Source organism: Lissotriton helveticus, chromosome 4_2 (assembly GCF_964261635.1).
Source record: "Lissotriton helveticus chromosome 4_2, aLisHel1.1, whole genome shotgun sequence".
Taxonomy (NCBI): Eukaryota; Metazoa; Chordata; class Amphibia; order Caudata; family Salamandridae; genus Lissotriton; species Lissotriton helveticus.
Window position 1 is genome coordinate 133295210 of NC_136064.1, and position 72089 is coordinate 133367298.

Sequence of the window (72089 nt, forward strand, 5' to 3'; positions counted from 1 at the left end):
TGCCTAGTTTGACGTAAAGTCGGGCATAATAATGTCACTAAAAAACCCCAAGGGAATGGTAGTTCTTTGTGAAGTACGTGAATTCTTGGACAAATCAATATTCAAGCTGACTGCTTAAGCCGATTTTCCAGGAAATCGTTGTAACGTTTTTAGTACGGTTTGAAGTAGCCATGCCTGTATTTGGACTGCATGTGCTATGTCTATATAAGGGCAATGTGAATTGTACCTAGATAAGGGCATGCATCGGGAGATTTTGCTCGAATCCTAAAACGCCATACAACAGGCTATTGTGCCTCTGATGACCTCATGTTCCTTCGTGGTATTCAATCATGGGGTTTATAAAGCATGCCACTCCCCCGTAACCGTCTCAAGGCGGTGTTGAATCTATGGGCCTGCGCAGTGCATGTGCTCTAGTGTTTCATAGGCATTCTGTTCCTGCCCTTGCAGGGCTGGCCGGGTTGAGAAGATCACAAAGACTGAATTGCACGACTCTTCATGTTTGCACTGGGTCATCCATTCATCACAGGGGCGAGCAGCAGTAGCAAGAATTTCAGGTGAGGGAAGGGGAGTGTGGCAACCTGTGGTGTAGCAGGTCCGAGCTCCTCCTTGCACTAGTTCCATGGCCCTGGGTGGGAGGTCTGCGGTGTTAGCCTCTAGCCCACCTGGAGACATGTACAAGTTGCCAGAGAGACTGAGTCTCCTTGGCGACAGTGACTTTCAGGTGGACCCCTTTCTGGTAGAGAGTGGCGGTGGCAATTATAGTTTGACTGATAGGCTCTGCTGCTCTGAATTCAGTTTTGCAGCAGTTTAACTTCCTTCATATTTTTACATACATGTTTGGCTCTTGATTGGTTTCTTGTTCCTGTGGCCTTGGAAGTGGCCACACTATAGGTGCAGGATTAGTACAGGTTGAACTATTCGGGAGGAATTTGTTTTTCCTTCAAGGATGTCATTTTGTGTCCTATTTATTTTCAGGATGTTATCACTGTATGTTAGATGATTGATGGAATGCTGAACATTGTCAAATTGTCACCACTAATCACGGATCTGGGTTGAATCCACAGATTCTTTGCTCATCATGCCACCCCACTTTGGACCCAGCAAATCAGTCTTGACCCTGTGCCTCATGGGAACAGTCCAGCCCGAACTGCCAAGCCAGGGCCTCCCTGGACTGGAAACAAGCATCCAAGGACCGGTTTCGGGCTTTCAGCCCTCATCAGCCTGGATAGCTTGATTCCATTGGCATGTAGAGCATGGGACTCACGTCTGAGCATACCCTTCCCACTCGGGGTGACAAATGCAAAAACAACAGTTGATGTACAGAATGCAGAACAATGTCATGCATTCACGCCAGTACAGAGATCTGGGGCTAAATCCATCCTTTTTTTGCTCATCATGCCATTCCAGTTTGAACCCAGCCATAAGCAAATCAGTCTTGACCCTGTGCCCCATGGGAACAGTCCAGCCCGAACTGCCAAGCCAGGTCCTCTCTGGACTGGAAACAAGCTTCCAAGGACCGGTTTCGGGCTTTCCGCCCTCATCACTCTGGATAGCTTGATTCCAGTGGCATGACCCTGTGCCTCATGGGAACAGTCCAGCCCGAACTGCCAAGCCAGGGCCTCCCTGGACTGGAAAAAAGCATCCAAGGACCGGTTTCGGGCTTTCAGCCCTCATCAGCCTGGATAGCTTGATTCCAGTGGCATGTAGAGCACAGGACTCACATATGAGCATACCCGTCCCACAAGGAGTGACAAATGCAAAAACAACAGTTGATGGACAGAATGCAGAACAATGTCATACATTCACCCCAGTACAGAGGCCTTTGCCTAAATCCATTGTTTTTTTGCTCACCATGCCATACTTGTTTGGACCCAGCCATATGCAAATCTGTCTTGACCCTGTGCCCCATGGGAACAGTCCAGACCGAACTGCCAAGCCAGGTCCTCGCTGGACTGGAAACAAGCATCCAAGGGCCGGTTTCGGGCTTTCAGCCCTCTTCAGCCTGGATAGCTTGATTCCTGTGTGTTTTGCTGTTCACCCTATGTGGGAAGGGTATGCCCAGACGTGGGTCCCTTGCTCACTAAGCCACTGGAGTCAAGCTATCCTGGCTGAAGACGGCTGATAGCCAGAAACCGGTCCTAGGATGCTTGATTTCGGTCCAGGAAAGACATGGCTTGGCAGTTCGGGCTGGACTGTTCCCATGCGGCACAGGGTCAAGACTGATTTGCTTATGGCCATGTCTGGACTGGGGTGGCTTGGTAAGCAAAATAACGATGGATTAAACCCAGATCTGTGACTGGGGGTGAATGTTTTGCCATTGTGCAATATTCCATCCATCTTCTTGTGTGTTTTGCTGTTCACCCTATGAGGGAAGGGTATGCCCAGACGTGGGTTCCTTGCTCACTAAGCCACTGGAGTCAAGCTATCCTCGCTGAAGATGGCTGATAGACAGAAACCGGTAATAGGATGCTTGATTCCGGTCAAGGAAAGACATGGGTTGGCAGTTCAGGCTGGACTGTTCCCATGAGGCACAGGGTCAAGACTGATTTGCATATGGCCTTGTCTGAACTGGGGTGGCTTGTTGAGCAAACTAACGATGGATTAAACCCAGATCTGTGACTGGGGGTGAATGTTTTGCCATTGTGCGAACATTCCATCCATTATCTTGTGTGTTTTGCTGTTCACCCTATGTGGGAAGGGTGTGCCCAGACGTGGGTCCCTTGCTCACTAAGCCACTGGAGTCAAGCTATCGTGGCTGAAGACGGCTGATAGCCAGAAACCGGTCCTAGGAGGCTTGATTCCGGTCCAGGAATGACATGGCTTGGCAGTTCGGGATGGACTGTTGTCATGAGGCACAGGGTCAAGACTGATTTGCATATGGCCATGTCTTACCTGGGATGGCTTGGTGAGCAAAATAACGATGGATTAAACTCAGATGTGTGACTGGGGGTGAATGTTTTGCCATTGTGCAACATTCCGTCCATCATCTTGTGTGTTTTGCCGTTCACCCTATGTGGGAAGGGTATGCCCAGACATGGGTCCCTTGCTCACCAAGCCACTGGAGTCAAGGTATCCTGGCTGAAGACGGCTGATAGACAGAAACCGGTCCTAGGATGCTTGATTCCAGTCCAGGAAAGACATGGCTTGACAGTTTGCGCTGGACTGTTCCCATGAGGCACAGGGTCAAGACTGATTTGCATATGGCCATGTCTGAACTGGGGTGTCTTGGTGAGCAAAATAACAATGGATGAAACCCAGATCTGTGACTGGGGGTGAATGTTTTGCCATTGTGCATCATTCCGTCCATCATCTTGTGTGTTTTGCTGTTCACCCTATGTGGGAAGGGTATGCCCAGACGTGAGACCCTTGCTCACTAAGCCACTGGAGTCAATCATTCCTGTCTGAAGACGGCGGATAGCCCAAAACCGGTCCTAGGATGCTTGATTCTGGTCCAGGAAAGACATGGCTTGGCAGTTTGGGCTGGACAGTCCTCATGAGGCACAGGGTCAAGACTGATTTGCATATGGCCATGTCTGAACTGGGGTGGCTTGGTGAGCAAAATAATGATGGATTAAACCCAGATCTGTTACTGGGGGTGAATGTTTTGCCATTGTGCAACATTCCGTCCATCATCTTGTGTGCAGCATCTCTGATGGCCACTGATGTAAAGACCCGCTTTGTGCCGCTGGCCGCATTGAGCCGCTGGCTTCTGTAGGGTTACGCTTCTGTCCTTGAAGGTGTTTTTTTCTGGAGAATGTTACATATACTTCAGGCCAGCACTCTCCCCAGCAGCTCCGTGTGCAGTACCACCTCACCTCAGCCCTTGAGCCCGCCTGCTGTGGGTTCACGCTGGCAGTAATCTCTTTAGCTTTAGCATGAGCCCTTAACTGCTTCTTCATCCTTGGGTGGTAGGTTATTCCTTGCACTATTTTTGTTGTTTAATTTTCACGCTTATCTTGCTTTCTGTTGTCAAATGTTCATGCATTAATTTGCGTTCAGCCTTTCCCGCCGATGCTGCCACTGCGGCCCCTCCCTCTGACTCAGCCCCCACTCCCTCCTCCCTACCACAGTCTGACCCCCTCCCCAACTTAATTGCGGCCACTGTGTAGTCGTGCTGTTGGTGTGCTGAAGGCATGACTAATGCAAGCCCATCTGTGCCCATCCGTGACCCGACCGCAACCAGCTCCAGGAACCCTAGTTCTCCTAGGACCCAGCACTGTGACTCAACCACCCTCCATGCACTCTATCCCGTGAAGACATGGCGACTGCGCAAGATCCTCGCCGAACACCACCCACGGACAGTTCTCGTGCAGACCCTGCCGCAGATCCTTCAACATTGACTACATTCTGGGTTTTTGCAGAAGCCTTTCATGATGCAGATTACTGCCGAAGTCCTGTCTGACACACGCACCACCAAAACCCTGACAGGCATCCTCCTCAATGTGCGCTCCCTGCACCAACACACTGTAGAGATCTGGGACCTGATTGACACCCTCTTGCCCGACGTCACCTTCTTCACGGAAACGTGGACCAACGCCACCTCAGGCCCCGACATCGCCACAGCCATCCCCGATGACTACAAGATCCAGAGAAAGGACCGCCCCCACCACCCAGGAGGAGGACTCACCATCACACACAAGACCTCCCTCGACTCTTCACATCCAGCACAAGAGACACCACTCCAACATGGAACACCTCAACTTCCAGATCCAGACCAGCCCCAGGACCACGCTACGTGGCACCCTCATCTACAAAGTGCCAGCACCTCGCTCCCAGTCTGCAACCACCATCACCGAGCTCACAACACCCCACGCCATCACCTCCATGGACTATATCCTACATGGAGACCTTTACTTCAACCTTGACAAGCGCAACAACCCCAACTTTATCCCTCTCTTCGACAACCTTGACAACCTCGGACTGAAGCAGCTGGTCAACACACCCACGCACAGAGCTGGACACACCCTCAACACTATCTTCGCAAGAGGGACAATAATCTGCTTCAGCCACACCACCCAGCCCCTCTGGATGGACCAGCAATGCATGAACTTCACCTTCAACATTACCTCCACATTCAACCCAGCCCCACGCCTGCCACGAAAGAGATGCATGGCCAGTACATGATATTAGACAGCATGGATGTAGGGTAAAACGATAAAGATGTGACAGTGGAATAAACAACAGAAGAATCAAGCTGCACCACAAACTGTATGCTGAGGCAGTTTTCCAATTTATTAGAAAGTGATTGGCGCTATGACCCCTGGGCCACAATCTGTATGGCAGGGAAGAAGGAGAAATACATTGAAAGAGAGCCTAGAAGCAAGGAGACGAGGCAGTACCAGCACAAACAGCCTGGATTGTCAAATCTGATGAGGAGAGAGCAAACACAGAGACTGGAAAGGGAAGGCAGGTGTTTCCTCTGATGACTGACTTCTTTATCTATTATGATTTATCCGAACATTCAAGAGCACTGTCTTTTCGAGCATAAACATATATAACACCACTGTAATCTGCCACATCATACAAATCATGAAACGTTCTAGGCAACACATGTAGCTCCTCAATGGTGTAACCTGCCTCACCAAGCGCTTTCCTCACAAATCCCTCTTCCAACGACAGATGAGGGAACTTGAAGTTCCCAAGTATGTAGAATGTTTGTTCGAGGCACGATACCAGGATGAGATGGCCACCATCTTTTAACAGCGAGGACACATTTTTCAGGGCAGTGCAAAACCCCTCTTTTTCCATCATGTGACACTCCAAACAATTTTCCAAAAAGAGGCAGTCAGCCTGGGGTAGGACTTGTGGACACAATGGGTTTCTTTTGCTGACATCATATGTGAGAACTTGTTTGATTTTTCTTTTAAACATGTCTTGCTTCTCAATCATTGATTGCCTAAAAAAAAGATATAGATACAATTAATTCCATGTATTATCAGTGACCAACCCTAGTAGTGCTCGGGCTGCCTCTGTTATCTTGAAAATCATGCCTTAAAAGATAAGATAGATACCAGTCCCATACTGTTGCTGAATAATGTGTATTATTTATACAGTGGCACTTTTGACCTCCTGGCTGGGCCAGCCATGGACATTTAATCACTCTTCTCTGAACAGATCTCAGCTCTGAGAGTGACTGTGCACCGAGGCGAGTCCCCTCTGCCCAAGATCAACACCTCTGGGGGCCATCAGCACTTTGAACAGATGCAGCACCCAGGCCAATGTTGGAAGGGTGTTCAAATGTGCCCATCATTAACCATTTCAGGGTTATAGATTTGTAGCTCGATAACAACATGTTCAAATATTGTGAACGCTAAAGAATTAACACAAATAATACCCTTAAAGGACTGCAGGCTCTGATAGGCTTTTCAAAAAGAACTCGGGCACAGGGCCTTGGTTGAAACATTTCATCAAAAACACATCAGAAATATGGTTTTCTAAAGCACCAATGAAAACGTATTTCAAACACCACATGACAGCCATTAGGCACAGTCATAAAATCAAAAATATGCACACAACTAAATTCAGCAAAACACTTTACAACCCAATGTATATAGAATTAATGAGGATTATCAAAGTGACCATCAATCTCCTGGGTTTGTCAGAGAAGGGAACCAGCACCAAATCCTGTCTGGATATGGTAATCTCTTAGAAGAGTGCAAGTAATGAACAGCCAGTCTGTCCCCTTTAACAGAGATTCACAATAAATATATCAGGCCTGTTGCCTTTGCCATAACATTTCAAACCAAACAGGAGAGACCAATGATGTCTTACCTAACTATTCCTTGCTCATTGGCATGCCACTATCACCAGTTCAGGCCTATTATACTGAACATAAGTGTCTTCAAAATGCAACCACCAGGCCTACCACTATAAAATTGCAAATATGCAGAAAAAGAACGTTTTCAAAAACAAAAAGTGTTAACAGTGATTAGTATTGTGAAAATCAGCAACTCCCAAGTTTTTTCAGACCGGCTAGCCAACTCAAAGATTTTGCCACTGCAGTTATCTTTGAATGGCATCAAACTTTCCAAAGCTTCAGCACAGTTTAATTATAAACTCCATTGAAGGTCTATGGGCCAGATGTATGACCATTTTATTTTGCGCCTCACAATTTGCGAATAGTTGCGAGTCAAAAATTGCGAGTCACACAATAAAATGTACCACAGTGTGTATAACATTAATGAGCCTCCCGCAATTTGCTAGCCCATTGGGAATGACATGACCTCGCAGGGATGGTGGCCTGTTGGGCTCAGCAGACCACCATGGCCTGGACTGCTTTCAAATAAGCATATTTTTTTAATGCAGCACGTTTTGTACATGGTTTTGAGACTCGCTATTTGGATGAGAACGCCCCTTCCAAATAGCTAGTCTCGAAACCTATTTAGCTAGTGGCAAATAAATTGTGACTACCTAAATAGGCTTTGTACAGGGCCCATGATGTCTTTGGATGCGCAAACGGGTTCGCAAACCTGTCAGCGGAGGCAAAAACGGGTCGTACATCTGACCCTGTGTGCTTTAACAAGAGGTGCTTCCACAATAAATCAGCCAGTTCTTCTGCTGTTGTCAGCACATTTCATAATAAAAAGATCAGATCTATGACATCTGGCAAAACCTTTCTCAAAGAACTCAACAGACCTATCACTTTTTCTTTCTTGTTGAGGGGACCATGTTAATAAAATGTATGTTTAAGGCATGATACTAAACGGTTTTATTCTGTCATAAAATCTTCATTAAAATCTGGTCAGAGCCCCTAAGAGATGCTTAGTTCTGTTGTTGTTCAGTAGGAAACTGGAAACTAGGAGGCAAGAGTATTTAATCCTAACTTCCCCCTTTTTCCAAATTGAGGGCTCCTGAGCAGTCATTTCCTTCACTATTCACCCAAATAGTGGGAAAGTGAAAGCCCTTGAAACAAGCACTGGGGCTCTACAGTCTTGGTTCTCCTTTACCAGCCTGTTTGGGCCACTCACTTTCCTTGTTTGCCTGTCCCCAAGGCCAGCTTTACTTGTAGTGGAGCCCAGTGCATTATCTTTGATGGTGCTCCCTCAATGACCTCCTTCTCCACTCATTCCCCCACTACTATCCTTAAACTATGTCACAATCTCTCTTTAGCCCCTCTCTCACATCCACTTAACCTCCTTTATAGCACTCAGCATTCCAAGTAGATTGGGTATCAAAGGCTGTCACAACACAGACACAGACACAAACACGCAAACAGGCATACACACACATACACACATTTATTTATGTATTGAAGAGTTTTATATAGAGCTGGCCAGACCCGAAGGAACTGGAGCGCTTCAGAGTATGGGTAAAAAACACACAGTTTGGCAGTCCTAATTATAGTGTTTCAAGGCGCAATTGGAAGTCTCGGCACACTGAACGACAATGCAGGGAAGGAAGACACAGAGAATCACAATTAGAGCGAAATGACGTGATCCGAGCCTCCTTTAGGGGGAAGGGAAATAAGGAGGAGTCAGGAAGGGTGTGAGGAAGAAGTCTAGGTGATGAAGTGACTGTGTCAGCAGCGGCGATCCATTCAGAAGAGAAAGGTTGAGGAAGAGGTCTTTGAGCTGCCTTTTGAATTGTGCAAAGGAAGGGGTAGTCCTTATCTGGACTGGGATTGAGTTCCAGATTTTGGGAACATTTCCAGAGAAGGAACTGGAAGCATTTTTTGTTTGTGGATTTCCAGTGACCACTCCAGCTGCTGCATAGAGAGTTGATCTGAGGGGGGTAGGTCGGATTTTGCTGTGCTTGTGAGGGAGACGTTCCCGTAGTTAGGTATGGACAGCACCAGGGATTGAGTAGCTTGTTTAAGGTTGTTAGGTGGGATGAAGGGTTTTATTTCATTGTGTAGCTTCAGGTTGAGGAAGACATAGACACACACACCCATTGATACTTGTAATAAGCATTGTCAAAGCCAATAGGTGTGGCTCCTTATAGAGGTATGTTAATGCTCATGCCCGGAAGCAGATGCAGGCTTGTATATTGCCTTCCTAGGTCTTGGAACTACGGAGCGCCTCAATGCATTGCAGTTCTCAGGTGCCCAGGAGGTTGATAAGTCATGGTTGCAATAGTTGAATGCTGTGTTATATGATCGGATACAATAACTGAAAACTCACTAACGGACAGTCCAGTACAGATCAATGCTTTTATTCACAAGAAAGTGTCACATGGTTGGCAGTGGAATACATACAATGAAACAATAGAAATATCACACATAAGTAGGCTTTCCTGTGAAAATCAGTGGTTATCCGTTTTGTTCTGTAAACTTTAAGTGAACTGTACTTTTTGAGTGCATAAGGAATTTGGGGCCTGATTACGTTGTTGGTAGCAGACGGACCAATAATGGCCCCTGTGGTCCGACCTCCACATTATGATGCCGTGGGTGGAGGCATCTGGTGGAGGGACCACTCTCCATGCTTCCGATTGGCTCAAGGAGCAAGCCAGACCATCTAAGGATCAGTAATCCCTACAAAAGGGGTGGGGCCTACTCAGCACTGTTGTATTGATTACAATGTTCCTTTCCGCCTTCATTTTCCTGGCAGTTCACCCGCCATGAAAAGGCAAGCAGAAAGTAACTTTAGGGCCCCTAGCGGGCCCCTCTTTTCACCAAGCCCTCTGATATGGGACCTGGGGGGGCACCTATGGTGCTCCCTATACGTGCCATCACCATGTGGCTGGCACTGCATGGTGTCTGTCACAGGATGCAGGGATGGTTACAAACATATCTATTTGAAGTTAGGCTTGTGCTGCAGGCTTTTCTGTAATTTGATGAGTGGGACCATTGACTCCCTTCGGCCGTTCCGATCCTGCAACAATGGCGGTCGGATGCTCGTCCAACCACCATCATAATCAACACCTTTGATTTGATTTCTCTTCCCTCATTTGTTCATTGCTGTAGTCATTTCTCTCTTCAATCCCGCTTCCTATTTTCTAAACTATACAATGACCTTGAATTTTCTCTAACAAGTAAATTCCTTCCTTCACCTCTATGCAAATGTCAGTTCCTAGCGCTGTTTCTGAAGGTCCAGATTGTGCATGAACAGGGATGCATCTCAATAATATTTGATTGCTGTGGATAAATGATGAATAGTGCACAATAAACATATCTCATGCTCTGTTGCACTCTGTCATCTTCTTTTCCTTGAGATACAGAGTCCTTCCAGAGAAAGGACTGAAAGTTATTTTAATTAACATAGTATTAGACCTTGATCTAAGCCTCTTTCTGATCAAACTGCCCAGATGTAGGACCCTTCAATGCTCTGCCTGTTAATAGGGAAGAAGTTTTCTAAAGAACAAAGAAGCATTCTTTCAGCAATAGTGTATTAGGTAACAGCGTATCCTGCTTCTGTATAAAAAAGTTTAAAGAAGCAGCTGAGTTACTATAGAAACCCCATCACCTTCAGGATGCCTCGGGCCATTTGCCTGTGCAGGTCACAATTTGAATGACATTTATTTTACATTGTTGGGCATTTTCTCTGGGATTTTTTGTATTTATTTAAAAGCCAGTGTGAGTTTTACTACGTTTTGATTTTTAGCATACGTGTGAGCCTTTGTTTACTTGAAAGCAGTGTGGGAACTGTACTCCTGCCAGGTATGTGTGGTAGTTGCCAAGCACATTCAATTTGTGTTCTGTGAATCTTTGACTGTTTTCATGCATTTCTGGGTGAAAGAAAAGCACAACTCATTATGATTCTATTAAATACTGTCCACCTTTTGTAATGTGGTTGTCAGATGAAGATAATTGAAGATGAAGTGTTAGGCCTCATTTTGGCACCATAAGCTGAGGTGCAAAAACAACTTCTTTCTATAAAATCAGGTGCACCCACTGATCCCTGCCCACCCTCCAAAATACATCAAGCAGCCCAGAAAATCTGCAAAAAACTCACACCTATTTTAAATCAAGTTATAGCCACCGGCACATACCCGATTATCTGGAAAAAGGCAACCATTCGACCACTTTAAAAAAAAAAAACTTAGACCCTAATGAACCCAAAAACTATCGACCTTAAGCTGGTCTACCTATCATGGCAAAAGTATTTGAAAAACAAGTCAGCAGAGCGCTAACAGATTGCTTTGATGTCAACAATTTGCTCGATATCTCGCAGCATGGGTTTCGTCCACATCACTCTACAGAATCAGCATTGATTCTTGCAGCCGAGGAGCTTCGCAGAGTAGTGGATGGTGGGGGAAGGGTAGTCCTCATACTCCTTGATCTCTCGGCCGCTTTTGATACTGTAAACCATGCGGCTTTGCAGCAGCGGCTGAGGCCTGCGGGAGACAAAGGGACTGCCCTTTCCCTAATGTCCTCTTTTCTGGAGGCTACGGAGCAAAAGGTGTTCTGGGATGGCATACAGTCTGAGAGCTTTCATCTCCCCTGTAGAGTGCCCCAAGGATCTACGTTGTCACCAATCATTTTTAACTTGTACATTGCCCCCCTTGCTAGTCTAGTTAAAAAACACGGTTTTGGACCAGTATCATACGCTGATGACTCTCAGCTTTTCATCTCCCTCACCGATGATCCAGAAGTCACTGCAGTTAGGTTCCATGCCTGCCTCACTGACATTATGGGATGGATGGGCCAGAACTTTTTAAAAATAAATACAGAAAAGACAGAGGTGATGGAGTTTGGAATAGGTCAATCTATTTGGAGTCAAACCTGGTGGCCGGTGGAGGCTGGAGAATGCCCTCACCCTATTGACAAGGTTAGAAATGTGGGAATTATTTTTGACAATAAGCTGAATTTTGGTGCTCCGGTAAATAGCCTTGTCTCTTCCTGCTTCTTCCTCTTAAAAATATTGAGAACCATTCTCCCTTTTGTTCCTCAAATATTCCAGAAAACTGCGATGGTAGCGCTTTTCCTATCAAAATTGGACTATGCAAATGCATTGTTCCTGGGTATTGATACGCGGTTGCCAGACTTCTTCTGGGACCGCGTAGAGGACAACCGACATCTGCTGGAATCAGATCACTACACTGGCTCCCCATCAAACAACGTATTGAATTTAACCACATCGATGCTATGCATTTTCCCCTCCTGTGCTGAGATTTGATCATTCCCATGTTTCATGACGAGCTGGGCTCGTCATGAGCGTGCGAGGAGGCTACCTCATGACGAGCCCAGCTCGTCATGAGCGTGGAAGGGGTTAAAGTGCTAACTTTGGTATACAAACAGTAAATGGGGAGAGTGCAGCTGATCCTCAAAAGCTTTTTATAGCCAATGTTCTCCCACGAGCACTTAGATCGGCTACTCAAGGATTTAAAAAACGTTAAAATTTAGACGAGCTAGATGGGGCGGTCCAGCTATAACACACTGTGCAACTACACTCTGGAACAAACTACCGATATCCTTGAGACGTCAGCCGAATCTCCAGCTTTTCAGGAAGAATTTGAAAACCTGTTTTTTTACAGCTGCATAGGTCATAAGCATTCTCACTGTGTCTCCACCCTCTCACTTCAGCGCCAAGACACCTCGATATTCGAGCGCTCTATAAGAAAAATAAACATAAGCATAAGCTCCAAGCTTCAATTTGACATATGTTATATATTGGAACTTTTAAAGCATACTATACCCTGAGGTGTCAAACCGCAAGCGGAAAGCACCCAATACCAAACAGAAAACAGACAAGCCCGAAAACTAAGGGAGATGGAGGGAGAAAAGTCATGTTTGCTGAAGTTTTTTAACATGCCAAGAGAGTCAGCTTCTGAGATATGGGTTGCCAGGGTATTCCACAGTTTGGCAGCAGCCACTGAGATGGACCGACCTCCCCACTGGGCCTTGCGGAATCAAAGAACCAGCACCTGCTTGTGAAAGGAGAAACTGAGAAGCCTACTCAGGGAATGCTAATGAAAACAAGAGTTACGTTGGCTAGAGTCTTTCTGATGCAAATCTGCAACATATAAATAATTCTTTCTTTAATTGTAAGCTCGTAGAGGGACAGTATCCCTTCTCTGGCCAAAAGATGCCTCATGATGTTAAGGGCAACTTGAAGTTTGTTACCGAGGAAGCGTTCTGATCGTGGTACAGAGAGTTGCAGTAATCTAATCATAAGGTAATGCGTGTGATAATGACTAATTTGCACAGATCTATTGGAATATAAGGTACAATCTTTCTCAAAGTCCTGATAATAAGAAAACATGTGCTGTAGTATTGGTGACCTGAATATCAGAGCTCAAAGTATTGCCAAATATAACAGCCATGTTTATGGCTGCTTTGATGCGGGTGGGAAAAGGTCCACAATCCTCTGCCCACCAGTTGTTAGGCCAAACAGACTCCTGAGTCCCAATGACAAATACCTCTGTTTTTTCAGCATTAGGTTTAAGGGTGTTGTCTTTCATCCATCTACTAATGCTCAACATGCAGTGATTGAACTTCTCAGCTACAGAAGTTAGGTCTATCTGGGTGTTATCAGCATATGACTGTACATGGAACCCAAAAATATGCACCAACTCAGCCAATGGAGCAACGTACATTTTAAAAAGAGTTGGACTCAGGGACGAGCCCTGAGGGACTCAACAAGAAAGGCTAAAAGCTTCTGTCTTAAAACCTCCACAACTACCCATTTATACTCCATTGGTAAGAAAAGAACAGAGACCAGACCCTCTAACACTGATTTGCTGCAGCCTTCGAATCATCTGTACCAGTGAGACAGTACTGAATACTGTTGACAAATCAACCATGGCCAGAAATCCCTCCCCCTGATCGACCTTGCAGCGAATGCTGTCAGCAGCCATGATATGAGCAGATCCTAAGGTGGCCACTTCTGAAGCCATTGTGTGAGGATCAAGGATATCATGAGCCTCATTAGGGCACTTTGAAGGAAAGTTGAACTTGGGGGTTTTGGGGATGTATCATGAACATGTTATTTTTCACTATGATGAAGGTACAGAAGACAGGATTGTAGTGTAGTTCCTATATTCCCAATAGGCTCTGCGCATTGGAATAATAAATCATGTAGTTTAGACGTAGGACTGTATTTATTGAACAATCTTCTTTCTCAAGCATAAGAAATGTACTGCTACAATCGTAATACCGGTATTAAAGTACAGAGTGTATAATACAAACAGTATTATAAAGTAGTACTGTAAAAGCTTGATATGGTTTCTAAGCCATACATTGCCTTAAAATGGATAAAATACATAAAAAGGTTAACATGATGGCTAAAAGTACTCAACTGGTGCTTCTAAAATACGCCTACCCCGGTGTACCTGACCTAAGCCTAGCACAAGGGAAGAAGTAAGAAGTAATTGAGGAGTAGTTTGAGTTTAGTATTCTCTGCCAAGAATATGATCGAGAATTCTCTAAGGATCTAATCAGCTCCTGCCTTGGTTTAGAATGAAGGAGGTCTTGTATCTCTCTCTTAGGACTCGATTTCCCAGCAACCCGCAAGGGTAGCCTGGAAACACTGGAGCTGGATTTCTCGGCAGGAGAAAAGACAGAGTCTCTCAGTGCATCAGCTGGAGGGTCGGCTTCCTTCGGCACTTGCAGCTACAGGGCGTCGGGCAAGTAGTTAGTCGATCTGCTCCAAACCACGGTGTGTCTGCCTGGGCAAATCTAGGAATATTTATACTATGAAGGTGACGAGTTTGATGTGTGATTGGACTTAATAACGTCATAGAATACTCAGTACTCGTGCAATACTTATACGCGGTGGAGAAGGTGAAAAAAACTAGAAGTCCGTTTTGTTTATTAGGTCCCGGGGGGGGCAAATTACGGGGGCAATTTTTAGAGCTATATTTCTATGATAGTATGTAAAACTTCCCGTTTTTTTTTTCCTCCATCAGTTGTACTCTCTACGCATGCACAGCCTTGATTTCCTAGATAAATTAGTATTCAGGCAAGGGGAAGTCCCTAGCTACTGAAGGCGGGTTTCTCTAAGAAATCGTTGCGGATTCTTGGAACATAGTGGAAGTAGCCATCCTGTATTTGGGCTGCATAGGCTCAGTCTAAATATGGTAATGATTTCTATGCTTATTTAAGGATAGGATAATCCGTACCTATATAAGGGCATGAATCGGGAAAATTTACACTAGGGTCCTAGATTCATTTACAACAGGATATGTTTATAAAAAAGAATGGATTTAGTTCAAGGGAGGACAAGATGTTCAAGACCTCTGTTGGTACTGCAGTGACACCAAACCAGTAATAGTGCATCAAAATGTATTATTGTAAGGTTTTCAACTGAAAAGCAAATCATTAGATAGTTTTTTACAAAAAAAACAGAAATCATACACATAAGCGTTCTAAAAATGTGGCAGCATTGGCACCCATGTTGTGTCCATGTTTCTGTGCATGACATGACAGTGCAAACATATGACTACCTTTTGGGCAGATAAGAGAGTAGCTGACTTTGAAGGACCGTATGGGTTTTCTCGGCTCTTCCTGCCTCAGCTTGTTTTCTGTGGTCGACATGTAGAATAATAATTGAAGATGTATGTAGATGGCCTTCCTATTGGCAAAGCTAAGTATCTACATTTTCGTAGCACGGCAGGTGTTCATAAATAGCACCTATGACTGGAAGCTCTATATTTAACAGCCATGTACTGTTGAGGTTTTTTGGGTTGATACATTAATTTGAGTTTTGTGTACATTGCATTGATTCTGCAGATGGGACCTGGGTAGATTGTTCAAATTCATTAGGATTGGGGATGCCTTAAGAAGTGAGACAACTGAGTCTGAGGCACCACTTTTTAGGACATATATCCTGGTTGGGCAATGGACTGGGTGAGGAAAGCTTGCTTAAAACAGGCCATACAAATAGAACTCCAGCTACTATTAGAAGTCCTTCACTCTGAATGGTCCCTGGAGGCTCATGACGGAAGAGATACCTGAGAGGTAGAATTTATATGACAGAGGTATTAGGGTTTCACTTTGCTACTCAAAGAGGGAGGTCTATCAGCACCACACCCCTTATGTATGTCAGAAAATCCCCTATAAAAACATTGCCTGATATGAGTTTGGAATCCTAAATTTTGTTTAATAAATATTGTCCCATTAGGGTATGGTTTCAATTATTAAATAAAAGGGCAATATTTTTTGGGTGATTTATGTCAGATAATAGTCTGACAACTATATTCTGTTACCACAGCACCTCAGATATAATTATTACAATTTCATCATAGGACCTAAAAGGAATGAGACAGACCATGAAGGAACAGATTTTTGCAGGAATCGGTGTTGCTCAATGCATGAGTAAGACATTGTTGAGAAGTTATCCATGGACTACTAAATTTGCCTGTTTTCAACATACACCATCATTGCAAATCTCTAGGAAAATAGTGATATTTATGGCTGAAGGTAAAATATCTCACTGCTCTATGAGGGTGGAGTCTTTCCGGATCCTGGGGAGGGCACATAAGAAAACACATAATGAAAGAATGGAAAATACAGATGGACAGAGGTGCTTTGGGATGAGGTAAAGTAATGACCTCCTCCAGTATGAAGCAAGTATTTGTTTAAGTTATCCCAGCTTGATTAAAGATTTAATAATAAAATAGAAATCATTACTGAAAGGTTTGTGATATATTGCCATCATTTTAACTAATTTATAAACATGTCCTTTGATTTCAATATTCAGAGCTTTGAGGGTTGTCTGTGAAACATAGATCTGCTACAATTAGTGGAAACAAAATGAAAGAAAAGGATTAGCTGGCAAGATAACTCACTAAGAAGAATGTTTGCTGCTGGTGAGTTCACGAGCTGGAATCCAGCATGGCAAGGTACATTTCCACCTTCAGTAATTTTAAAAATAACAGCAGAGCACAAAGATGCAGTGTTGAGCATTATACAAAAGCAAGGTATTATTATTGGAATACAAAGGTTAGAGCAGAATACATACCTGTTACCCTGAAGCTCACAAATCAACTTGGCAGCATGGCTGCAGTCAAGAGCCCCAGGGGCATTTGCCCTCCATTTCTCTACCTCCAGGACTGCTTGATCAGTCGAGTTGCCAATAATAATCTCTGTGAAATATTCTAAGACTGGAAAAAGGAATTGGAAGTAAAGACCGATGGACAGCTGAATCAGCATCTCTCCCTTCACTCGACCTGGTTAGAAAATGTTCACAATTACAATTATTAGTAAACATGTGAACAACGTCAATGGAAATGAGTTATACGCACTCTCTAAACAACTCCTTAGACTTAGATAATGTAAAATGTCTGCACTTTGCAGACAAATATTATAAGCATACAGCCTACTGAGGAGGATTATACTGGTTGATAAAGGCCCTGAACTCATGTTATTTAAAGAGGGAAAGGGCCTTTAACAAGTGGTATAGCCCGAGGCAGAAGGAGTCTAATGCTAGTAGAACATTCCACACACTGAAGGTAAAATGTTCTAAATAAAAAATAGAGAAATACAAAAGACATTGAAAGTTAGGGGCAGCAGTCTTATACAACCAATATTAACCCTGAGCCACTCCCCTGAATTCAATGATCAGAATTAGAAATATTATTAGTTAATAGACTTGCCTTATGAGCACCCCCTATTGTACTCTCTTTAAAGAATGCCTTAGACTCAGGTAATGCAACATTGTTGAATATTAATATATAATTTGTGAAACGGAGTGTAAAGAAAATGTAATATGTAAAGCCTAAATCGAACACAAAATGCATGTGAGATTGAGCGGTGGAGCAATATGGAAAGGCCAACAATGAAGGGTGAAGACCAAGAGGGGCACCAAGAGACTTTGGAACCTTCTATGATCAATACGCCTAACTTGCCAACCATAAAGCTATTGAAGTCAGTGTCACTGCCCTGAAGAAGTGAGAGGTACATTGTGTGAAACAGAGTCAAATTTACTTTTCCTAACCTGTGCAATTACAAGGGTATTATTTTTTGATGCATGCACGTTTTTATGTTGCTTCTTTTAAGGCACAGTGGTCTTCTAGGACAATTCCTTTACAGTGAAATCTAATTTCATTTTAGATTGTGTGAAAATAAATCCAAGTTTGCTGAAGGTTAGTTGTAAAAAGGTCTTTGTAAAAAGTTACTTATTGTTGTACCTATGTCTGCCTTCCATCTAGGAGACTTGGTGTATGTCAACTGTCCATGGTTGTTGGCAGCACTGAGGAACCAGACTACGACAGGGAAGTCTGCTTCAATCAGGCCCATGAAAAAATATGGCTTTTGTGTAACCCTGGGTGTAGTTCGTGTAGTAGCTACACGAACTGCGAGTGCGGTAGGGAAAATGCTGTTCACACTAATTGCACAGTGCCAGATGCTTGTCCTCACTGTGCAATCATTGCAAACGGCATCTTGCACAGTGCAAGCGGTCATTTTCTGAAGCTCCAGAAAATTTGTACTCAAGCGGCAGCTTTCTCAATGCGGACTGATAGTTTCTCATCGCGAGCGGTCGCAAGCATACGCAACCACTTGCAATGAGAAACCTATCCTCCCCACATTGAGAATCTCGCCTGGAGGTTTATTTACCACCTCACGATCAGCAACTTGATGTTGCTGATGGCAAATAAGGAAAAATTATCGCTGGGATGGTGATTTTGCTCGCTCGCTGTCGCCAACTTGATGTTGAGGACCATGAGCGAACAAAAAATGCCTGCTACGCAACGCTAAGAGTTGTTTCACTGTGCTAAGTGCAATTCTCGTAGCGCGTATTTGCGCAAACTACGCACACTCCACGAGCGTAGCGTAATGTTCCACCCAGGGTTACTTTTGAGCTCATTAAGGACAGATTCAGATGTGTCAAATCACTGTGGCCTGCTACATGCTCCGCAACATCGCCCTATGACAGACCATCCCAAATATTGCAGAGGATGGAGTACATGAAGTACCACTGGGTGAGGGAGCTAAAATGCCAAATGATGATTTTGATGAAGAGGACGGAGGTGACTTGCATCAAGATCTCATTGACAAATTATTCTAATGAGTGTAAGTATGCTGCATGATGTCATAACTTTGACTATTAAATGAACTTTTGTTGTGATAATGTGAGGAGTATGTTGATGATGTGAGCAGAGTGTTAAGGGAAAATATTAGGAAGCTAAAGCTCTGGCAAAATCTGACCACAGGTGTTTGTAGATGAAGGTCTTGACACATTTTGTTGGTATTGCTTTGTTTAGCTTAGATTTTTGGCATGGATGGTGTACTCCAGAATTTACTATGGTATTTGTGTCATATGTATGGTTTCATAGCTGATCTCTTATTTTTTGTCTCTTTTATGTACCTTCACCATGTCATCTGTGTTTTTACATGTCAGAGTTGTGACCTTAGCAGGTTTATGATGATGTTTGACTGTACGAATTGCACATGGGTTGTTCTTGGGAATGTCTGCCACAGACTGGGTGTTCGAAACCTGAACCAAGACAGTTTGCACAGTGATAGGATGGAAGTATTGAGGACTCTATTGCACTTGTTCCATTTTGTGTGGTGGACAGATGTATGACGTTACAACGCATACTTTTACAACGCATACCTTTAAAACACATTTTTTACAGCGCATTACAGCGCAATACCCAACGCATGCCATTATAACGAATTTTTTAAAACTACCTTTACAACGCATACCATTACAACGCATAACATTACATTGCATGTATGGTAAGTATTGGATAGGGTAGGGGTAAAAATTACTATTCTAACTCTAGGGGGGTGCAACAGTAGGGTAAGTGTTGGATAGTGTAGGGGTAAAAATTACTATTCTAACTCCAGGGGGGTGCAACAGTAGGGTAAGTGTTGGATAGTGTAGGGGTAGAAATTACTATTTTAACTCCAGGGGATGCAACAGTAGGGTAAGTGTTGGATAGTGTAAGGGTACTATGCGTTGTAATGACATGCGTTGTAGTGGTATGCGTAGTAGTGTCATGCGTTGTAATGGTTGCGTTGTAATGCCATGCGATGTAATGGATGTTGCGTTGTAAAAGTTTCGTTGTAATGGTAGTGCGTTGTAAAAGTTGTGATGTAAAGGTTGTTTCCCGTGGTGGACTTAATGCAATATGTGCCCCATCAGGAGCTCTATCAAAAAAGTTGTTGGGGTCCAAATAATGCTATTCTCACTTCGCATTGGTTAAACCCTCATTGTGTTAAAATTGTATGTAGTTGTTGATGTGTGTCTTCATTGTAGGCCAACGTGTTTGTGGCACATCACTGACATTTGCTTGTTGAAACACTGGATTCAAATAAGTCTGTGATCAGAAACTGCGGTACTGACATGTGTCTGTTTATTGTTTTAAATGATTTCTGTGAGGAAGGGATGTGGCTCCAGATGATGACATTGACATTATTTTATTTTTCCTACTCAATAGGAAATTGTTTGATGTATTCTCTCCTTCCATGTTGTTAAGGTCGGCACCTGAAAATGCGATCACTGACAGAGAATGTTTGAGTCATTTATGATTTGATAAGTTTCTGGTGAATGAAACCATATTTCTAGATGCCAAATTGTCTGAAGTGTTCAGAAATACTCCCCAGAGTGAATCACTGACACATACTGGAAAACATTTGGGTCAGGGTTTCTGGCTGGCGGTGGTGGATGTCTTGCCATCTGCACCTCCTGGAGTTTTGCATGGACATCCCAGTTTGCAACCACGGGTGGGATCCACTGCTGCATGGTCAGGGGTATATCTAGGAGTGTCTTCCTCTGACAGGGACTTCATTACTGTGGCTGCCACAGATGTAGATGGCCCAGGTGTAGTTAGACCACAGGATGAGGTAGATGGTGATGGAAAAGACCTGGACAGGGTTGTGTTAATGTCCTGCTGCACCCCAATGAAAGAGCCCATGCTGGTGTTGATGTCCCCCATTTCCTGGTGTATCTTCCTTTTCAGCTGCTTCATCTCCTGGATTTCTATCAATAGCTGGCACATCACGCTTTGGTAGTCTTGAGACTTAATCAATGGTAGCCTGGGTGTGATTGACCACAATGGCCTCAATTAGTGGGCCCAGAGTTACCATCCCACGAACCCCAACCCCTCAGACCTATGCCCTTGGCCCAGGGTGCCCTCTCCCTCTATGGCTGTGCTGGTGATTGTAACTGCAGATAGTAGATATTGTGCTTGGTACACAAGTTGTGGGGACTGAGTTGGCAGAGGTGTTGCAACTGGGGTGGGAGGTATTCATGAGAGCACAGTGAGACTGTTGCTGTGTGCCCAGGCTGACCAGATGGACCAGGACCATTCATCCATGTCCACATCTCCCGGAGTGTTGTCATCACTGAGGGCTTAATCTGGGGGGGAGTTGGAGTCTGCTTGGTGGCCAAGCTCTGCCCAGGTGCTGTGTCAGATTGACCTGTTATGTAATATAGAATATGAATAAATCTAAATATGTTGTAACACAATAAGTGGAGACCTAGGGAAGACAGAATGTATAAAGCCTTTTATTGTGATACACTTCTGTGGTATAGAACTTGTTAAAAAGACAATTGGAAACATTAAAGACATGTTCGAGAGTTTAGCAGTTCATCAGATGTGCTGATATGTTGCCTTTTGGATTAAGGAATGAACATGACATCTCTCAAACATCTAAGCCAACTTAGTGGAGAGCTTAAATGTGTATTTGGCCATTCCAAGGAATAGTTTTATACAATACAGGTGAGCACATAACTTGGTTGTATATTTAGCATTTGTCATCCTATGAGCAGTGCAGAGTGCATGGGACACCCGCCATTTCTAGTCAGCTAACTTACTTTCATTCCTTACAAATATTTGATATTAACTCTTAGTATGGTATCACTCATGCCATGAATAGTATCAGTAGAGGAGACATCGACAATATCAAGCTAAGTAGGCATAAATGTCTCAGAATAAAGCATTGAATGTAGATTGCTGAGTCCATGAGAAGTGAATATTAGTTGTAATCTTTCAGACAATTGAGAATGGACAAAATTACTATTGCATCTTATTTTCTGTTACATAAACATGGTCTCATGGTAGTTGTAGTGATTTCAATCTCTACTTTCCAACACTTGACAAATGGTTATTGTTACATACCTGTTGCCACAATGCAGTATGACTGGACAAAACAAATATATGTTGACAAATATCATGGGTCTTGGGATGAGGAGTTAATAGTAATACTCTTAGAGACAGCATTCCATCATAAGGTATGTAATAGAGCTTGATACATGTGTTCTTGTATGCAACAATACACATTGCCACTGGAAATCATACATCTATGATACTTTGCGTATTGCGTGTTACAAAACTACATAGACAACACAATAGCAAAAACTGTGATGAAAGCAAATATGACACCACATTTGCCCTCATGTCATTCTACTTCTTCCTAATTTCCTCCTTTGTGCTCAGGGCTGTACTGTCAACATTCACTCTGTCAACTACCCTAACCCACATATCTCTTTTCCTACTGAGAGAAGTATTGGACGTGTGCTCCAAACAATTCTGGCTCTACTTTTATGATTTCATTCACCATAACTGGCAACCCTGCCTCTGAAAAATGTGGTTTTTCTGGACAGAACAAAACCAGAAATTAAAGTGAGAGGCCATGATTAACAAAAAACATCGATGGATATTTATAAAAAATGCAAAAAGTATGTGTACAGTGTTAAGTGGGATTAGGAAAGAAAGGGGTGCCTTATCTGACCAAGATTGCTCCTCAATCTTGCTGTGCTATAGTGGAGAGGCAAAGAATCATGGTAATGGAATGTGTTTCATAGTATGATTTGCAGGTATATCCACTTGCAAATGAATATTAGCTGTGTTGTTATTGTATCCACTCAATGGTTACTGTTGTGGTGCTTTTCTGAGAGTGTACCGCCATGGCCTACCACTGCTAAGGGACCCCTGGTACAACTGTGTTTTCATAATCGGGTTGGTGGGAAACGCGCCCTGACAGCGATGGATTACATATTGCCAACATTGCAGTCCGCAGCAGCCCAGGCAGGAACCACTCCATTGATGGTGGTCGACAGTTCAGGATGCATGCTCAGTGGTTTTTGGGATAACCAATGCTGTGGTATGGTGGTGATACCACCGAACTCTTAATTGGGCCGTAAGTTATGATGGTTATGTTTTGATGATCAACTGTTTCGTATATTTGTTTCTGTATTTTTGGAAGTGGGTTGTTTACTTTACTTTGCAGGTTTTTCTGTTCGATTCTGACTATGGCCAATGGGAGGTTACATTTTTGGTTGAAATTAATTTCTGATTTAAAGTAAGCTAATGCTTTTTCTTGGTTTTCCTGGAGCTTTTTGTTTTATACCCTTGTTTCCATTTTATATGGTTCCTACATACTTTGTCTATTTTATTATTGCATTTGTTTCATTTTTGCATTTTTTGGAGGCTTTTTGGACAGTATTTTTCCAATTTTTTGTGGATTGATATGTTGTAATGCTTGGATACAGAAAGATCTGCAGCTACAGAACAGTAAGTATTATTAATTATATTTCTTTTTGGGCTGGACATGTATTTTTAAAATGTTTTTGTTATTATTATGTGATTTTTATGTGGAATTGCTTTGTTTATTAGTTGGGCCTATTTTGTGTTATAGAATGGATTTGTGTTTTAGTTTTTAGTAGTGATTGTTACATTTTCTTAAAATTATTAATCAGTGTTTCTTAATATTGTTATTTTATTTGTTTTGACTGATGTAATACAATATTACATTCATTATTTAAAATAAAAACGTTTTTTGTTTGTTGGCTTAGAATTCATCATCGTTTCAGTAAGTTATCTTCTGTAAAGAATGTGTTGGTTTGTTTTTCGTTATTTAGGTTCTTATGTAAAAGGAAAGGTTATTTATTATGTGTCATTTTTAAGTATTCAGGTAGGTGTATGTCTTGGTATCTTCTAGGGGCAGGTAAGGCATCTCTGGTGGCTCTTTTAGTTCTCTCAATAACTGTTTTAAAGTGAGGATAGCTGGTTGTTGGCCAGTTATTTTTATACGACTTTAGGTAGTATATCTTTAAGGAATTTGCTTGTTGGTTATTCCTGGGAGCTTGTGCTTGCCTCTCTTATATCTTGCAGTATCTCTCTTACTTTTATATCTGTTACATTTGGGGATGGTTGTGCTCTATCACATAAATTACAACATCATTTTTGTAGCTGATCTCCCATAGCATGCTGATAATAATATTTGATACATATCCAGTGTATATCTGATGTTGATGCTATTTTTTAGCTGTAGATGAAGCCATGTGATTTAGTAACTACTTTACTTTCTCAAAGAGATATACTTTGCAGCTTCCGTAATTGTATCTGGAAGTAGAAAATATTTTATACATTTTATATTTGTTATATACATTTAAAATGATGCAATGACTTGTATTTTTTATACTTATATGTATGTTCTGCGTAGATGTTTGTCACGATTTTGCAAACTATCAATTGGGAGTGTTCTTATTTAGAGCATGTGCTTTGTTTTCTGTTGGATGAAAAAAAAATCTGAAATGTCACTTTCTATGTTGATTTATTTTTAGTTCCTAGACATTTATTTTTGCTCGCTATTTGGGTGAGTTTATGGCTCAGTGAGTGGTGTGAGTGGTGTGGCTCACTGGTTAGAGGCGGCCGACCCGTAAGCAGAGAACGGCCCGGGACCAGGGTTCAATTCCCGACGCGGCAGGGTCGTGGACCAGGGTCAAAACTGACTCGATAATTCTCGCCTCGGTGCCTACTCTAACCAGGGAACACACTTGGCAACTCTCGGCATTAAGCTTGCCGCATCTATACAACGGCCCCCCACAGATGCCGGGGATGCCTGGTTTCACCTTGGAGACACCCAGAAAGGGACCATCTCACAGGGAAAACCAGGATGGGTTACCCAGCGGTCTACAGCGCCTAGATACTCCTTGGAGTCGTAGTGTGCTTTACAAGTACACCCACATTTACATTTACATTTTTATACTGTTGTATTAATTTATGCATACTTACTTTCTTATGTCTTTTTGATAGTTGTTAATTTCAGGCTGTTTATCACTGTTTCCAGGTGTGGGTTTTTCCTTTAGGAAGTCTTTATAGAAAGATCAAGGTGGGATACTATTTTTTCAAATATTTTATAATATTAATTATGTGTTATTTAACATTTTTAAGTTTTTAGTGTAAATACATGTTTTACTTACTTGGTTAAGTTGTTATTGAAATGTAATTCTTTTTTATAATGGTTTGGTGAGAAAATCTGGCAGATTTTCCTCGTCTTGCTAAATTTGTCATTTTGAAGTAGTTAGTTGTGTAAATTAGTGTGCCTTTTATATTGTCAATTCAATAGTTTGTTTGATTTCGATAGTAAAAGTTGTTTATAGTTTTATTTCATTGGTTGGTTTAGTTTTAGTTGTTTAATTTTTTTGTTTCGTTTGGTCCTTCTGTGGTAAATGCTAACTTTGGTATCAGTATTATATTTATTTAAATTATTTATAAAGCACACTGTGACCAGACTGATATCCTGGCACTATAGCAGCAACTTGTTTTGCATGAAGATAAAGGCATAGAATCAGTGGCTATATTGTTACAAACATCCATTATCTTGGAAACAGCTAGGTCTTTAAAGCTCTTTTGAATTTTAGCAAATGCGTCAGGGCCCTCTGTTCAGACGTTAGCTTATTCTGCAGATTGGTGGATTTCATTGAGAACGCCTGGCCCCTTTGTTGAATCTTCCAAAACCTGTGTTCCTAGATGAGATTGACAGCTGCAGAATGTAGAGCCCTTCCAGGGTCATATATTTCCAATCTACGCTGTAGAGGTATAGGACCAGCATTCTGAAGGACCCTGATTATAATGTACATTTCCTTAAAAAAGATCTTCTGCTCCACAGGGAGCCAATGAAGCTCCCTTACAGCCTTAGATGCAGACAATGACATTGCCATATACAGTAATAATTTTGCATCAGGCACTTGCACCCTGTGCAGTCTCTTAATTAGATAGTTGGATGCTCCTAATTAGAGCATTGCAATAAAAAAGACTGTGAGTATAATGCTGCTCACAATTATTGGTTTGGACTAATCAGGTAAAACAGGCAACAATGTTCTTAATCCTAGTAACAGTGCAAAGCAAATCCCAGTTACATTGTTTATATGTTTTTCCTCAGAAAGACCGTTATCGACAGTGACTCCAAGGGTATGTAGTGCTTCTGAGAAGCATAACACATTTTTAGTAGGAAATGGCCAGAAATTCATAGGGGGTCCATCACAATTGTATTAGCTGAACAGCAGAAAAGGTACATCTTCTCCCTGTTTAATATCGGGGAGTTTGCATGTTTCCCAATGTATAACATTTGAATACAAGTCTAGAAACCTTTCAAAGCCTCTGGCTGCTTGCTGTTTAAAGACAGAATCAAGAGTGCATTGTCTGCATAGTTAGTCACAGGAATATCAAGCATCTTAATCAAAGAAATGAGGAGCTGCATATACACGATGAATAGCACCGGGATGAGTGCTGATCCCTGAAGGACTCCCTCTCTGATATGTCTAAAAGTTGAATATTAAGGGGTAACACCACTGCCTGATGACAATCTTGCAAGTAAGATTTTATCCATTTCCAAACCATCCCACCAACACCCAAATCTTCCAATCTTGTCAGCAGGGTGTGGCGGTTGATAGATCCAACATAACAAGATCTGTAGATTTACCACTGACTGTCCTCATAAGTAACTCATCCAATGCAGTCAACAGAGCCATCTCTTTGCCATGGCCCGGTCTAAAGCCAAAATGTTCTTCTACAAGCCAGAAGGGAAACACTAAATAGAAGGATAAGTCTTGCTAACATAACGTTCCATGTTTTTTACTGGAAACAGCAGGAGAGAGATTGGCCTATAGTTACTGAAAACCACTGGGCCTGCTGATGTCTCCTTTAACATAGGCATGACTACAGCCTTCTTCCAGCTACAAGGTACTAAACCAGATTCTAAATATTGATTTCAATGGCAGCATCAACTCATTCATCCATTTTTTCCACTGCTTAGGCAGGAGAGGATCTAAAGGACATTCCAACATAGTTGATGTAACTATTGAAAACAGTTTCCTCTGTAATTGGCCCACATAATTCAAACCCACCATGATTGCTCTTCAAGTGGTTAACTTAATCACCCCTAGCAAACCTCAGCCTTCCCGGGGACTCTATATTCGGTGTGGAAGCAGCAGTCATAGTAGAACTATAACTAGGAGGTTCAGATTCCACCTCAGAGATATTATGAATATCGTTCAAGATCTAGCTGCTGTATAGGAATAGTATATTGTTTTAAACACTTTGGTTTGGAAAGTTCCAGAAAAATCTCAAAGATCTTCTTTGCACTATTAACAGGCACTAACATAGAATCTGTATAAAATCCAGCTTTTCCTGTCCCAATCTTGTTTTTATACTTTTTAGTACTGACTTTAGAGATTTTTTTATCTTCGTCCATATGCCATTTCCATTCTAATTGTCTGCATATTAGATTTGCTGCTTTTAGAGACTCATTAAACCATGGGGCTAATGGACGATTACAAGATTTTAGCTTAATCAGAGGGACTACTTTTTCCAGAACTACTGTAGTCTCTTCATTAAACATCCTAAAATTAGTCTCAGTTGACTAATTGGGATTACAACAATTAAAAAAGTCAAAAACTATCCCATCAGCACACTTTGCAAGCTTATGTGATGCCCTCCTCTTACTCTCCAGGGCCGGATCAAATAATGACATCTAATGGATGGCCTCCCTAAATAGTGTGGACTTGTTCCAGTTTTTCAAGCCTAAAATGTCACACAAACTCTGTAGCTCTTTACAAGTAGGTGAGAGGTCCCTTCAGCTCAAAGATTGACATTCCCTAGAATAAAAAAGTGTGAGAGAGCCATGTTTAAAAGTACATCTAAAAACGGCGGAAGGTGAGTGATATGAGACCTTCCTGGTCTCTAAATTTAAAAACAATCCTAACACATCCCATCCTTCTGACTCATCGATGAGCAGACCAGACGTTTTCAATTGTTCCTTATAAATGATACCCACTTCCCCTTTCTTATTTAACCGGGGTTTGTGTAGGTCCTTTTATCCCGAAGTGCACGCCTTACCTAGAGCAACTGATCAAGTGGTAGTTGTACAGGTTTATGTTATGAATAGTGCATCTCAGCTTCCTGTTATGTTATGTTTATTTCTTCAATATATTTCACTACAGACCTGGCTTTGAATAAACCATAAATTAACCCTTCTGACATTGATGAATTTACCTCAAAATCCAGTTCTCTCTTGGAAGTTACCTTGATTGTGGGTTGGGGTGGTGGGAACTGCTTACCCATGGCATATAGCTGCTGTCTGGAATAGCTTAACTTGTTATGTGCATGAAAACCATCCTTTCCCTGACGCTTTGGATGGCTTCCAACAGCATGGCTGCCACTCTGGGAGGTTGTTGCACGGACAGGCAAAGGCGACTTGCCTCAGGCACACCTTTGGCACTCCAGCAGTGCACCCACTGAGAGTGGCCACTCCAACCTTCTAATTATAAGGTAGACCAGCAACCATAAGCCGGGCTAGCCAAAATGGTGGTCTGCTCTGAAAAGGAGGGAATCTCCAAAGTACAAAATACACAGATATAATAAGAGATTTGACCCATAAACATTTTTAAAAGTTTTTTAAACAACCAGCATACTGTCATTGTTCTTTGCAACATAGTCACACTTGGTGTATAATATATTTTGCTACTTTTGAATATAAGTTGATATGTATTTATTGTGGTGGTGAATAGCTTTATTTCGATATATAAACATATCATAAAAGCATTACATTACAGAATAAAAAAGTAAAAACAGTTTGACAATAAATAGTGAAATGATCAGCAAAGACATCAAACACATCAGGAAATGAGTTTGGATTCAAACTTTGAGACAAATTTAAACAGACTTTAGCAGGAGCACATTATTGGAGCAACAGTTTCTTGGCAGATCTTATCCGCCATGCCCAGCCCAAGAATTTTGCCAAACAACAAGCGTAAAAGGGACGAGCATCTGATCGTAATAAGCGCAATGCTTCTACATGCGATCTGGTACCCAGAGACCCACATAATGGCTTCAGCCATCTTAACCTGGGTGCTGCATAGGCATAGCACTCAAACAACAGATGTGCGATGGACTCGACCCTTGAATCACAGAAGGGGCAATCTGGGATAGTTTGTAAAGGTGGTTTCCAGGTGGATGTTAGCAGCCCCAAGGGAAGAACTCCTGCCCTAAATTTGAAGTACAATGATCTGTCTCCCGTATTGCAAATTAGATCCAAATATGGTTCTCTATAGGGGAGTTCCTTAAACAAGAGAAACTCAAGGCAGATTTACAATGCTTAGGATTGGACAGTCTCTCATTTGCTACCCAGGACCAATAGATTTTCTTAAGCAACTGTTTGGGTGGGGCTGTCCTGTTGACCCAATCGTCTCCCAGACCCAGATCATATAAGAGCTGCTTGACCTCCCTAAGCCAGATTACCTTATGCCAGCCTGATAAGGATAGAAGATCTCTTAGGGCATCAGCATAGCTGTTCAGCTCTGGAACATTCCATATCCGGGCCCATAATAAGAGGGGACGTTACCTAGCTTGCTCACCTATTGGATGTGTGCCTGCGTCAAGCAAGAGGGGGAGTGTCGGGGTACTGTGGGGTAACTTCATAAGATCTTTATGGAAGTTATTTTCGAGGTAAGTTAAGGTGTTAACTCTCTGAGTGCCCCACAGTTCCGCTCCATACAGTACTGCACTCACCACTCTCGCTCTGTAGATATCCAATAGTGCCCCAATAGGTTTAAGAGATGAGGCACGTTGTTCTTTAAGCAGGGCCCCAGTGACCCTCTTATGAGTCAAAAAGACCTTTTGATGGTGGGCCTTCCAGTTCATGGTGTCACAGATACGAATGCCCAAGTAGTCAAACTCCTTGACTCTTTCAAGTGGGGCTAGGTCTAGAACAGGAGGGATGAAAGATTTCCTAGGGGGATTGAGAACAAGGAATTTGGTTTTGCTTATGTTTATCGAAAGGCCCTTGGTGTCACAAAAGACCTTAAAGCTGGAAAGCAACTTTTGGATGCCTGCTGGGGATTTTGAGATGAGGAGAGTGTCATCAGCAAACAGGAGCGTAGGAATTTTCCTACCAGCCAGGGTTGGTGCATCTGATGGTTGTTGAAGGAGATGCTCCACCACTCCGTTAACATAGAGTGAAAACAGAGTGGGGGCTAGCACACAACCCTGGCGGACGCCCCTGTCTACAGGGATACGGGATGTTTTTTCCCCCTGATCTCCCCACCTAATCTGGGCAAAGTTGTTCTCATGAAACTTAATTAGCAAACACAACAGATAAGGGGGAATACCCAACCCATCTAAGACATTCCACAATTGGGCTCGTGGGACCAGGTCAAAGGCAGTCCGCAAGTCTATAAAGACTAAATACAGACTGCCCCCACCCAATACAACCACTTTCCAATACAGCATTAAAAGGCGAAATGTCTGCTCAATTGTACCTGTCCCCGCCCTAAATCCCGCCTGGAAATCCGACAAAACCTGATTCTCTTCGGCCCATTGAAGAATTCTGCCTAGGACTACTTTACCCGCCACCTTTTGTGTCGAGTCAAGCAGGCTAATTGGGCGGTAATTAGCTGGGTCGTCCCTACTGCCTTTCTTAAAAATCGGGACGACCTCAGCGCCCCTCCAAGAATCAGGAAAAGAACCTCCCAACACGACCTCATTCAGGAGTGAGGCAATCAATCTGCTCCACAAATATGGATTTTCCTTAAGCAGATCACCCGGAATTCCATCTGGGCCAGCAGCCTTATTAATAACTAGAGACCTGATCGCCCCCTCTACTTCCTTAGTACTAAAGGGGCAGTCATTAATTGCAAGAACCTCTGGGGGTCTGGATAGAAGACCCATAGTTGGTTGTACTCCTACTGAAACAGAATATAATTTAAAAAAATGGGAAAACCAGACCTCACCAGGAATGTTGCAAGTGAATTGTAAATCAATGGGTTTGACCCTGGCTCTCAGCAGATCCCAAAACCCCTTAGAGTTTTTCCTAGCACTCGCCTCCATTAGCTCATTCCAAAAATTGTGTTCGTGAGCCGCCTTTGCCATGGCAACAGTTTTTTTATAAAATTTCCTGGCAAGACCAATACTGCCCGGGTCCTTTGACTTTACTGCAGATATAAGTTCACCTTTGGCAACCCGGCATTTTGGGGAATACCACTTATCTCTTGCTTTAGAAGCGCCTCTATATACAGTCCTCACCCTGTTTTGGGGAATAATAAATAGATCGCTTAGTACCCCAATTGTATCTGTAAATGTTGATAGAACACCCTGTCCAGAGGTTCCCGGGTCGTCAAGGCTTAACCCCACAGCTGACATTATGGACCTTGCTTGCATCATCCTTCCCTCATCCGATGCTACTTTAGCCCATTTTAACCTCCTACCACAATTAGAAGGAACAAGTTCATGGGATGTTTTCCACGGGTAAGCGGGCTTGGCTGAGATTGTATCATACCATGGTGCAGTGAGGGTTAAAGAAAGAGAATTATGGTCACTATCACAGGTCGTTATGACTTCCATGTCCTGATGAAATGGCCATAAGTTATAGTTCAGCATAATGTAATCTATTCTGGAGGTATGTCCCACCCTATTATAGGTGTGCACACCCCTAAGATCCAATTTGGAACGGCCATTAGTTGCTCTCAGATCATGTTCCATACAGAGTGCAATGATGTCAATTGCACTCTGTGACCATTTTTGAATCGGATCTAAAGAAAGTGTGAGGATACCTCTCCTTGCCTCCTCATCCCAGGTGTCCAGAATGTCTTCCCTGGCCAGTGGCTCAAAACAGCAGTTAAAATCGCCAGCAAGGAGGACGTAGGAGTCAATACCACAGTTTTCAAGTTCGCTATTTAATCCTGTAGAAGGTAGCATTGACACCCCTCCCCTAGCCCCCCTTAAGTAAAGGTTAAACAATTCTAACTTCCTACCCCCCTGGCAATGTATGGATACCCTCTGAAGATCAGGAGATTGGGTAGCCTTATAGCTTATTTTTAGACCCAGTGCAATGCGGACCCATATAAGAAGGCCGCCAGACGGGCGACCTTTGCTGCCAAGATGTTGCGAAGCTGGGATAAAATAGGTTGTGAAACCTACTCTGTGCCTTGGTTCTGTACACCACGTTTCTTGCAGGAGGCAAATGTCAAAAGGGTTCACAAAAGCATTCCACTCCGGAATGTCATAATTACGGGTAAGCCCTGCCACATTCCAACTTATGAGCTTTATCAAGGGTTTGTCTGAGGTTTCTCGACTCAGTGAACAGATAGGTATAGTAGGAGTAGTTGAAGAAGGCTCCGGGCCTGCCTCCACAACAACCACTCTATTAGACCTTTGGGGGGGCACATACTGTGGATGGATAGGAACCCTGGCTGCACTAGTCCGCTTCCCAACTGCTGGGGGCTTCTGGAAGGGTGGCGGGGAAATCGTGGAAGAAGCACCCCCAACTTGAAATTCTAAATAGCCTAGGGAGGCGATCGACCCCCCCTCTTTTGACAGAGCTTGTGGTGTTTCTTCTAAAGCTGGGATGTTGGTAGCGATAGATCCTGTACACTCTGTGGTCCCTAAAACTAGGGGTGATAGGATCTTCTTAGCTACTATAGGAGAGGATTGCCTTGGGAGTCAATCTACATCTTCTAGGCCAGCATACCTATTCATAGTTGGAAGCCCGTGCCAGCGACCAGGAAGGGTTTGGTAGTTGTTCGTGTGGATCCTCCATGTATGATGTCGCACCAATGACCAATCACCCTCCTGAGTATGGATAGGGCGTGGTGGGTAGAAGAAGGACAATGGCCTGGGAATGATAGGGGAACCTTCGCCAAAGGGCCAAGTGCAGACGTGGTGAGCCGTAAGAGGGTCATCGAAGGTTACCACTATACAGTCTCCTGGACTGGATTTCTTCGAGGGACCTACCCAGGGAACACGGCAAACCGTTAAAACTCTGCTTCTACGGCCATTTGGTATTGGCCTGTTCGCATTGAGCCAGTGCATTATTTTGTTTTTCAGAGACCAATGGTTCTCGTGCTGACCATTACTAATCTGGGGGACGCCCGTCAGTACAACTACGTAGTCATTGGCCTCAGGTGGAAGATCGATGTAACCCCCTCTAAAATTGTTCTTAATACATGGACCCTGAGTTGGATGGCGAGCAGCTGCAGTGGCAGCGGGTCTTAAGGGAGCACTAGTATTAGATGTTACAAGAGTTTGAGAAATGGAGGGCTTAGGAATCCCAGATGTAAGAGCAGGAATATTTTGATCCACACCCACAGTCCGAGGTTTAGGGACAGGTCGAACTATAGCTGGTACTAGAGGGGGGTGTTGTGGAGCTTGCGGTATTGGGTCTTCTACTCGGAGGCCTTGGTTTTCTAGACTTCTCAAGCCAAGAGTGGCTAAGGCAATAATGCTCTTTTCCATCTCTAGCAAATTGTTCTCGATACGCGAGAGTCTGAGGTCTAGGGGAGAGAGAATTTTCTTTAAGGTTTCCCAGACTATACCTATGAATTCCCTATCCTTCCCTTCATGGCCCTCTAAATGCAAGCTCTCATCCTCTGCAATGATAGAAGTAGAAACAAGGGTTGGATCCCCTTCATCCCCCTCTTGTTGAGTCTGTGCTTGATGTTTACACTCTCCTGATACACTGGGCACAGGTACGCTACCCAATTTCAACTGTTGTGCCACCGCAATCTTAGCCTTCTTACGGGAGTAAGCGGACTTAAGGTTGCGTTTCCTTTTAGGTAGTTTACCATTATTACATACAGGTGTGGTTGAAATCACCAGTGAGGGAGGATTAGGGCTGGCTTGCAGTTTAGAAATAACCACGGGTATGGTCAAATCACCTGGCTGAGTTAATGGGCACATAACCATGGAAGAGGTGGATTGGACCGGGGTACAATGGACATCTGCTTGTGTAAGTAAACACTGTGGAGGGGCCAAACGCTTAGGGGTAACGGCAGATGCTATGTTGCCCAAGGAATATTTTTTCGAGTTTGCGATATCCAGGGACAGCCTTCTAGCAGCTGCCAACTCCAAGGAAACTCGAGTCTGTAATTTGGAAATTTCATTATCTATGGCCAGGTTAGTGCGAGTAATAAAATCATCCATGGGGCCATTAATTGTTGGGTCACCCTTAACGGCCCTACTCCGGGTTAACCGGGAACACATACTTTAAGAGCTGGTCACACCTCCTAGCCACTTAAATAAAGAAAGGCAAAGAAAATTAGTAAGTGTAGTAAGCCAATAATCCTAGACAGCAAATGAAGGGCGAAAGGGGGTGGCCCAGTCCAGTCCTCTCTGTCCTCGAACGGCCTCAAACGGCCCGCTCTTAGCCCGGTCTTTGCCCCGAGCTGCGTCCCGCGCTGCGGGAATTAGAGGCTGCAATATAGGGGGCGTGATGGGCGGTGGGCGGGCCAGCGGGGAGAGCGGACCGGATGCTGGTCTCGCTGGTCTCGCAGGGACTCCTGGTTGCTGGAGTCCCCGCACGCTCGCAGCCCCGCCGAGCCTCTCGCCCTAGCCGCCGCCTTGCTGCTCCTCTTCCCCGGTGAACAAAGCTCCACGCACTCCTGTGCGAAGCGGCACCCGCGGAGCGGGTGCGGCGAGGAGTTGGACTGTGTGCCTTGAAGCACGGTGAGTGCGCCTAGAAAACAGCGCCTGGTCCGAAGTGCCTCTATCAGGTGAAAAAGTTTCCCAAGGAAGTGGGGTGGAGGGGCACCTTATCAAGCCTCAGGTAGGCGGGGGGCCGGCCAGCGGGGAGAGCGGACCGGATGCTGGTCTCCCTGGTCTCGCAGGGACTCCTGGTTGCTGGAGTCCCCGCACGCTCGCAGCCCCGCCGAGCCTCTCGCCCTAGCCGCCGCCTTGCTGCTCCTCTTCCCCGGTGAACAAAGCTCCACGCACTCCTGTGCGAAGCGGCACCCGCGGAGCGGGTGCGGCGAGGAGTTGGACTGTGTGCCTTGAAGCACGGTGAGTGCGCCTAGAAAACAGCGCCTGGTCCGAAGTGCCTCTATCAGGTGAAAAAGTTTCCCCATTTATTGTATTTATACATGTATCGTTATATATTTAGAAATATCTAGGTTGCACTTTAAATGTTTACAGTTTATGCTTATATTTTTGTAGGGTTGCAATTTTTGTTTATATATTTGTGGGGGGTGAAAAAAGAATGAAATATATTTTTGTTTAATTTAAAAGGTATTTGTTTTATTTTAGGTAACTTTTTATGTTAAAAGCATTTGTTTATATATTTACTACTGATTTTCTAGCTTTTATGTTGACATTATTGACAATAACTGTGTTTTTTGATATATTTGACATATTAAATTTGAATTTAAAGGTAACAATATTTTTTTGATATAGATACAAATCAATATTTTAACAACAATATTTTCATTCTTGATTTTTGTGCTTTACTAGTTAAGCATAGGAATTCAATATTTTTGTTTTCGATATTTAATCTTCAATATTTTTCTGTTTTGATATTTTATGCATTGATATTATGTCAGTGATCTCTGCATTCATCACACTCCCAGGCTGGTCACATTGTACAGTAGTAACACGTAGCGGTATGCCCAGTGAGTGCACAAGAGCTGTACCCAAGGTCCCTGTTTTACCTTCATTATCTGAAGCATTTGCGTTATCAGCACAGAGTGAAAGAGGGTATTGGTCTCCCACAATAAGTATATGACAAATTTCGTTTAGATATTAGACACAGTTTGAGGGTTTCTTAGGGGCAAGGTTAAACAAGGGTCTTTTGAGGGACTGTTTGTTGTGTTTTAAGGAAGAATAAGGGTCTCTAAGGTGTGGCTGTGGGACAAAAAGGGCAAGCCTGGGTGACTGAAGATAAGTTAAGGGTCTGTTGTGGTCTTAAAGGAGGTTTCTGAGGGCACAGCAAGGATACATGAGATAGATGAGAGATGACATTGGTTGTTTAAATATTGGCTAGTGCTTTGCCTAAGAACCAGGCAGAGGGAGGACAGGGTGTCTATGAAGAAGGCTAGAAGTGTGTTTGAGAGTGGGCCGGAGTCTTTAATAGCCTACAAAGGAGTTGCTACTGACCAACTAAGGGTCTTTAAAGGTCAGCTGGGAAAGTATGGGGACTTTTGGTTTTTGAAGCAATTGACAGGTTAGACAAGTTGTTTTTCATTGGTGCCCATGCCTCTATGTGCCCCAGGTCTATGGATATATTTTGAGTTTCAAAAGGGCAGCAATAGGTTAAAAATATAAAACTGGGGCCACAGGGCACCAACATCAGCAGACACACAACTCCTGTACAGCATTCTAGGCCCATCCCTTGTTCATTATACCTCAATGAAAATATCATTTGACAGAAGGCTTTAATCACCATCATAACCATCATGTAGCATTCAGAATCAGAGAGTGGAGCATGCACCAATGCCCTTTACCTGAGCTTTGCTTCTCAGTGTCCCAGACCCCAAAGTTGTGGCAAGGGTGGACAGAAGTGCTACTTTGAAGGAATTCGGCACAGAGGCGGTCTGCATCTGGATTGTGACTGGGCCTTCCTGGCAATCAGCTGAGCTCGGAAAGCTCTGAAGGGATCCACCAATGGCTCCAGATGAGACTTCATCCGGAGTCTAGAAAAGTGTGGATGTGAGATTCACATGCTTCTCTGTATCCTCAGCTGTTAGTAAAGATTGCAGCACAGTGATACATTTTGAAATGGATACCCCAGGAACTGCTGGGATAATTGCTGGACTTACAGGTTAGCAGTGTGTGCCCTTTTGGCTCTTGACCAGATGAGTGTCCTTGGGGGTCACATGGTTTCATAAACATTTAAGACATTTAAGAGATCCCATTCAAAGGCGGGACTCACCTTCAAGATCAATTAATCTTTCTCTGCTAATGATCCTGGGGGAGGTGGTGCTGAGGACTAATTAATATGCCTTTAAGAAAGAAATTTGAGCAAATGTAGAGCTCACAACGGCCATAACTGGGATGAAGAAGCTCACAACAAGGAAAGGAAAGAGTTGGAAAAAAAACTTACATTTTCAGTACAGGTGTAAGGAGCTAGAGCTCCACAGGTGAGTTTAATAACCTTAAACCTAAGCACATGATATGATCATCACAATAATATTGCCACATTTTTAGCTTGGCATTTGAGACAAACAACCAAAAGGCCTATCCCACCAAAATGTTATGTCCTGCAGTTAAGCCTCTTATCTCAGATGTAGACATGCTCAATACTTTCCTGAATAACTTATCTTCCTTGTACTGGGGAGATTGCCTTTCTGACCAAGACCACTTAAACTACTTATGATCTTCCCTCGTGCCTTACTCCGCTCATATACAATATTTTAAGGTGTAAGCTTACAGGAGAGAGTTTTACAAAATATTCATTAACCTCATTGTTTTGGGGTTGACTGAACTTTCCATTACCTATTGTGACAATTATCCACTGTGAGAGCAGCAATTATCTCCCTCATACCTAAGCCAGGAGAGAAGCGTAGGCTGTGCCAAAGCGATAGCCCATTATCCTCTTAAACACAGAAACACAGTTATTTATGAAGATTCTTGAGAACTACTTGGAGGCTCTTCTACCAGTTATTATCCAGCCAAATGGTTAGGTTTTACAGACTGTTGCCAGACACACAAAAGTGTTAGGCGCACACTCAACCTTGTTGAGAAGATCAACTGGAAATCAATACTGGTTGCCCCAATCTTGCTGGATGTGGAGATTGCTTTCATCAGTGTGGACGGACGTTTTCAATATAAGGTGTTCTGTGGGCTGAGCTTGGGCTGTAGGTTCATACCTACAGTGACATCAGGCTATATTTGCCTACACTAGAATAGGCCGAAATGGGGTCTTCAGGAAACCTATCAAGCGAGCTAGAGGCAACCAACTCAGAGATCCCCTCTCCCTTAAAATTACCATACCATACAAAACATTTACTGGGCTAGCCATTCCTTTAATTGGTCCTATTGAGCTCAGATGTCCACAATCTCTTCCTCCTTGCTGGTAATGTTTTCCTCATCTTATCCTCTCCTGGATCCTCCCTCCCACAAATAGTGAGTCACCTGGAAGTGTTTGAAAGAGTGGCGAGGCTTATAACAAATCTCATCAAATATGAGATATTGTGGAATGTTCTCTCCTGGGCAGACGTTAATGCATTGAAGATGTCAGGACCATTTTGATGAATGACCTAATCTATCAGTTATTTGGGGGCCAATATTACTCATGTAATGTTTTATTATAATATAAGGTGTAGCATTTGCACTTTATCTCCGAAGGCTCCTTGTATGTTATGAATAAAGCATGGCCCCTTATGGAAAGGAACTTACTGGTAAGAGGTGTGGGGCTTCCTTAAGGTCTATGGAAGACAGACCCATGAACATACACATAATCAACCCACAGAACACACCCCTGTGGTCTAGGACAGTGTTTAAAAATGTCCTAACTATTTTATTGTTCATACCCATCCTAAATGAAGGACAGTTATTCAAATGATGAGAAGGGAGGTGTATGAACTCCAATTTGTTTAAACAGTGTGAGTTTATTGACTGCATCCCTCTGGATAAAGGGTGGAGAGACAAGTCAAGTCAAGTCAAAATATGCTTTATTCGAGATTTCACTCATAAAAGCAAGAACAGTCTACATATAAAAATACAATTAAATAATCAATCAGTTACGTTAAAAAGATAAAGTATATTATTTACAATTTATGAATCAATATACAGTTCGAAATTTAGAAATGTCATATATCAGTAATTATGCATTATAAAGATAGTTAAAAAGAGTTAAAAGAACACCTAGGACAAACAAGGTTCTTAAAAGGAAAACATGTGTAGATTATACAGGCAGATTGCCTAGACAGAGAATAGTCAAATGACTAGCAGTCTCTGTCTATTCGACCATACAGTTTACCCAGACAGGGAATAGTCAAGTGACTAGCAGTCTCTGTCTGATCGAACATGCCCATCCAAGGTATTTGGCAGTTGCTATTAATATCCATATCTCGCTACTACAGCATATAATATGCAAGGCAACTGTGCTACTGGTAGTCCCTAAATTCTTGCACATCGGTTTTAGCCATACACGTCTTTGATCCAAGTAGGCTGTACAAGAGAATACGAAATGGCCCATAGTTTCATTAGAGGAACCACAATCAGGGCAGCTATCATTCAAGTCACCTTCCCATTTAGCTGTCAAAGATCTGAGGGGTAATGCACCTGCTCTCAATTGAAATAGTAGTTTTCTGTCTCCAGGCCTAGTTATACTATCCCAATAGGGTTCCAGGGAAGGGTACAACTTAGCCTCTAAGAATCCTTCAGTCATAGATCCTAAGTTAGTGCTACTCCAACCCGGGGAGGCTACCTTTTCCCAAGAATTTTTTTTTAAAGCAATTTTAGTAGGGAATGCTGTTCCAGCTGGGTCTGACCAAAGCGAACCCATTCCAAGTTAATTCAAGATTGCTTTCAAGGATTTAAGCCACCTGTTTTTATGGTACATATCCGTTTTAATAATATCTAAAAACCCCTCAGCATAATGGGAAAGCTCAGGCGTAGTCCAGAGCCTTCTCCAATACAAAATCAGTCGAAGTCTGACCAGATCTGTAACCGCTTTTCTATCCAAGTCATACCTGAGGGGCAATAAGGGAGTACTTTTCGGGACACCAGTTAAAGCAGGAGGAACTTATTTTCCGATATTTGGAGAGCAGCCACCTTCTCAAAACCCCATAACTCAGCACCATATAGTGCAGAGCCAAGAGCCTTTTCCTCATATACCTGCAAAGCAGGCTTTATAGGTTTTGTCAGGGACTTTCTATGCTCAGAACTAAAAGCACCTGATAGTTGCCTGTGTATCAATGTAGCTATATCTATATGTTTATTCCATCCGTTCTTATTTGAGATATGAATCCCCAGATAAGTAAAAATGTTCACCACTTCTAAAGGCCGACCATTCATAATGATTTTAGATTTAAAACTGGGATGGGGATTAAAAATCATAAGTTTTGTTTTGGTCACATTGACCTCCAGACCATGCTCACCACAAAAAAAGATCAAAAATAGCCAATGCACGCTGTAGGCCACTTGGGGTTTTGATAGGATGAGCGTATCATCCGCGAACATTAAAATTGGTATTTTTGTGCCAGCTAATGAAGGAGCATCCAACTCCGCCGATACCATGCGGGATACAACACCATTAATAAACAGTGTAAAAAGAGTGGGGGCCATTGAGCAGCCTTGCCGGACGCCCCGCTCTACCGGGAAGTCCGCTGTCACCAAGCCCTGTCCCCCCCACTGGATTCTAGCAAATGTTGCTTTGTGGAGCCGCATTATCAAAGACAATAAATCATCAGGTACACCCAGGTTCTTAAGAACAGACCACAACTTCGACCGCGGTACTAGATCGAAGGCAACCCGCAAGTCGACAAAAGCCGCATATAGGCTACCCCCGCCCAGCACCACGGTCTTCCATTGCAGTAAGTTAAAGCGGAAAACCTGATCCACAGTACTTGTGGACTTACGGAATCCTGCTTGAAACGGTGACAGAGCATCATTATCCTCAGCCCAGTGAAGAAGCCTGTTCACAATCACACGCCCTATTATCTTTTGTATGGTATCAATAAGGCTAATCGGCCTGTAATTGCCGGGCTGGGATCGGTTACCTTTCTTAAACACTGGTATAATTATTGCTCCCTGCCAGGATATCGGTACCTCTGCACCCTTAGCGATATTGTTAATGAGGAGGCATATGTACTTACACCATCGTTCTTTATCAATAATAAAGACGTTGGCAGGAACACCATCCATGCCTGGCGCACGCCCTCTGTTCACGGTACTCAAAGCCACCAGAATTTCTTTTAGACTGAAAAAATTATCTTTAAAGTGGGTATAATTTATGTCCGCTGTAGATGTAACCTGTTTTATCTCAGCATACTGAGTTCTAAAAAAAATTTCCCACTCTTCTTCCGGAACATTGTTATTTGGGGGTTCGGGTTTCCCCTCGCCACCCCATTTAACAATGCTCCAGAACAGTCTAGAATCTTTCTTATCACTAGCTCTTTTTAGTTCGGACCAGCGATGCTCATTCCAGGCTTTCTTTGCTTTCGCTATACTGGCTTTATATTCTTTTCTAGCGAATTGAATGGCCATGGTATCCCTACTTTTTAGAGCAGTACCTAGGGCGTTTCATGCATCCCTACAATGGGCATTATACCATTTTGCGTTCTTGGGAACTCTCATACCCTTGCCCTTCACAGGCTTCAAAAAGTGGCTTTTAATTACAGAAAAAAGGGTATCGTGGATTACAGCCAGGCTACTCAGCTCAGAGCTGGAAGGATTAATATGTTCTATGGCAGATATTGCTTTATCAGCTTCAATTATAATGTTGTCCCTGGCCTGTTGATTAGTTGCAACATTTATCCATCTCAACCTACGCATATCATTTGTGGGGACAATTAGGGGCAGGACAAGGGCAGTAAAGCCACTGGTCCTGTTGGAAAATGACCACCAATTATGCTTTATACACAGAGGATTGTGGTCACTCTCACTCCTCCACACAATCTCCATGTCACGTAACACCGGCCATAGTTCCAGGCTACAAAGTACGTAATCTATTCTGCTCTTGTGCCGCCCATTGTCAAATGTCATAGACCCATTTTTATCACTTGGCGTCCTGCCATGTAATGCTTTTAGACCTTTCTCAAAACATAAGGCATTCATACTAATCACATCCTCGGTCCAGCGCGCAACTGGTTTCAACTCTAGTTTTGGGACTCCCCAATGCCAATCCTCTTCCTCCCCAAGGAAATCATCATCTGTGGCTAAGTGTTCAAATGTTCGATTAAAGTCACCTGCAATGACAATATGATTGTCTTGGGAGTAGGTTTCAAGGAGGGAGCCCAAGGCCACTAAAACCTCTGACCTCCCACCCCTAGTTCTCCTCACATATACATTGTAGATGTCTAATGATCCCAGGATATCTGAATTCATTGTGATTAGTTGAATATCTTTATGGCTAGTTTCTTTTACTTTAACATCTAGTTTTAGGGACTGCCGAACCCAAATGGTTAGACCACCCATTGGTCTACCCTTTGGGCCTTTTAACGCGGGCACAGAATAGTTCAAGTATCCCTGTGCAAAAGATGGTTCACATGACCAGGTCTCCTGAAATATACATAGATCAAAAGAATTAACAAATCGAAGCCACTCTCCAGAATCCATTTTAGAGCCCAAGCCTGCAATGTTCCATGAAAAGAATTTCCCCACATTGTCCACGATACCATCTGGGTCCGTCAATGAAGGATTCACAGTATTATCCTCAATTAGTTCCTGTACAGTTCCAGCTAACATGCCGTCGTGACAGATATCATCAGTAACATCTACCCTCACAGAGGTGTTCTCAAAGTTAGTACCCATTGTAGAAGCAACAGCACACACTTCAAACTCAGGCTTTGCAATGGAGTAGAACGATAGCTTGGTGGATTCATACTTCTTGCTATCATCTAGAGGAATTGTGACACCTGTTGATCTTCCTTGGGACATGCAAGTAACATTTGTAAAACCAAAATCCTCGACAATAAAAGTATAGGCTATATTTAGCTTAGCCAGATCATTGAACACAACACTGCCTGCCCTCTCAAGTCAATCACAATCATTCAGGTCTGACAGTGCTGCAAATCTGTTTTCAGTGCTGATTCCCAATTCGCTAGGTTGTAAAACCCTACCCTAGTTATTTGTTACCGCGTTCCATTTTGTCTTTAGAATGCTTGGATTCACTGTACTACCTCTCCTATTAAAAAAATCCAAGGTTAGCGGAACAATCTCGGCACTTCTACGTTGGGGGTGAAATATGTATTTTAAAAGCTCGGGGAGTACTTCTGGGCTTAAGAAATGCAGAACTACACAGTCTCCTTTTAGTTTTTTCACGCTGTTCCCTATCCAGTCCACCCTTCTTGCCATGGTAATTTCTCCGGCTAGCTGTTGTTTTCCCCTCGGAGATATCATCATATTATTACATAACCAGTGGTATGCTTTACTAATCAAAGAAGAAGTAGATTCTACTTGACCTGGTTTTAGGGGAGGTACATTGGCCAAGACCATAACAAGAGGAGAAGCCTCTACAATAAGTTGAACCGGGCCTTTGTCTACACTCATCCCTAAGGAATTTGGTGGTAGATCTTTATTGACTATTACCCGGGCACCTTTGTCTACTGGCTGCTGAATAGGAGGCGGATCTGGTATCACATCTTCACGACCCCCTGTCCCGCCCCTAGGAATACTTGTAGATGATACAACTCTATTTGTCACTAAAGTTGGTATATTACCCACCTCCTCAACTGTCTTGTTTATCAGGCCACCTAATCTATTTACTTCAGCTGTTAATAGGTCAATTTTAGCTACCAAAGGTTTGATTATAGATTACATCTTGGAGTCAATCATACTCACTAGCTTTTTAATCAATTCATCACCTAATATCTCCTTCTCACCTTGTTCCCCATTTGCCTCTATTATGGCTGTAGTTTTCGTTGAAGTCGCTGTTCTTTTCCTATTAGAGCGTAAACTGCCTCGTTTGCTCTGACCCTTTCTGCATGCTCTGATAGCTCTAGTTGCAGGCACAGACACAGGGGAAGGGAGAACATCTTCAATCATGCTTGACTGGTCACCTGGTTCATTATCTAAATTAACAGCAGAGGATATATTTAAATCAAGGTTAACATTAGGGCTTATCTCGGTGATGGAAATATCACTACTATGTACCTGTATCGGAACTTCGAACACAGTAGGATCTAGCAGAGAACTCTGCATAGAGATTGCAGGTGGTGAGCTTAAACCCAATGATATCCATCTTGTGCTATTTATTTTGCTTACAACCTGAACCAGGTAATTGTCTATAGTATTAGGTACAGATGAAGACCTTTGCTTGGACATATTGGAGACTAGAAGTATCACCCCGAAAGCCGAGCGAGGAGCGTTACCAATTAGATAGATAAACAAGGACCTCAGAGATATATTGGCAAAGATACTTCTTACTTGAGGGGTAACAATGATAGGCAGCGACAGCAACAAGCAGGGATCCTGGCCCAGCCCAGTTACGGTCAGTCACGGACTGTCACAGACTGTCGGCCCTTTGTCCGGGCTTCGTCCGGCGCATCCCGCGCGCGTCCTCGCAGGACGAGGGACCTGGAGCTGCTTTATGCGCCTCCTGGCGCGCTCAGTGGTGGCGTCGGCGTTTTGCCCCAAGGGATCCTGGGGATTGTAGGCTTTCGTGGGACCGGCGGAGTCAAGCCCGGCCAGTCGTTCATTGTGTTTTGAGGGGCGGAGCCAAGCCCGGCCGCGAGTCAAGGAGCTGGAGATACAGCAGTGAGCCCCGGTAGCAGAGACGGTGAACTTCAGGGAACTCGGCCCCTGGTGCTGCTTTATGCGCCTCCTGGTGCGCTCAGTGGTGGCGTCGGCGCTTTGCCCCAAGGGATCCTGGGGATTGTAGGCTTTCAGGGGACCGGCAGAGCCAAGCCCGGCCGGTCGTTCGTTGTGTTTTGAGGGGCGGAGCCAAGCCCGGCCGCGAGTCAAGGAGCTGGAGATACAGCAGTGAGCCCCGGTAGCAGGGACAGTGAACTTCAGGGAACTCGGCCCGTGGCGCTGCTTTATGCGCCTCCTGGCGTGCTCAGTGGTGGCGTCGGCGTTTTGCCCCAAGGGATCCTGGGGATTGTAGGCTTTCGTGGGACTGGCGGAGCCAAGCCCGGCCGGTCGTTCGTTGTGTTTTGAGGGGTGGAGCCAAGCCCGGCCGCGAGTCAAGGAGCTGGAGATACAGCAGTGAGCCCCGGTAGCAGAGACGGTGGAGAGACAGAACTTAAGTGAGGGAGAATGGAATAAAGGCTAACCAAAGAAGCTGTTATTTATTACACTATTTGTAATAAAGTGAATGAACACAAATCTTTGTATCTTTAATGCCTATATGTTTTTCTCTGATTTAATGGGACATTCATTCATGTTCTAGTGACATTCAGTTCAATTAATAATAGTCCAATCCCTCTGCCTCTGACTTCTCAACAGAATACTTCCAATGGTGGCCAGATAAAGCAAGGGCCGTCAAAGGAAGGGCTTCCTACCTTCTACCCTATTTTGAGTAAAACCTAAATTCTAAGATCCATGAAAATAATTATGTCCCTGTCACCCTGGAAGAAAACTCCCAGCATGTGGGACCATTTATTTTTTCTTTTTCAAATCCAAACTTCTGAACTTTTTTAACGTTACAAATTTGCTAGTCAGCTGGATACATAGTAAATCTGTTATGCTATATGCAGGGCAGTTATGTGTGAAATTTTTACTATTTAGCCAGCGCTTGGGTGAATAATTATGTTCTTCTGCTCTGTAAATGACCGCCAGCCAAACAGTGAAGAATCTCTACTGTTTAGCCAGTGACAGGGGAAATATTGACTTTTTTTTACTATTTGCACAGCCTCCAGCTGATTAGCAGTGAAGAATCTATGTAATGTAGCCACCAAATGACAGTTATGTTTCCCTGCTATTTTCAAGGCTACTGGGGCTGGGTGAATAGCTGCTACCACAATACCAGGTTGAACATGTGAATTGTTGTAAACTATTGTCATGTCACTGAGAAATATTCTTAGAGTTCTGAGAATGTTGAGTGCTCCACTGAGACAGTAAAAGGGCAGTGTGCTGCTGGGCAAATAGTACATCATCTGTATTATTCAGCCAGGGGTCGGCTGAATAGTGAAGTGTTTTTGCTAGTTGCATGACTACTGGCCAAACCATGCAGGATACTTACTATTTAGCCAGCAGCTGTGTAAGCAGTGAAGTTTCTCTGTTATTTTCAAGGCCGCCAGCAAAATAGTCAATGTTTTATGCTATTTCATTAGAGGCCATTAAGTAGCAGAGAAATTCATGGAAGATATACTTGTTGTATAATATTTCCCCATTGTTGACAGATTAGAGACTATGGGACCTTCATGTATGATTGTTAAAAATCTCTGAGGAATTTTTCTCTTTAACAGATCAAGTCGTTGTTATCAATATATACATGATCCCTCTGTCCAACATCATCCACACACACAACATTAATATACTCTCCTAGGATACTGATGTGTAACTCATACTTTCCCTCTTGGATAACACCTCAAATACAAGACACAAGTTCACCGACTGCACGACTGAAGTTGGCAACTGTAAATAATGAAGATTTTCTGACATTTTCAAGGCAGCTTAACAATTACTATACAATTTCTAATACTTAGCTAAAGTTCATGTAAATAGCAGAGAACATCATGGAAGCTACGCTGTTTTTTAGTATTACCTCCTGCTTACCGGATGAGATTATATAAGATAACATTTATATGTGAATGATGGACATCCCTCTGGGATTTTTCTCTTAAATTGATTAAGTCATAATTGACGTAACATGCACATTACTGGATTTCCACTGATGTATTTCTTGGAGATGGTGAAGCTAAGCATTGGTTGATTTCAGCACCAATATCACAGATACACGGAGGGGGTGAGGGGTGGCAGGTAGGGTGGCCTCTGATTGTACTGGTAAAAACAACCTTGTTGGCTCCTGTATCAGTTTATTTAAATTATCCAGTTACTATCATTGACTAGTTGTATATAGTGCATCTGATTTGATTGTTTCTGTGACATATGGTATGACAGTGGACACCTTCCCATAAAGGCTGCAGTGCATAGTTTATTGGTGCAGATACATTCTTGAAATATCTCCACTGAAGACAAAAGAAGAAATATTGATCACACTTGAGCTGCCAATTTCCTCTTCCTGATTCTCATTCCAATCACAATACTCAGATCTCAACGTTTGCACATTTTTATGATCAAGGGACAGGTAAATAGAGAATAAAAATTATATTTTTCAGAGTAATAGAGTTTTACCATTTTTTTTTAAAGGTTCATTGTATAAAAATATGTTCTCACAATAGCAATGTTTTTCCACACCTTGCTGCAGTTGGTAATGTTCTACACTACACATTCCCAATGCTAACAGAGACAATGAAACAAATCTGAGGATCTTCTGGAAAGTAAGTGCCACATACCCGAGGAGAAGGTCTTGTTCAGTAGAGGGAATACCCGTCTAATGGAGTCTTCGATAAAAGCTGATTCCCGCCCAACATATTTGCTCATCAGTGACCGAGGCTCCAGGTAGCAATTATGGAGCTCCTGCAGTTCAGAAAAGGATGCCATTATGTATGAGAAAAACTGTCAAGGTTCACTATTTCAATGCATGTTTCTACTTTTATACTATGTAATCTAACTTTTAGATTTTTGATAAATAGATTCAACTCAGTTTCAATATGCATGTGCTCCAAAACTCATGCCAAATGTTTTGTTTATTTGTAGTCAGACATCATGAGAGAGAAGTTGGTAAACAGTGCATCATGTTTGTCAAGCATAATGTTGTTAACCATACCACAAAGGGAATGAGGTAGGCATATTTCACATTGCCACTGTAGTTGTGAAAAGCATTTTACAATCCGGTTTTGATTTTCAGTAAAAATTTAATTGAAGTAGGACATATTACAACTCATAAGATAAACAAATATTATAACTCCCAGAGCATACCCTGCCAATTTATGGCGAACAAAGCGGTACAAAAGGGGGTGGTAAATTGGCAGGGTATACTCAGACGTGAGTCCCTTGCTCACTTTTCCACTGGACTCAAGCAGGCCTGGCTGAAGACGGCTGTAATGACAGAAACCGGTCCTAGGAAGCTTGTTTCCGGTCCAGGGAAGGCATGGCTTGGCAGTTCGGTCTGGACTGTTCCCAGGAGGCACAGGGTCAGACTGATTTGCATATGGCCATGTCTGAACTGGGGTGGCAGAGTGGGCTAAAGAACGGTGATGGATTAAACCCAGATCTGTTGACTGGGTTTGAGTGTTTGATTGGTTCAGATGCTCCATCCATCACCCCCCCCTTTTCTACCGCTTTTTTCTCTTAATCCTAGGCTCCTAGGCTCCTCCTCCAGCCTCCTGACCACAGGAGGATCTGAGTCATGGGGCATTTCAGAAACAAGACTCAAGATCCAGCAGAGCCAGAGTTGTCTGTAGTTCAGTCTCACAGATAATTTTATGAGCTTCAAATTGGAAAAAAGATCTCTCATCACTAAAGATTGAGATTGTCTTAGACAAATAAATTAGCAATTATTAATTTGTTCAGAAACATAATATTGACATTGTTTTACTGTCATGAGATGTACGATTTCTAAACTGTTGATGTTCAATGATGAGGTTCTGATTTGCCCAGGTCTTTATCGCACAGACAGGGGGAGCTTTCAGATTGTTCTCCTTTTTTACTATTATTCATATTTCTTAATTACAGTCATTAAATACAACAAATATTTGGGTCGCTGTCGGATTCATTTTATTGTAGTAAACCTTACATTATAGTGATCATGATCAGAAGGTACACTTGTGCCTGAAATGTTTTTCAACCTTTAAATAAAGTGTCACCAACAGGTCCTCCACTGCTTGTTAGCGGACATTTTTTGAACTCACTGTAATCAGTATCTGGAGCAAAGATAGTTATGAAATTGCCCAATGACATCTTAGATATCAGACTTGAAAGAATGGGTGATGCTGAGAGCAAATGAAGGTTGCAATCTATTTGCACAATGTTGTGTGTTTCAGTTGAATGTCTGACTTATATAATTCCCAAGAATGGATAAACAGGATGGTAAACTCCTCTCTGCCCACGGACTTGTGGAGTTTTGCTTGGAGTGAACACTTTGGCAAAAACTGCTGCCAAACACCAACTGCTGTGTTCCAGAGTTTACCGATGCCCACCCCTAGAAACTTTATGCAGGTAAGCTCTAGTGTCTGCAGCTGAAGGTTTGCAGAGCTGGGAACCCCAGGAAGATGCTGTTGGATGGGGCTCCTCCTGCCTGACTCACCCAGCTCTCTTTTGACTCCCACATATCCACCCAGCTGCCTCAGATGTTTTCAGTGAATAGTGCCTTTTTATCCCTGTCTGTGTCTTCCTGCTAGCTGGCTGGAGATGGGTACAGAGCTAATTAGACCCTCTCTCTCCAAAATTTCCAAATGTCTTCAGCAATATCCCCTCCCCCATTGTAATATGAACACCAATAGATGTTGTTCTCTTATCTGTCATCCTGACCCACATGTTACCCTGCATGTAGTGTCTAAATAGCTGATTAATGTTAGATGGCATGATGTCATAGGGGCCATTTTTAAAAAGTGATACAGATTTGAAGACCGAAAGATCCATTGGAAGTCTCATGGGAAGGACAGCATTTGACTTCTCAAGAGAGAAATATTGGCACTTGTGTGCTCCCGGTGAAGCCTCAGGCACCCACAAGTCAGCACTCTGTGCTGGTTGACTTTGCATTTCAGAACTGGGAATCCAGGTGGTGGCCGATCAGTGGAAGATGGAAGTCTACATACAAGTGTCTTGGTGATGCAAACGTACCAGAATGGGGAAGTATTATTGGTGACAAGAGAAAGCAAGCATTTGCAATGCAATAGGTCTCAGATTTATGCATGTTTGAGCTAATGCCATTGTAAATGACAATGCCTTTTACTTATGTTTTGGGTTTTAAAACATAAATAAAAGACATTGTCATTTACAATACTAATAGCTTAAACACTCGCAAATGCGAGACCTATTGCATTGCAATAAAGGGCCTTCTCGAACGGTTGTTAGATTGTAAATATCAGAGGAAGAGATCGGCATGCGATGTCTTAAAAGTAGAGAGATCAAAAAACGTGGGGAGGTAGAGGGCTACGCAAGGTCCAGCTCCTGTTGCAATAGTAGACCTACAAAATCCGAGATGTCGGATAAGGAACCAAGCAAAAAAAGCGAAAGGATTTTTGCTCTTACTGAGTTGGAAAATCAAAAGGAAAGAAAAGATTTCCTTTCTTGAGTTCCCTCACTAACCAGGGTTTCCCCTTGGTGACATGCTTCATCATAGGCGCCATCTCAATCAGCTGCGGATTGAGGCATGCTATGAATTGCGACGTTATGTAGGAGCACTTTAGTGAGGAACTATGTGTAGTGCAGTGATGTTGTGGAGTGGAGTAAGTGAGTAACTAGTGGGCAAAATACCTTTATTCTGGATCCAAGTCGGTATGTCTAAAAACAGGGTGAGTTACTAGGAGGCCTAGCTATAATGAGTTAGTGGTCCCTAGTAAACGTCAACATGTTTTGAGCCTCCCAGAGCTCTTCTTCAGGACAACACAGGGTCCAGCCCTGAGTGTACCACTCCAAAGGTGACCTAAAGTGAGGTAAAAATAGTGAATGTATTCAAGAAATCAAGAAAAATGTTGCAACTAATAAGCAAGCGTTAGTTATACATAGAATACACCATTAGTCACGTAGTATTCATTATGAAGCACAATTGTGCCTCATGGTCTTGAGGGGGTGAGGGGGTTCGTGCTCGAACTTTGATATGCTCTCCTCAATGGCACACTACCTAATCGTTCCCCGCAAGACTGCGTATTAAAAGTAGTGATAAATAGTGCAGTGAAGAAGATGTGTATGTCTTGTAAAATACACAGACACAAAGTGTGAAGTGATAGTTAAATAAGAACTGAGCTATAAACACTAACACAGGGCTCCAACAACTTTTGCAATGTGATTACACTGTTGTGGCTCAGGAGGAAGAGCAGGAGGGTGGCTATTTCCTGCCCTTTCCGTGATTTGAGTGTGCAGTGTGGCATTGTTTAATTTCATTGCTATCTTTTGCCTAATAAAACACTCCAGCTGTAGTATGGCCCTGGTTTCACCACCTGGTGCAGGGCGGGCTGTGCTTTATAGCAAACATGGAGGGAGGGAGTGATGGTGTTGGCTGCAGATCTGGCCTTGTACAGTGCCCCTGCTATTAGTAGTGAGCGAGAGGTGCTGAGGTGGTGGTAGTGGTATTGGTGGTGGTGCTGGTATTGGTGGTGGTCATATCGATGGTGGTGGTGGTATTGGTGGTATTGGCAGCTGTGGAACTGGTACTGGTAGTGGCGTTGGTGGTACTGGTGGTACTGATGGTAGTGGTACTGGTGGTATTGGTACTGGTGGTACTGTCACTGGTGGTATTGGTACTGGTGCTATTGGTGGTCGTGGTTTTGATGGTGCTATTAGTGGTGGTACTGGTGGTGCTACTGGTGGTGGTACTGGTGGTGGTGGTACTGGTGCTGGTGGTGGTTGTGGTACTGGTAGTGGTACAGGTGGTGGTACTGGTGATACTGGTGGTGGTGGTGGTGGTGGTACTGGTGGGGGTGCTGGTGGTGGTGGAGGTACTTGTGGTGGTATTAGTGGTGGTACTGGTAGTAGTGGTGGTAGTAGTACTGGCGGTGGTACTGGTGGAGGTACTGGTAGTCGTGGTACTGATGGTGGTACTGGTGGTGATAGTGGAATTGGTGGTGGTTCTAGTACTAGTGGTTCTGGTACTAGTGGTGGTGGTGGTAGTACTGGTGTTAGTACTGTTGGTGGTGGTACTTGTGGTTGTAGTACCAGTGGAGGTAGTACTGGTAGTGGTAGTACTGGTTGTGGTGGTGCTAGTGGTGGTTATGGTGGTGGTGGTGGTAGTGGTGATGGTGGTACTGGTGGTGGTGGAGGTGGTACTGGTGGTTGTACTGTTGTGCTAGTGATGGTGGTGGTACTGGTGGTACTGCTGGTGGCGGTACTGGTGGTGGGACTTGTGGTGGTACTAGAGGCAGTGCTGGTTGTGATGGTGGTACTGGTGGCACAGGTGGTAGCACTGGTGGTGGTACTGATGGTGGTGGTGGTGGTACTAGTGGTACTGTTACTGGTGGCACTAGTGGAAAAAGTGGTGGCACTGGTGGTGGTACTGGTGGTGGTAGTATTGGTACTGGTGGTGATACTGTTGCTGGTGGTACTGGTGGTGGTGGTGGTGGTACTGGTTGTGGTGGTGGTGGTACTGGTGATGGTTCTAATACTAGTGGTTCTGGTACTGGTGGTGGTGGTACTTATGTTATTACTGGTGCTGGTGGTACTTGTGGTTGTAGTACCAGTGGAGGTAGTACTGGTGGTGGTAGTATTGGTGGTGGTGGTATTAGTGGTGGAAATGGTGGTGGTGTGTACTGGTGATGGTGGTACTGGTAGTGATGGTGGTGGTACTGGGGGTGGTACTGTTGTGCAAGTGGTGGTGGTGGTACTGGTGGTACTGCTGGTGTTGGTACTGGTGGAGGGACTGGTGGTGGTACTAAAGGCAGTACTGGTGGTGGTGGTGGTACTTGTGTCACAGGTGGTAGTACTGGTGGTGGTACTGATGGTGGTGGTGGTACTCTTACTGGTGGTACTAGTGGTAGAAGTGGTGCTACTGGTGGTGGTGGTGTTGGTACTGGTGGTGATTCTGTTGGTAGTGGTACTGGTGGTGTTATGATGGTGGTGGTAGTGATGGTGGTACTTGTTGTGGTAGTGGTGGTGGTACTGTTGGTAGTGGTGGAGGTACAAGGGTGATACTGGTGGTGGTACTGGTGGTAGTACTTGTGGTGGTACTGGTGATACAGGTGGTGGTACTGGTAGTTGTGGAGGTACTGGTAGTAATGTAACTGCTAGTAATGGTGGTACAGTTGGCAGTGGTACTGGAGGTACTGGTGGTGGTGGCAGTGCTGGTGGTGATGATACTGGTGGTGGTACTGGTGGTGGTGGTACTGGTGGTGGTACAGGTGGTGGTGGTACAGGTGGTACTGGTACTGTTGTTGGTGGTACTGGTGATGGTACTAGTGGTGATAGTACATTGGGTACTGTTGGTGGTGGTACTGGTGGTGGTAGTCCTGGTGGTGGTGGTACTGGTGGTGGTAGTACTAGTGGAGGTAGTACTGGTGGTGGTAGTAATGATAGTGGTAGTACTGGTGGTGGTACCAGTGGTAGTGCTGGTGGTGGTAGTGGTACTGTTGGTGGAGGTACCGGTACTGGTGGTGGTACTGGTGGTGGTGGTGGTAAAGGTTGTGGTAGTGGTGGTATTGGTGGTACTGATGGTGGTGGTAATGGTGGTGGTATTGTTTGTGGTAGTTGTGGTAGTAGTGGTGGTATTGGTGATGGTGGTACCGGTACTGCTGGAGGTACTGGAGCTAGTGGTGGTATCGGTAATGGTACTTTGGTGGTAGTACTGGTGGTGGTGGTAATGATCCTAGTACTACTGGTTGTTGTGGTACAGGTGGTGGTACTGGTGGTGGTGGTGGTAATACTAGTACTGGTGGTGGTGGTACTTGTACTGGTGGTGGTAATGGTGTTGGTTGTGGTACTTGTAGTGGTGTGGGACTGGTGTTGGAGGTACTGGTGGTTGGAATAGTGGTGGTAGTACTGGTGGAGGTAGTACTGGTGGTGGTAGTACTTGTTGTGGTAGTACTGGTGGTGGTGGTACTGATGGTGGTACCAGTGGTAATACTGTTGGTGGTAGTGATACTATTGATTGGTGTACCTCTACTGGTGGTGGTACTGGTGGTGGTGGTAGTGGTGGTGGTAAAGGTTGTGGTATTGGTGGTGGTGGTAATGGAGGTGGTATCGGTTGTGGTAGTAGTGATAGTAGTGGTTGTATTGGTGCTGGTTGTACTGGTACTGGTGGAGGTACTGGTATCGGTGGTGGTACCGGTAATGGTACTGGTGGTGGTAGTAATGGTGGTGGTGGTAATTGTGTTGATAGTACTGGTGGGGGTAGTACTGGTGGTTGTGGTACAGGTGGTGGTACTGGTGGTAGTGGTGGAGGTAGCACTGGTACTGGTGGTGGTGGTACTTGTACTGGTGGTGGTGGTGGTACTTGTAGTGGTGGTGGTACTGGTTGTGGTACTGGTGGTGCTGGTACTGGTGGTACAGAAGGTGGTACTGGTTGTTGCACTAGTGGTGGTGGTAGTACTGGTGGTACTGTTACTGGTGGTACTGGTGGTGCTGTTACTGGTCTTACTGGTGGTACTGGTTGTGGTACTGTTGGTGGTGGTACTAATGGTGGTGGTACATGTGGTGGTGGCACTGGTGGTGGTGGTACTGGTGGTGGTACAGGTGGTGGTACTTGTGATACTGATATTGTTGGTGGTGGTACTGGTGAAGGTACTGGTGGTGATGATACAAGTGGTGGTGTTGGTACTGGTGTTTGTAGTGGTTGTGGTGGTGGTGGTGGTACTGGTGGTGGTACTGTTGGTGGTACTAGTTGTGGTAATACTGGTTGTGGTATTGGTGGTGGTGCTGGTGGTGGTACTGGTGGTGTTGGAACTGGTACAGGTGTTGGCACTGGGGTGGTAGTACTGGTGGTGGTGGTAGTACTGGTGAAGGTAATACTGGTGGTGGTAGTACTGGTGGTGATGGTACTGGTAGTGTTACCAGTGGCAGTACTGGTTGTGTTTGTGGTACTGGTGGTGGTGGTGGTGGTGGTACTGGTACTGGTGGTGGTACTGGTGGTGACGGTGGTAGAAGTGGTGGTTTCAGTATGTGTGGTGGTGGTGGTACTGGTTGTGGTAGTGATGGTGGCATTGGTGCTGGTGGTGGTTCTGGTGGTTGGAATGGTGGTGGTACTGGTGGTAGTTCTGGTGGTGGAAGAGTTGGTCCTGGTGGTACTGTTGGTGGTACAGGTGGTGGTGGTATTGGTGGTACTGTTACTGGTGTTACATTTGGGAAAGGTGGTGGTGGTAATATTGGTTGTGGTACTGGCAGTACTGGTTGTGGTGGTGGTATTGGTGGTGGTGGTGGTGGTGGTGGTGGTAGTGGTGGTGGTACTATTGGTGGTGGTACTGGTGCTGGTACTTGTGGTGACAATACTGTTGGGGTTCTGGTGGTAGTGGTACTGGTGGTGGTGGTACTGGTGGTGGTGGTGGTGGTTCTGGTGGTGGTAGGGGTGTGGTGGTAGTTGTACTGGTGTCAGCGGTGTTGGTTTGTTGTGTTTGCAGGTACTGCCGTTGGTGGCACTGGTGGTGGTGGTACTGGTGTTAGAAGTACTGTTGGAAGTAGGACTGGTGGTGGTAGTACTGGTGGTTGTGGTACTGGTACTGGTGGTGGTGGTAGTACTGGTATGGGTGGTGGTGGTACTGGTACTAGTGGTGGTACTGGTAGTGGTGGTACTGGTGGTGGTGGTGGTCCTGGTGGTAGTGGTGGTCCTGGTGGTAGTATTACTGGTGCTGCAGAAGGTGGTACTGGTTGTGGTGGTGGTGCTGGTGGTAATGTTATTGGTGGGACTGGTGGTAGTGGTACGGATGGTGTTGGCACTGCCGTAACTGTTAATGGTGGTAGTGGTACTGGTAGTGGTGGTACTGGTGGTGGTGATCTTTGTGGTACTGATACTATAGGTGGTGGTGCTGGTGGTGGTACTGGTGGTGATCATACTCGTGGTGGTGGTGGTACTGGTGGTTATACTGGTTGAGCTAGTGGTGGTTGTGATGGTGGTGGTGGTGGTACTGGTGGTACTGTTGGTGGTGGTTCGGGTGGTGGTACTGGTGGTGGTTCTAGTGGTGGTACTACTGGTAGTATTGGTGGTGGTAGTGGTACTGGTGGTACTAGTGGTGGTAGTACTGGTGGTGGTACTGGTGGTGTTGATACTTGTACTGGTGGTGGTACTGGTACTGGTGGTGGTGGCACTGGTACTGGTGGTGGTAATAGTGGTGGTAGTACTGGTAGAGGTAGTACTGGTGGTGGGAGTACTGGTGGTGTTACCAATGGCAGTACTGTTAGTGGTACTGGTGGTGGTGGAACTGGTACTGGTGGTGGTACTAGTGGTGGTGGGACTGGTGGTGGTACTGGTGGTGCTGGTACTAGTGGTATAGAAGGTGGTACTGGTTGTTGCACTAGTGGTGGTGTTAGTACTGGTGGTACTGGTGGTACTGTTACTGATCTTACTGGTGGTACTGGTGGTGGTTCTGTTGGTGGTGGTACTAATGGTGGTGGTACATGTGGTAGTGGTGGTACTGGTGGTGGTACAGGTGGTGGTGGTACTTGTGGTACTAATATTGTTGGTGGTGATACTGGTGGTGGTACTGGTGGTGATGATACTGGTGGTGGTGGTAGTACTGGTGGCACAGGAGGTAGTACTGGTGGTGGTACTGATGGTGGCGGTGGTGGTACTGGTGGTACTGTTACTGGGGGGTCTCACCTGCTATTCAAGTTGCTCCTGAGGGCCTGGCTTGGCTCCACCGATTCCCGCAGCACCAGCAGCTAAGGGCCGGGCTTTGCTCCGCTTGTTCCCCCGGCCAGGCTTGGCTCCGCCGGGCCCCTCCCAACCCCCCTGACTAGCAGTGGACGTCCGAGGCAAGCGCCAGGAGGCGCATAAAGGCTCCCTCGGTGCAGAGTCCGGGGGGAGTCTCGCCTGCTATTCAAGTTGCTCCTGAGGGCCGGGCTTGGCACCGCCGATTCCCGCAGCACCAGCAGCTAAGGGCCGGGCTTTGCTCCATTTGTTCTCCCGGCCGGGCTTGGCTCCGCCGGGCCCCTCCCACCCCGTGACCAGCAGTGGACGTCAGAGGCAAGCGCCAGTACGCTCATAAAGGCTCCCTCGGTCCCTCGTCCCGCAGGTCGCACGCGGGTGCGCGCCGGGAGAAGCCTGGGACAAGGGCGGGACTGTCTGTGGCCGTCTGGGGCCGAAGGAGGCCGGGCTGGGCCACGAACCTTGGTTCCACAATATAAGATACGCTTGTTCAAGTGAGACTTACTTTTCATCGGACCCTGGTTAGGGATTTGTCATTGGGATTACCTGGGCTAACTTTCTTGGTATAAAAGAGGAGAAACCTCCCAACCCGTCCAAAACGGCTTTTGCTGTTGGAACCGATTTACAGGAAGGAAATAGTGCAGCCAGTGTTAACATAAACCCAGAGCAATTTGCATTACTGGTCTGCTCTATAAAAGCTAAGATAGAGGCTAAGATAGAAGAGTTTATTAAACCCCTAGTGCTCAAATTGGATACTGTCAACTCAGAAGTAAAGAGGCTAGTTGGTCTGTTAGCATCACACCTGGCCTCGGTTGAAAGAGCCAAGGTTGTCGCAACGGGTCCTGCTGGAACGGGGCAGGGAATTAGTAATGACAACCTGCAGCAACTAGGCCAGCAAACAACTGTAACTGAATCTGCTTCTCCTGATCCTCCACCAATAACCTGCCCAACAAAACAGTCTTCCTTAGGCCTAGATGGCACATCAGGGTTTAGACAGGTAAAAAAAGCAGTTTTATTAACCTTCCCCCTGACTGTGCACCCTATGTGGTCGTCCTAACCAACGTCCCGCCTCTTTATCATTACCCCGTCCAGTCCCATGAGGAATCACATGAATCACTAAAAAATAAAACAGTGTCATGGCTGAATAAGAGATGTGGCTTCCCAACAAAAAAATCGGATCAAATATTGTCCACCAGAAGGGCAAACTGTATTGGCCCGTCCAGAAAGACGTGTGGTGGGGATTGTATAATTGTTAATTTTAAACACCCCCAACATGTTGCTACAGTTTTATTAAGGGCAGCCTCTCTGGTCTATGACGAAAATAGTGTTTGTGTCCGTCCACTCGGTTATTTTTACACGCATTTAATCAAAGCTCCTCCTAATCTCGGGAGATTTAGACCATTTACTCCTACTGAGCCTCGGGCCCCTGTAGTATCACAATTTTGTAATGTTGACAATTATTGCAGGGAGAGGCCAAATGTTGTGACACAAAATAGATTTGATTTACTCTCGGGCCTAGAGGTGTGTGACTGACGTGAGGACTCTGAGGGACAGGGAGGGGGGAGATTGGCTGACTTGGGTTATATGGAACCCGCACAAGTAAAAATGAGTCTTAATAATACTCAACCTAAGTCTGTAAGCATCACTGAGGGTGTGGGGGAAAAGGTAAAAATGATAAGTTGGAATATTGCTGGTTTGCGGTCCAAAAGGGATGATAATGTCTGGTTAAATTTGGTGAAACAGTACGACATTGTTGCACTTCAAGAGACCTGGAAAAGTTGAAAAGGTTGACTGCACTTCCCCTGATTATTTAATACTAGAAGTAAGTTTGGCAAACAACAGCAAACTAGTTCTCATTAATTGCTATAATTCATTGCAATGAGAGTCCCCAAATGAGCATCTCCATTCGCTGTCAAGTTTTTAAATAACCTATAAGGAAAACCAAACCACTTTTGTTCATTATATCCTGATGGGTGATTTTAATGTACATTTATGTAGTCTAAACTGTCAATATAAATATAGTGATGGACCTGATTTCACAACCCCTCAACACTTTGAACACAGCACCAAGGGGGAAGCATTGGAGGCACTTTTGTCCAATAATGACCCGTTTGAGGTGGGGTTTTCTGATAAAAGTAATCGTGTTCCTACGTACAGAGCCAGGCACTGTGAATCTATAATAGACTACATATTCTTATCCCCAGAACTTTTAAGTCATGTAATTTTTTATAATGCTATACCCTCTTCCTTTAGCGATCACAACCCGGTAGTAATCGAAATGGATAATGGCCTTTCCCTCCTGAACAAAACAGCTTCGTTACAAGTTGCAGCTGATGTAAAAGCTAAAGATCAAGGGAGGAGATTAAAATGGAGTAAGGTCACTCCCGAAGATTTTTTTCACACCATTACAACAAAGGTTGGCCCGGAACTAAATACATGTGCAGACCCCCTCAACTATGGGGGGGATGAAATGGCTTCATATAAAGCCATTTGCCTGCAAGTGGCTAAAGAACTCACAATTAACACCCAAGTTAAAACTAATCCTGCCTTAGGTTGGTTCGATCATAAATGCACTAAAGCCCACAACTTACTCAAAAAGGCTGTTAATGAGACACCGAGGGACAAAAGGCTGGTAGTACAGCTTAGGAAAGAGTACTCATTAATAGTTCAGGTGCGGAAAAAAGAAATCAAACAAGATGCATGGGCAGCGTTAATGGAAAAAGCAACAATGAAAGACAGTTCCAAGTTTTGGGCAATTGTAAATAATCCTTTGTTCACTGGTACCCAGAACTCTGTATTAGAAGCTAACATCTCAGAGGAGGACTGGTTAAGCCATTTTGAAAAAATATATGGGAGTAATATTGAGCTGGAAACCTTTGAGGTACCAACTTCTGATCCCCCATTGATACCTATTAGTTTTAATATAGCGGAGGTTGAGAAAGCAATAAAGGGCAACAGCAGGGCGTAAGGCGCCAGGCCCTCATGGCGTGCCCTCTGATATGTATAAGGCTAATCCCAAATATTGGGCAAAGATACTGACAAATGTTTTTAATACATCGGCCGCCACAGGGTTCCCAAAATCATGGTCCCGCTCAATTATAATCCCCGTGTTTTAGAAGGGCCAAAGGGGAGACCCCAGATGTTACAGGCCTATATCTTTACTAGATTCCTCTATTAAAATCTTAGGGAAGGTTATTCTAGACTGGGCGATGGAGACAAATATCCTAACCAATGCCCAGTATGGCTTTAGATCTGGGAGGGGGACGGAGGACCAATGTCTTAACTTACACCTAATTATATCTAAATACACAAGAGGAACATTCATCCCTATACTCCTATACGCGGACGATGCCGTTTTACTGGCACGGACCCCCCTGGTTTACAGAGATTACTAGACTCCTTCGGGGACTTTATGAAATCATTGGATCTTGTGGTCAATAATGGTAAATCGCACATTATGTCTCTTGGTACGGGGAAAACAACATTACATTCTTTTATTGCAACGAGGAAGCAATCACAAGATTGAAAGTGTTTACCTATTTGGGAGTTGTTTTTGATGACAAAGGACTTTGGGCACCACAACTCTCAACTAAGGTGAATGCTGTGAGAAGCTCCTCGGCTGCAATATTGGGTTTCGCCAAAAGACTGGGGGGAAAACCATGCGAGGCTATCCTAGCCATATATAAAGCAAAACCTATATCAATTGCTAGGTATGGGGCTGCAATATGGCGGTACACTAAATCCGACTCCATCCAAAGAGAAGAAAATACATTTCTACGTGCCCTCCTCGGCCTTCCACAATCGACAGCGACCCATTCGGTCCACCTTGAGCTGGGGACAGGCTATATAACAGATACAATAAAAATGGCCCCAATCCTGTTATGGATTAGAATCTGGTTGAATCTGAATCTTACTCTGAATCACAAGATTCTGAAGGATAGCATGAAATTAGATAAAATGAAGGAAATCCAGTGGCTGTCCTATATTAAAATGTCAACAAGGAAACTTGGGCGCCCAGAGATTTTCTCCAATCCTGAAGGTCTATGTAAAGCTGATCTTAAATGGGTTAAAGTAAATTACATTAAGCTCAGTGAGACAGAGCGGGAATCAGAAGAGTTAAGTATATCTACAGTTAGGGCTCAGTTTGTGCTCATTTCGTCTCTAGCCATGCAATCGTACCTTTCCACCATTACGGTCCCTTTTCACAGATGGCTATTGACAAAATTTCGTTTCAACCAGATTCATTTGGTATTAAGTGACCCACAGGGATAGAGTAGGCCTGAGGATGCGGCTCCTTGTAAATGTGAGGATTTCTCCCACCAAGATAACATGCATTTTATGTTTTTTTGTCCTCTGTACTATGAAGCTAGAAAAAGGTTTATTTTTCCAGTACTGAAAGAGAAAGCCTTTATACAGGCTAAACCCGCATTGCTGTTTTTACAATTAATGGAATCTCCTGTAACCATGTTTGGTGTTGCAGGTTTTCTTGCTGTGTCTATTAGGAGTAGGAGGATTAGACAGTCAGCCCAACAGGAGTTGACAAACCAGTCATTACAAGTCTACCGATAATGATCAACTGATTTTTATCATGAAATTGTTTTTTTAATCTTTTTTAATAGAATTTTATGATTTGATACTATTTTAAAAGAAACTACAATTTGTATAGTATACTTTTATGATTTTTATTAATCGAATAAAGTGGTTTTGACTTGACTTGACTTGACTACTGGTGGTACTAGTTATAGTAGTGGTGGTACTGGTGGTGGTACTGGTACTGGTGGAGATACTGTTGGTGGTGGTTCTGGTGGCAGTGGTGGTGGTGCTTGTTGTGGTAGTAGTGGTGGCACTGTTGGTACTGGTGGAGGTACTGGTGGTGGGAATGGTGGTGGTACTGGCGGTAGTACTGGTGGTGGTACTGGTGGTACAGGTGGTAATACTGATGGTACAGGTGGTGGTACTGGTGGTTGTGGAGGAACTGGTGGTAATGTTACTGGTGGGACTGGTGGCACAGTTGGTATTGGTACTGGGGGTACTGGTGGTACTGGTGGTAGTACTGGTGGTAGTACTGGTGGTGATGGTACTGGTGGTGGTACAGGTAGTGGTGGTACTGTTGGTGGTACAGGTGGTGGTGGTACTGGTGGTACTGGTGGTACTGGTACTGTTGTTGGTGGTACTGGTGATGATACTAGTGGTGATGGTACTGGTGAGGTACTGTTGGTGGTGGTACTGGTGGTGAGAGAGATGTGGTGGTGGTGGTACTGGTTGTGTTGGTTGTGATGGTACTGGTGGTGGTACTGGTACTGATGTTGATGGTACTAGTGGTGATACTGGTGGTGGTAGTACTGGTGGTGGTGGTAGTACTGGTGGTAGTACTGGTGGAGGTAGTGTTGCTGGTGGTAGTACTGGTGGTTGTGATACTGGTGGTGGTACCAGTACTGGTGGTGGTACCAGTACTGGTGGTAGTACTGTGGTAAAGGCTGTGGTAGTGGTGGTATTGGTGGTACTGGTGGTGGTAATAGAGGTGGTATTGGTTGTGGTAGTAGTGGTAGTAGCGTTGGTACTAGTGGTTGTATTGGGGCTGGTGGTACTGGTGGAGATACTGGTACTGGTGGTGGCACCGTTAACGGTACTGGTGATGGTAGTACTGGTGGTGGTGTTAATGATGTTGGTAGTACTGGTGGGAGTAGTACTGTTGGTTTTGGTACAGGTGGCGGTACTGGTGTTGGTGGTAGTATTGGTACTGGTGGTGGTGGTACTTGTACTGGTGGTGGTACTGGTGGTGGTACTGTTTGTGGTAGTGGTGATGGTGGTACTAGTGTTGGAAGTACTGGTGATACAGAAGGTGGTACTGGTTTTGGCACTAGTGGTGGTGGTAGTACTGGTGGTACTCTTACTGGTCATACTGGTGGTACTGGCGGTGGTGGTACTGTTGATGGTAGTGGTACTAGTGGTGGTAGTACTGGTGGTGGTACTGGTGGTGTTAGTACTGGTGGAGCTAATACTGGTGGTGGTACTACTGGTGGTCGTGGTACTAGTAGTGGTACCAGTGGTAGTACTGGTTGTGGTTGTGGTACTGGTGGTGGTGGTACTTGTACTGGTACTGGTGGTGGTGGTACTGGTGGGGGTATTGGTGGTGTTAGTATTGCTGGTGGTACTGGTACTGGTTTTGATGGTACTGGTTGTGGTACTGGTGGTGGTAGTACTGGTGGTGGTGGTACTGATGGTGGTACCAGTAGTAGTACTGGTGTTGGTAGAGGCACTGTTGGTGGTGGTACCACTACTGGTGGTGGTACTGGTGGTGGTGGTGGTGATAAAGGTTGCGGTAGTGGTGGTGGTGGTGGTGGTGTTGTGGTAAATAAATAAATAATACCCTATTTTTGAATGCATAAATGAATAACAGATAGCTCAATAAAATAAGAGTCAAGATTCGAGGTAGTGGGAGTTTTGCAGGTTTATTACAGCATAAAGGACAGGAACAGGACAACCTGCGGGGACAGAATGGCAAGCCCTGGCAGCGCTGCCGTGGTCAGGAAGGGCTAGCTCAGGACTGGACTAGAGACACTTTTAAATAAACAATACATGAGCATATATACATAACGCAAACACATAGCATTACATTGCAATAGGCGTAGCAGTGGGTGGAGCAAAGGGTGTGACGCGTAGCAGTCGCGAAAGATAAGGGTAAAAGTAGGTGTAACTGGGTGTAACAGGGCGTATACATAGACATGTGATGCAAACGTAACAGAATATGTCATGAATGGGGCGGAAACCATGGAGGGGGCTACCTGAGGAGCCGGGACCTCTAACCTAATGGTGCGCGCAAACTGGCAATGACGTATTACTAGGAGAAGCTGGGGGCTATGAACTCTGTGCTAGGAGCAGAGACTGAAGTCTGGAGGGTCGGAGCGACATGTACCTAAACCCTATCTAGTATCTGATGTTTAGGGAACATGTTGATATAAACTAGAAGTCAGGAGGGGAAAGGCTAACAGACTCTAAGACTGGAGCATGCATTATTCTACATGTAGTGCGTGATGAAGAATATTAAATGACCATTAAATGCAGTATTTCTCTTAACATGGAGCCCTAAAGGCTAGACAATGACGGAAACTATTGATGCGATTCAGTAGCTTTAGGAATGCAGAGAAGGAGGGCTGAACTGATAACTGGAATCATAACATAGTCTTGGCAGACTCAGAGGCAGAGCCAGGCTACACCGGGCACTGCGAGGCAGGAAGTAAGTGAAGGGTCGAGGATACAGGTGGGGGCTGCATCGCTCCTCAGCGAGGGCTTCAGGAGACAGGAGCTGAATCTGGTGTCCGGGCCCTTTTGAGGCCTAGAAACGGGGACTTTATAATGAAATAACGTGCACACTGAGAAACGTGGCAACATAACTTTACATAGGCCCAATACTCGTATTATTCACGAGAACTGGAAACTGACATACTAGAGATGGACACAACTGTAATTGCGTCTTTAATCGAACATGGGGAATAACATATGCATATTAATCATGCACACATAACATATGATGGAGCACGCGTAGGGACACAGAACATGGCAAAATTTACTTTTCCACATTCCCTCCTTGTCACTACGTTTTCCATCAGGAAACATCAATATTCATGATACCATCTATCATTTCATACAGTATCATTTGCTCATCTCGAATTCTCTTGGAACGGGATTTAGAACGGGACTTGGGACTAAGAGTTATACTGGGAATACAGGATGTAGCACACATGCCGCAAATCGCAGGGCCACATTGTATACAGAGGCAGCAGCTGAATATGATCGCTACTGCTATACCTAGAAAGGACAAGACTTTCCATCCCCAGGCGGAAATTATACCCCAGAGCCAACCGGACCATGTCCAGGTGCCTGGATTTTGGTGTATCAGATGGGCAATCTTATGAAGTCTGGTTATAGCTGAATAAACAGACGGCGCGTTATTTGGAATGAAAATGCAGCAACTAGATCCGATGACTCTACATGCCCCGCCCCTATCGGCCAGTATGACGTCAAGGACGAGACGATTTTGCAAAACTACAAATCTCATAGCAGATTGCTCTTCGGTTAAGTTACCTAGAGCAGAGGCAGTCTCATTAACTACAGCTTCAAGGGTTCTGGTTAATCTACGGATTAACTTACTATTCTGGACAGGTCCTATAAAGAAGAAGAAACCTTTATTGAAGTCTGTATACTGTTCTAGGGTGGTTTCAGTATAATCGACAATTGGGGACTCAATTTCCCTTCTATGTCTAATGTGTACTAGATGTGTGTTTCTATGATAATCTGATGGGGCTAGGAAAACTGGTGGCAGTAGGAAGGCAATGTAACAGGTTCCCTCCCAATCGAGGGGCAGACGAACATATGCGGTCTGACCACAAATAAAATATGAATGACGTGATGCTTTGAAAATAGATTTCCCACTGTCACTATACTTGACAATAGTAGTACAATCACTATGTCCTACATGTACAGAACCATTATTTCGGACACATAATTCGCCTTTGACTGGTAGTACTGAAATAGCGGGTAAGTCTGGAGTAGTATCAGACTGAACATTCAGGACCATAAAATTCGACGAATAGTTACCTAAATTATACACTTCATGTTCTAGATCTAACCCGGTTCTGTGGGGAAGACCTTGCTTGTCTGGGAAACATGTACTGTTAAGAAAAGACATATCTGTTGAGGATGACGTTAACGTGGACCATGCTCCACACGAACCATTATGTGAAAAGGGATAAGGAAAAAGTGGCAGAACTCCCTTCGGTGTCTGGAAAGGGGGGAGTCGACCACACACCCAACAATTAGTGGCATTGCTGGTCTGGTGTGAGTAATGTAACATACGGATAAAGGAATTATTACGCATAGCGAGGCGGTAAGAGAGTTCATGAGGGGGCAGATCACTAAACGTGTGCTCTGCTGTAACATCGGAAGACTTATTTACATGAGAAACTGGAAAGCACAGGTAAAATGCATAACTGGTGCAGGAAATCAGAATGCTGAGAAATAATATGAAACTTAGAAAAACGATACATCGGATCGAGTTTTGACTGACTCTCTCACTATGGGGGTCTATTATATACATGTCAGAAACAGTCTAACCGTTTCACCTAGGGGAGGACTTAGACAATCAAACTGACTGACTTATTTTACTAGACCGGAGTTTTAACTTATACTCCTGTTGCGGAGTTTTCTCTAACAGGGGGGGTGTAGTAACATTGTCATTTGCGGGACAGTCCTTGAGAACAATGCTTTGGCAATCCTTCAAATCCTGGGAAATGTTCTTAAAGACGGGTTTCAGTCCATTAAACTGTTTTATATGAGAAAGGTGCACCCAGCCTTTGCGACCTTCCAACTTCACGGCTGTACGGGTGGTGAGGAGGACTTGTCGGGGCTCCTTCCAGCGTGGCTCCAGCGGACTTGAGCGGTCGAAGTTGCGGACAAGAACCATTGATCCTGGAACGATTTCATGCGGTGCCACCTCGGTATTGTCTGGAAATGCGGCGGCAACCTGTGAACGACAAGAGTTGAGGGCAGACATCAAGGAAGCTAGGTAATCTGTCAGCATATTACTTGAAACATCGGTAATACTTCGGGGTCTAGGTGTACCCCACATGTTAGGGGGGCGGCCGAATACGACCTCGTACGGGGACAGACCTGATCTGGAATGTGCGACCATACGCATGTAAAATAGAGCAACTGGCAGAGCTACTAGCCAGTCCACACCTTTCTCTTGACAAACTTTGGCGATGCGGATTTTCAGGGTCTGATTATGTCTCTCAACGAGACCGGCTGCTTCAGGATGGCGTACACAATGGAACTTCCACTGGTACCCTAACAAAAGGGAAACGTGCTTCATTAACTCTGAGGAGAATGGCTGGCCGTTATCAGAATATACGACCCTAGGGAGTCCATAACGAGGGAAGAATTCACGAACCAGCTGCTTGGCAGTGGTCGCGGCTGTGTAATCTGGGACTGGATATGCTTCTGTCCACCTGGACAAAGCGCATACAACTACAAGGACATACTTGAAACCTCGACATCGCTCCGTCTGAATATAATCCATCTGGAGGACTTCAAAAGGGTGGTCAGGAGGCTGGAAACCACCTTGTTCCACCGGGACACTTTTACCTGGATTGAACTGACAACATATCATACAGGTACGGACTTTCTGCTTAGCTGCAGCTCGTAAATGCTTGTTGAACCAAATGTTCTGGATACTGTCTATCATAGCTTTTTCTCCTAAATGTGCTGGACTATGTGCGGTATTGATAATGACTTGAACCATAGAGTCGGGGAGAAACCATGCGGTTCTACCCTTCGTTACCCATCCTTGATCTGTCTGGACCCCTCCTTGTTCGGACCATTTCTTGATTTCATCAGGAGTAGCATGTAACTGGATATCTATGACATCTTGAGTGGGGTCCTTAACTGTCATACATGTAGTCGGATCTGGAGTGTGTGTCTGTGTCTTGTTAACTGGAATGTCTGGAGTCTGGGCTGTAAGCTTGGCTGTGCGATCTGCTAGATCGTTACCCTGGGAAATAATGTCAGTGACTTTCGTGTGTGCCTTGCACTTCATGATGGCAATGGATGTCGGTAAATGTATTGCATCTAATAGAGCTTGAATAAGGAGACCATGCTGAATCTTGGTTCCATGAGAAGTCATGAAACCTCTCTCCTGCCAGAGCACTCCAAAGTCGTGTACGACTCCAAATGCGTAGCGTGAATCTGTGTAAACATTAACTTTCAGGTTCTTGGCGTGTATGCAGGCTTGTGTCAGAGCAACTACCTCTGCTGCTTGAACGGACAGAGTGTCAATACGGTGTGTCTCAATAACATCAGTGTCAGTAGTCACTGCATACGCGGCGACTAGATCTCCTGTACTGGTTCTCATGCACGAACCATCCACATAAAGTGTCAGGTCGGGATCTGGTAATGGAATATCTGTCAGATCTTGTCTTGGCTTTGTCGTAATGTTAACTACTTCCACACAGTCATGTGGGTCAGGATTTGGATTAGCGGATGGTAACAGTGTAGCAGGGTTCAGAATGTTGCAGCGTCTGATTTCTATGTGTGGCTGGAACAGTGTCAATTCATAACCTGTTAAACGTGCAATTGTCAAGTGCTGAGTTTGTGTTCGATTTAGAAGAACTTCTACGGAGTGTGGAACCTGTACTGTCAGGGAGTGTCCTAAAACTATGGAATCACTTTGCCTAATAGCTAGTGCTGTGGCTGCAACTGACTTGAGGCACGCAGGCAACGCCTGGGCGACTGGATCTAATGTGCTCGAAAAATAAGCACATGGCTTGTATTGTCCTGCTTGATCTTGCGTGAGAACAGATAATGCTGTACCTTCACGTTCTGTGACGAAAAGTGTAAAAGGCTTACTGTAGTTCGGTGTGGCTAGAACTGGAGCTTGGCATAAAGCTTTCTTTAACTCGTTGAAACTAAGTGTATGTTCAGATGTCCAAGGGAGAACAGTCGGTGCGGCTGCCTCCTGTGTCGTTAACTGTATCAGTGGCTTGGCTAGAAATGCATACTGAGGAATCCATTGTCTGCAGTAAGAAGTAAGGCCGATAAAGGCACGTACCTCCTTCTGGGTCTTGGGCTGTGGAAGACTCGCTATCAACTGGATACGGTCTGGTGTCAACTGCCTACCCCTCTTGGACAGTAAGTGTCCTAAGTATACCACTTGCTGGACACAGAATTGAAGCTTCGAAGGGGACACCTTGTGCCCCATCTCGGCTAGGAAATACAGAACCGTCAGTGACGCTCGCTCGCAGTCACGTTCAGAACGGGCTGTGATCAGTAGATCATCGACATACTGGAGCAGGGCAGTGTCAGTTGGCATGTGAACATTATCAAGTTGTCTCTTAAGTGCTTGACTGTAAATACTAGGACTTTCTGTGAAACCTTGAGGAGCGCGTGTGAACATATAGCTCCTTCCATTTAAACAGAATCCGAAAAGAAACTGGCTGTCTGGATGAATTGGAACACTAAAAAATGCGTTCTTGAGGTCGATTACTGTAAAGAACATGGCTTCGGAATCAATGGCTGTCAATAGGGAAGAGATGTCTGGAACAACTGGGTACTGAGGAATAATACATTTATTAAGTTCTCGTAGGTCGATCACTAATCGATATACTGGGGGTGCATTTGGATCAGTACGTTTCATGACTGGAATGATCGGAGAATTGCATACGTTGGAGTCAGTTTCTACAACTACTCCTTGAGCGATGAGCTCGTCAATAATTTTGGATAAGGCTGCTACAGCCTCAGGTGGCAATCTGTACTGTCTGATCCGTGGTAACACTACACCTGGTTTGAGAGTCACACGATGGGGTGTGATTTGCATGTACCCTACATCAGTTGGACCTTGCGCCCATAAATGCTGCGGAACATTAAACAATCTTGGATCAAAATCACGTAAAACATAGTGACCCTTAAAGTCACGTAGGAACAGACGTATTCCCTCTGGGGAACAACATATAACTGCACCTAACTCTTTCAGTGTTTTAATGCCTAATAGATTTTCTGGACATGACTTAGTAAGTAACAGATCAGTAGTACGGGACAATGGACCTACTTCTAGAGTGACTGGCTTTGATATTTCATTTACAATGGGTTTTCCTGAAAATCCAAGGGAAACATTTCTAGAGCCTGAGAGCGGAGCCCCTGGAACTTCGGCATGACTAATTGTGGTCCTACTTGCCCCTGTATCAATCAAAAACTTTCTGTCTTTCCCTAATGACTATGAACATAGGGACCCTCTTGATCTACAGGTATCTCGATGAGAGGCAAGCCTACCTCCCTCTCTAGGCTGTTTCATGAATATGGCTGATACTCTGGATACTCAGACTGTGCATACTGGTACATCTGCTGTGTAACATGCTGTGTTGCAGCAATAGGCTGCGGTACTGTAACTGTCTGATGTGCATTCTGTGGTTGAGGAGTCTGTGAAACTTGTTCTTGTCTAGGCGGACGTGGTCTTTCCTTTGTTTTACCGGTAGCTATGTTGTGTTTCAGAACTGCACACTCGTTTATAAAATGACCTGGCTGTTTACAATAGTTGCAGTTCCCTTTAACGGGAGCCGCAGGATGATTGGCTTGATTCGGACCCCTCTTCTGACTGTCTTGAGGAACGGATTGTGCAACTAGTACTTTCATTTTCGTGTCTTTCATACGTTTTCTCTCGTGTTCTTGCTCTTCCCTGATTCTATTCTGGTGGTACTGGAGCATCTGTAACATTTGGGACGGGGTATTAGCTTGCCAGGTACTTTCGACTTTCAGAACTCGATTTTTAATTGGTGGACTTGAATTCTCGACTAATTTAGTAACAAAAAGGTGAGGGTATGACTCACTACTTGTCTTGAGGCCACTGTTGATGCTAAAACATTTTTCAAACCTAGAATAGAAATCACTAATATCTTCCTCTTGTTTCTGTTTACAGGCTGAGATTGCATCCCAGTCTTCCTTTTTCGTTGTTAACAATCTGGGTAAAACCTGAATCAATAATTCTGGTAATTCTTTACATTTCTCTCCTAGACCGGTACCTGGTACACGTGACTTATCTTCAGCTTCTAGAACTGCCCAATCTATCTTTTTCTCTCCCACCTCCCATTCTTTTTCCTTGAGCTTTTCATACACCCCTGCGGGCAACAGAACTTTTAACATTTTAATTATATCTGGGTAAGTGTATTCTCCCATACGGAGCATGTCTTTTAATTCTCTATGGAACCCTGCTGGATCTTTGTCATGACAGGGAATTAATTTCTTCATCTCAAGGAGTTCCATCTTTGTAATCGGGGTGTAAACAAACACTCGTTGCATTTCCCCATCCTCTGTCTTAACTGGATGCACTTCTCGTAACGGGTTCTGTCTTTCTATGTAAAATGGTTTACTTTCTGGGGGTGAGACATGAACAAAATGCGGGTTCAGAAACGTTCTATATTTGTGGCGCTGTTCTAGAATGACACTAATCAGATCGGTACCTAGACCTCTCCATCTATACTGGAGTAACTCGTTCAGGATATCATGTAACGGACCTGGATCAGAGTGCTGACCCTCATACAGAGTAATGAGGTGCTGGATCATATACATACCCACCAGTCGCTGCTCGGCTGGGGGCAGTTTCAGAAACATTTGTGCCACTATTTCGTCTGGAAAAGTGGTAGAATCAGTAATCCATCGGACTGCTGATCGGGCTAGTTCCTGTTCATGCATGGTACTTAACTCACTGTAACCGATTCGTGATTGTAGAATGTGATCGGTAGCTTGAAATACTTGTTCTAGGGAACCTTGTTCTGGTGCTGAATGATGGGAAATTGACTTGTGTTCTAGGCGTAAATGGCGATCTGGAAATCTAGATTTTCCTACATAAGCTATTCTGGCGGAATTCTCGTCATCTTCTTCTTCAGGATCAGAGTTACTTTCTTTCTCGCTTACTTGTGCTGCTTTACGTTGTTCGTGTATCTTTATTATTTCTCTACGGATTTTCTTGTACATACTTTCCATAGCACTGATGGTATTATGTTTACCCTCGGCTATATTATCACTCCACTTTGTCAGGATTTTCATTTCGGCCTGATCTTTAGACGGGTAATCTTGTTCTCTTATTAGACAGTTAATTAAAAACTTTAATATCATACGCTGGATCTCAGCTTTCCTTTGAGACATGGCATCACTAATACTTTCTGGATCATCCCCTGTACGGATGAAACGATATATTCTGTCTAGATCTTCTTTCATGTTTGGTAGGGTGACTATATACTCGGTCACCCTCCTTACGCGTACTGAATATAAAACCATATTATTCTCGCCTGGGACTGGGTCATAGGCACATTCGCCAAGGGCTTGCCTGATTTCTGCAACAGACTTATTACTCTTGGGAGTACGCTGTGATGCTTGAGCATGTAATTCGAGTGCTGATAAACGCTTGCGTGGCGGCGGGGTTTGAGGAGGACCTCCTCCTGCGGCCCCTAAACTAGAATCGTCGACTGATATTCTTCGTGGCAGAGGGGGAAATGTTGGCTGGACCGGTGGTACCGTAGCAGGTACTGCAAGGGGTGCCCCGGTATCTGGAGGAGCAGGAAGTGCCTGATTTACAGGGACTGGCGGAACGCGAACAGGATTTGCATATTCAGGGACTGTGTCGTCCAAATAGGACGAAATAAAAATATCAGCTGCGGTCGGTTTGTGACGTAGCTTGATCGGAACTAATGGTGGCGGAAAATTACTGGATGCCTCCGGGGTTGCTTTTGGCAAGCCCTCGGCAAGAAGAGGGTACATACCTTTAATAAGGGCATTCCTCTGTCTATCTCTCTGTTCAGTTTTGACTTGTTCACCTATCTCGATTAGTTCTTTTTCTTGGGCTCGCTCTTGGGATTCTCTACTTAATTCTAACTTTCTGATTTCTTTTTCGGTTCTTTTATGAGATTCTTTGCGCCATAACTCGATGGCATCTTTCTGTGACTGTCTGGCTTTCTTTTTCCATAATGCCTCTTCTACTCTCATGATGCACTCGGCATCCCACGTACCTGATACGGGCCATCTATACTTTTCTTCCAACTCCTTGGTATACTCTACCCATAAATCTAGATATAATATGGCACTTATGCCATGTTTCTGATACATAAAGTGACCTGGACTGTCCCTGGGCGGGACGGGAACTGCTGCTTCCAGCAGACCCTTTCTGGTTTTTAACTGACGTAACTTTGAAAATAAGGGCATGGCTGAACTGTAATCTAGACACAATACAATACACAATGAACACGATACTTATTCCCCATTCATACCACGACATTAAAATACATGAAAAACATTTAAAATAACAGTTCGAACAGAATACTACCTGGAATACTGAGAACAAAACACATGAATTTTCTCGAGAACAGAACTGACTAGAACAGAAACTAGATGCACTGCTGGAACAGTACGAAACTTACCGGTCTCATAAAGAGACACGTCAGGACCCGCATCCACCGAAGTGGACACTTCGTTTGTGGGACTGTGTACCACCAACCCACAGACCAGAGTCAATTAAATTGACCCTGTCTAGATACCACCCCAGTAACGGTACTCA

The 72089-nt window shown here is 44.3% G+C and overlaps 1 protein-coding gene across 1 annotated transcript; it reads right to left on the reverse strand.

Annotated features, from left to right (window-relative positions):
• Nucleotides 1-5338: 5338 nt before the first annotated feature.
• On the reverse strand, nt 5339-47085 carry LOC144752120 (nicotinamide N-methyltransferase-like). The gene is made up of 3 exons (XM_078640064.1): nt 46938-47085; nt 16839-17046; nt 5339-5896 (listed from the first exon to the last, which is right to left on the reverse strand). Exons 1-3 carry the CDS (start codon nt 47083-47085, stop codon nt 5443-5445), a joined length of 810 nt encoding a protein of 269 aa, XP_078496190.1. The 3' UTR covers nt 5339-5442.
• Nucleotides 47086-72089: the final 25004 nt, after the last annotated feature.

Coding starts and splice junctions, on each gene's coding strand:
- LOC144752120 (XM_078640064.1), bottom strand. CDS start 47,085: ATGGCATCCTTTTCTGAACTGCAGGAGCTCCATAATTGCTACCTGGAG. Junction 17,047..46,937: donor GAACAAGACCTTCTCCTCGG/GTATGTGGCACT, acceptor TTTTCTAACCAG/GTCGAGTGAAGGGAGAGATG. Junction 5,897..16,838: donor TGTGAGCTTCAGGGTAACAG/GTATGTATTCTG, acceptor TCTTTTTTTTAG/GCAATCAATGATTGAGAAGC.